The 72089-nt window shown below is 42.1% G+C and overlaps 1 protein-coding gene and 1 pseudogene across 3 annotated transcripts; both read right to left on the reverse strand.

Moving 5' to 3' along the window:
* Window positions 1-4468: 4468 nt before the first annotated feature.
* LOC110299276 (large ribosomal subunit protein uL5 pseudogene) lies at window positions 4469-5017 on the reverse strand (annotated as a pseudogene).
* Window positions 5018-12690: 7673 nt separating this feature from the next.
* Window positions 12691-45189, reverse strand: Rbbp6 (RB binding protein 6, ubiquitin ligase). 3 transcript variants are annotated; one of them, XM_085841345.1, is made up of 19 exons: window positions 43937-45189; window positions 39172-39271; window positions 36581-36617; window positions 32198-32242; window positions 30136-30224; window positions 29921-30020; window positions 29439-29578; window positions 27537-27650; window positions 26487-26659; window positions 25207-25310; window positions 24763-25100; window positions 23118-23214; window positions 22880-22958; window positions 22734-22788; window positions 20302-20370; window positions 17958-18320; window positions 17566-17667; window positions 14988-16742; window positions 12691-14663 (listed from the first exon to the last, which is right to left on the reverse strand). In XM_085841345.1, the coding sequence occupies exons 1-19, from the start codon at window positions 44100-44102 to the stop codon at window positions 13103-13105; spliced, it is 5487 nt and encodes a 1828-aa protein (XP_085697471.1). In that variant the 5' UTR covers window positions 44103-45189; the 3' UTR covers window positions 12691-13102. The 3 variants fall into 3 exon arrangements, with proteins under 3 accessions (XP_085697471.1, XP_021024742.2, XP_085697470.1); XM_021169083.3 differs by lacking the exon at window positions 27537-27650 and having other exon boundaries at window positions 43937-45188; XM_085841344.1 differs by lacking the exons at window positions 17566-17667; window positions 27537-27650 and having other exon boundaries at window positions 43937-45188.
* Window positions 45190-72089: the final 26900 nt, after the last annotated feature.

Below are 72089 nucleotides of genomic sequence, written 5' to 3' on the forward strand. Positions count from 1 at the left end.
AAGTCCTTCTGAGGGAACCTAGGGAGACCTCACTGAAAAATAAAACAAATGAATCCAAAAATGAGCACGATGGATGAGGCAGGAGGATTGCCATAAACTGAAAGCTAATCTAGGCTCCATGTTGAATTCAAGCCAGCCTAGGCTATGAGAAGAAATCCTGTCTCAGAAACAAAAATGAAAATACCAAACAAACACTCTTCCTGGAGAAACTGAGGAAAAATTGAAATAGTCATTTCCCTCAAATGCACAAATAGGCAATAAGCACAGGAAACATGGTCTTGGTTTTCATTCCTTAGGAAAACACAAATCAAAACCAGGAGATACCACTTTATCCACTAAGAGGGTTGTGTCTGAGGCACAGGGCACCTGCCTGCAGATGTCAAAGGATGCAGAACAAGAAGCTGATGAGAGCATGAGAAGTGGAGGTGACTGACAGCCAGTGAAGGTGATTGACAGCCAGGAGTGAAGGTGATTGACAGCCAGGAGTGAGGGTGATTGACAGTCAGGAGTGAAGGTGATTGACAGTCAGCAGTGAGGGTGATTGACAGCCAGGAATGAAGGTGACTGACAGACAGCCAGGAGTGAGGGTGATTGACAGTCAGGAGTGAAGGTGATTGACAGCCAGCAGTGAGGGTGATTGACAGCCAGGAGTGAAGGTGATTGACAGCCAGGAATGAGGGTGACTGACAGCCAGCAGTGAAGGTGATTGACAGCCAGGAGTGAAGGTGACTGACAGACAGCAGTGAGGGTGATTGACAGTCAGGAGTGAAGGTGATTGACAGCCAGACTCTGAATGGTGAAGGGAATCTAGAAAGAAGCTAAGCAGAGAGGTCCCATGAAGAAGTGGCTTGTAAGCTGGTGTTATCAGGGAGATTTCAATGCCCAGAGAAATGAGCTAAGCTGGTAGAGATCTGTGGCTGAGAGATGGACAAGCACATCAGACTGATGGACCCGAGCCTGAAATGTCTGAACTGCTGAGGGAAAGTCTTTAAAAGAAGACAAAGGAGCTGGAGACCTGGTTCAGCCATCAAGAACACTGGCTATTCTTGCAGAGGACCCCTGCTCACATCCAGGCTCCCACAGGACAGCTTACGACCATCCAGTTCCAGGGAATCCGATGCCTTCTGTTGTCCTTTCAGATATCTCAAACCTGGTACACATATATGTAAAATGTACATACACACAAAATAAAGTAAATAAGTCTTTTTTAAAATGGCAACAAATATGATGAAGAAAAAAAATTAAAGTCAAGGAGGCAGAGACCAGGGTGGAACTGGCTGACAGAGTTGTAGACAAACTAGAAATGATTTATCACCTGAAAGATATGCTGAAGTATGCCAAAGAGGAGTGCCAGTGCATACCAGGGATGCTGGACCAGACTCTGCGAACCAGAGCTCCCCAGTCCTGCTCTGATCCTCCTTCTGCTGTTGACTGCATCAGATCCCAGCTGCTGCAAGCTGACCTCTAAACCCCTTTACCTCAGGTTGGTTTCCATTCACATTCATTCTAGAGCTTGTCTAGGCCTGAAAGTAGGGATCAGAGCAGCCTAGACTGGTTTTGGTTGTGTGTCAATCATGTGGAACTGTGTCCTCTGACTGAACTTTTAGAAAGAGTCCCTTTACCTTCTTATAACTATGCAAATGTGGCAATGCATATGATTAAAATCAGATGCATCACAGGAAGGGACATGAACAGTCTTACACAATCCAAGCATGTCAGTCAAATTACAGAACCACCCAAACTATATCCCTTAGCAACTTATCCCTCCTTCTCCTAACACCCTATAACAGAAGTCCTGGGCAATAACTAGGACCCTTGAGTACTCTACCACTTACCTGGTCCTTTGTCACTCTTGACAGCATATCTGATCTATACCACTGCCTTGCTTCTCGATAAAGCCCTTATGCAACTTCGTAATCGGTATGCCCCTCTTTTATTTTATTTATATATTTTTTAATGCTTTAAATAAGATGACCAGAACCTGGAAACACCCAGTCCTAATACTGGCTACTGATGGGTAGAGGGTAACTCTGGAAGTAAGAATGAAGGCAAGGCTGCAAAGGAGCCACCTAACACAAGCTCGGAGGCAAACTCTGGGGATGTCCAACCAGAGAGAGTCATGGTTTTGATCTTGGCTGCACACTGGACTCTATTGGGGAAGATTTTAAAATTCCTGTGTGTAGAAGATATCCTAGATGTATCATGGAAGTGAAAACTCTGGAGGCAGCACCCACCCAGGCTTCAGTATTTTGTAAACTCCTCAGGCGGCCCCAGTATGAGGTTGTCTTTTGAGCCTCAGTATGTGGAAGAACTGTGGACTTGAGGATCCTGCATGGCAGAGCAGGAGTTCTATAGAGAGCATACCAGCCGTCCATTCAAGGCCTACACATAAAGCCTGTTTGGCTCCCTTAAGTTCCTGGTGTGCAGTTCTGTACCAGCCCATCTTCTCCACCCCATTCTGGAGCAGAGGATTCCTCTGTGAGCAAGAAAAGTACTTGGAGAACTTAAAATGAGATGATCCATTGAATACCCCTTACCCCTCCTGATAAACTCATAGCCATATACTCCTAAAGCAAGCGGTGCCAAGAAATCCTCTTAAAAATATACTATCATCTTAGTTAGGTTTTATTGCTGTGAAGAGACACCATGGCCCAGGTAACTCTTATAAAAGACACATCTAGCCGGGCGTGGTGGCGCACGCCTTTAATCCCAGCACTCGGGAGGCAGAGGCAGGCGGATTTCTGAGTTCGAGGCCAGCCTGGTCTACAAAGTGAGCTCCAGGACAGCCAGAGCTATAAAGAGAAACCCTGTCTCGAAAAACCAAAAAAAAAAAAAAAAAAGACACATCTAATTGGGGCTGGCATACAGGTTCAGAGTTTCAGTCCATTATCATCATGGCAGGAAGCACGGCAACATGCACACAGACATGGTCCTGGAGGATCTGAGAGTTCTACACCTTGAACCAATGGCAGCCAGGAGAGGATTCTTCTGTCTTCTGAAGGCAGCCAGGAAGAGGGTCTCATTTCACACTGGGTGGGGCTTGAGAATAGGTGCCCTCAAAGCCCACCTACACAGTGACAGTCTTCTTCTAACAAGGCTACACCTCATTCCATAGGCCCACAACTCCTAATAGTGTCACTTCCCATGGGCCAAGCATATTCAAACCACCACACATACCATATCTTCACATGTCCTCTTATGGCCACGAAAGAGAACAGGGTGTTATGAAAAGGAGAAGGTCAGAAAAGCAAGCAATAGAACACTAAGATATGCTATGTCAACAGAAGTAAGTAAAGATGCCTGCCCCCAAACCTGATGACCTAAGTTTGATCTGTAGGACCTACATGGTGGAAGGAGACAAGTGACTACTGCAGATTGTCCTCTGTCTTGCACACATGCATTGTGACAACCCCACCCCACAAATAAATACATTTTTTAAAGTTTGAAATTAAGAAGAAAGGATATGAAAATCAGGAATTTAGTCCAGGAAATATAAACCCAAATAATGAATCTCAGGAAAAAAAAGTAATGCAGAAACAAATGGGAATTATTATCCATAAATCATGGTTTTTAGAGTCCAAAGGCATGGCTTTCCAGATGGAAAAGACTCACGTGCAAACCAGCAAGGCACCTCTTGAGCTTTACAAATCTTAGATGTCAGTGGTCACCAAAGGTGGATGCTAAGGACAGACTAAGGACAGAGGCCCAGGACTGTTTTTGTTTTTTGTTTTTTTTTTTTTCATAGCAAGTCCCCAAACACACATGTTCAGACATCCACAGCAAAATTCAAAAGAAAAACTTCAAGGCTAAAAACAAAGGAAGAGCAGTGGGATGTGGTGGCTATGTCTTAATCTAGCACTCAGGAGGCAGAGGCAGGCAGAGCTGTGGGAGTTTGAGGTCAGCCTGGTCTATACAGTGAGTTCAAGAACAGCCAGGGCTACATAGAATTTGTCTCCAAAAGAGAAAGAAAGAAAAAAAAAAGGAGATAGAGATAGTAAATATAGAGGTAGAGAGATAGAGATATAGATAGATGGATAGATGGATGGATGGATGGATGGATAGATGGATAGATAGATAGATAGATAGATAGATAGATAGATAGATAGATAGATAGATAGATAGATAGAGTGATAGAGTGATAGATAAGAAAGGAAAAGGGCAAAACCAATGACCACTAGCTCGAGTTTGGAGTTAAATGTCATGAAGAATGAAGACATTACTAGGCTGTATTACACAGGACAGAAGGATGCACACACTTCTCAAAGGTCTTGCTCTACATCCTTTGTAGAAAGAGCTGATTCCTCAACGGCATCATCAAGATGGACCAGTTAGTAGTAATGATGCTCCACTGGCTCAGCTCTAACGTCATGATGATGATCAAGTTTCCCACAGAGATCAAGACATCAACAGTTTTTTTTTTTTTTTTTTTGCATTTCTGAGAAAATTTTATTGGCCTTTTGAATAAAGTTTATTTTCCAGGAAGGATGATTCCATCATACTTCTGCTGGAACCAGCACATGGCCTCCTCCTTGCCGATTCTGTGTTTGGCCCCAATGCAGCCTGTTCTGTGCTTGTCTGCGATGCCGAACCCTGGCTTACCCAGCACCACATAGAAGTCCAGGCCGTAGATACCAATATTTGGGTAGTATTTGATGCCCAGGTCAATGTGTTCCTGAATTCCAAAACCAAAGTATCCAGTATCTGAGAAGTTATTTTTCCGCAACTCATACTCCTGCACCTTCAGGCCTTTCTCCAGAATTTCCTCTGCCTTGGCTCCACGGACTGTACAGTGGACAGCAATCTTCTCATTTCTCCAGATGCCAAAGGACCTGACAGTGTATCTAGCTTTGGAGAACACCGGGGTCTGGCCTGTGAACTGCTCCAACACCTTGGCTGCCCAGGTCAGTCTGTCTCTGATCTCCCCGACACAGATATTGAGGCAGAGCTTGCGGATGCGCAGTTCCCGCATGGGGTTCTCCTTTTCCCCTTGATCTTGTGCCATGGTGGAGAACAGGGAGAGCGACATCAAAAGTTTTATACAACTCAGAAACAAAAGTAGGGCTGGCCAGAAAAAGCACTTGCCACCAAGCTTAATGGTGTGCGTTTGATTTGTGAGCCCTATATGGTAGAAACTGTCCTCTGATGTCCCCCTCTACCCTCACCCCAAGCATGTACGTGTGTGTGTGTTTGTGTGTGTGTGTGTGTATTCCTTAAAATAAGGGGAAATGCCACAATGATCCCTTCCACAATGATGAGTGTAGAAATGGATTAATCAAAATAGCATTGAACTCCTTACTGATATCAGAAATTGTAGTACAGAATTCTACAGTTCAAGTGTGAGTGAAAATAATTTTTCACACAGAGTCCATGGGGTAAGAAGATCTCTGACATCACAGAGTGACACATTTTTATCTTCTGTGGACTCTATTCATGGATTTATTAGAACATGTGTCTCCAACTCCAAATGGTAAGAGAGGACACTGTTTGTTTTGTCCTGTTCTGGTTTGCTTTTATTTTTTTATTATTATTACTATATTCTAATGAGAGTGAGAAAGGAGTATGAACTTGGGTAGGGAAGTGGGGATATTTGGAAGAAGTTAAGGGAGGGGAAAGAGCAATCAGACTACACTGTATGAAAAAAAATTATTTTCAATTAAAAGAAAAAATACCTAAAAAAAAAAAAAAGATACTGGGTGGAACTATGACTTGATGGAAGCGTGCTGTATCAGAGAGAATTCCCAAGAGCTGGCAGGATGGTAGCTCTGTGACAGGCCTACAAGGGCAGCCTGCTTTTTCTCCATGGGAAGGGAAAGGCTATTGAATAACCCAACTGAAAAGAAAACCGTGAAATGGATGGAACCCTTGGTTCATTTGAATGTATTGAGAGGAAAACATAGTTCTGGGATCTATTGCAACCCACTTTCTTTTTTCTTTTTCTTTTTTTTTTTTAAGATTTATTTATTATATCTAAGTACACTGTAGCTGTCTTCAGACATTCCAGAAGAGGGCGTCAGATCTCATTACAGATGGTTGTGAGCCACCATGTAGTTGCTGGGATTTGAACTCAGGACCTTCAGAAGAGCACTTGGTGCTCTTAACCACTGAGCCATCTCTCCAGTCCACAACCCATTTTCTAAAATGAGAGATTTTATTAATTCCAAGAAAAGTTTTTATGAGGAAACTTACTGTGGCAAACGAGTTGAGTTTTGAGGTGTTTTATACTGTCTTCAGGATTGCAGTGTTTATAATGTGAGGAGGGGTAGGGTTGCATGAATGGATGCCCAAGGCACAGGTGGGAAGGTCCAATGACAATCCTGGGGTTCGCACTCTCCTCTGCCTTTCTGTGGGTCCTAGGGATTGAATTCAGGTCATTTGCCTTTCAAGGTGAGCTCGATGATGCTGAGCCAGTTTACTGGCTCTCAGCTTCAGATAGATACACATCAACAGTTTTAAAGCCCATTTCGATTTAAGCTGGTGTTACGTTTTACTTGGGGAAAGGTGCTTCAAAGTGTTGGTTTGCGCCTTTGTAAATCTGATCTATGGAGATAATGCCTTTTTTCCCCCCAGGATTGGGTTTCTCCATGTAACCAGGGCAGCCTCAAAGTCACAGAGATCCACCTGCCTCTGCTTCCCAAGCCCTGGGACTGAATGTGTGCACCACCGCCACCACCACCTGGCAATAAGGCAACTTTTAGTGGCATTTTTGTTTTGCTGTCAGTGACATTTAACACTTACAGATCAACCCGGCTATTGTACTTCTGTATAACTTAGGCTGTGATTTTGACAAGCTATAGGCAGAGGAAATGTTGCTATTTGAAAGCACTGTCTGTGGCTGCTCTAATGGCATATTCATCTCTGGGGACTTGTCTCTCAGTTAAGGAAAGGATCCTAATGACTAATTTCAGTTTAAAAGATAAAGAGCTACAGTCTACAAGGATGGGGAGGGTGCACATGAAAAGCTCAGATGTGCGCTGAGAAGGAAGGGAGAGTGGCTAGAACATTTGTAAAGACTGGGGTCCTCCTACAGGGAAAATACCAGAAAGGGGCGGGAGGGGGGAAACAGCAACATGAAAAAAGGAGTAGACTAACAGAAACTAGATCTTGCACTACAGGCATCAAAGATATCAGGGATGAGCTGGCTACTCAGCTTGCTTGTGTAGCATGCATGCGTGAAGCCCTGGGCTACATTCCCAGGATTATAGTCAGGGTCTGTAATCCTAGCACTTGATGGATGGATGCAGGGAGACCAGGAGTTTATGGCTATCCTGGAGTGTGTTTGAGGCCAGTCTGGGACACATGAGACAGAAAAAGACAAGAGGAAATTAAGTTCCTTATATTAAAAAAAATTATCTCTAGTTAGTTATAGAGAGCTTAGGTGACCAGTTGGCGAGCAAGTTTGAAAACATTTAAACTAGTAAAGACGAGACAATCCTAGAAATGAAACACTGACCAACACCAAGAGTCATGTAATACAGTTTTGGATAAAAAATGTTTAAAATGTGAAGATGTGAATCTTTTTTTCCAGAGACCATGCTTCTCTGTGTAGCCCTGGCTGTCCTGGACTATGTTTTTTAGTAGCCCAGGCTGGCCTCTAATTCAGAGATCTGCTTGTCTCTGCTGCTTCCCAAGTTCTGGGATTAAAGGCGTGAGGCACTACATCTGGCTGGGATATTTTTTTTTCCCAAGTACATTGAAAGAAAGATCTGTGCTTATGCTGAGGCACAAGACAGCTTTACAATTGATAATTTCACATTCAGTCCACTTTTTGGCCCTCTATTCAGTTCTGACAACTTGTTTGCCACTTCTGATGCAAGACCACAATGCTATGAAAGCTGCCTCAGCCATGGGATAAAATGTGTGGTCCAGGTCTTTCCCAGATTAAATCTTTCCTGTAGCCCAGTCAGTCACTGTAATGTCAGCCACTGTAACCTTAGTCAGTGTAATCTCAGTCATAGCCCCAGTCAGTCACTGTAATCTATTAGTCACTGTAACCTGTTACTGTAGCCCTAACCACTGTAGACACAGTGATATTTCAAGCGAAAAGCAAGGTTCGTGTTGGTTTCAATAGTCATTGTCTACCTTCTGTTAGTGCTTTTGTTTTGTTATATTATTTTATATTATTATTTTTATGTTTTTCAAAACAGGGTTTCTCTGTGTAGTCCTGGAACTCACTCTGTAGACCAGGCTGGCTTCAACTCAGAAGTCCGTCTGCCTCTGCCTCCCAAGTGCTGGGATTAAAGGCGTGCGCCACCACTGCCTGGCTTATTTTTGTCTTAAGACAGGGTTTTTCTGTGTAGTCTTGGCTGTCCTGGAACTCACTCTATAAACCAAACTGGCTTTGAACTCAAAGATCCACCTGTCTCTGCCTCCCCAGTGTTGGGACTAGAGGCCTGGCTCAGATCTCACCCTTGTAGTCCTGGCTGGCCTTGAATTTGTGGTATTCTTACACTGCTACTAACATTCTGGGATGACAAGCACAAGGCACCAGTGTAGCTCCATTGAGTTTTTTATAAAGTTAGTGTAGAAGGAAATTAATATTTTTTTTTTTTAGAAAATCCTTAATAATGCCAAAAATGATGTAGAAGGCTGGGCACTGAGGAGGCTTGGGAGGCTGATGATGTGCCTGGAGGGAGGAGGCTTAGCCTGACGCCCCAAGTTTGATCCCTGGCACTGCATAGATCAGTCCAGGTGGTACATGTTCATAACCAAAGACCTGGGAAGCTGCGCCAGGGAGATCAGGGGTTCAAAGTCACTCTTGGGCTACACAATGAGTCAGAGTCTCAAAAAGATGAAATGTGAGGGCTGGAGAGATGGCTCAGTGGTTAGGAGCACTGACTGCTCTTCTGAAGGTCTTGAGTTTAAATCCTAGCAACCACATGGTGGCTCCCAACCACCTGTAAAGAGATTGATGCCCTCTTCTGGTATGTCTGAAGACAGCTATATTGTACTCAAAAGATGAAATGCTTTGGTAAACTGCTTATACTGCATGACTGGAAGAATTAACTTGAAATCTTTAATAGTCCTGCTAATCTCAGTTCTCCTGTATTTGGCATCTCCTGTATCTGTGTTCCTTCACAGCAGCTCTGGGATTTTAGTGTTTATTTGTGGAGCTCAGATGACAACCCTGATTGTCAGTTGTCCCCTTCCACCTTGGGTATGCCAGGGTCAGCTGCTGTTCAGCTCTGCAGGTCAGGAGACGAGGTCTGGAGCTGCTGGGGAATTTCTTGTCTCTCCCGTCTCATCACACAAGTGCTTGAGTTGCAGAGATGTGCCCTGGGTGAGGTTTTTTTTGGCTTCTGTAGGTCTGAGCTCAGGCCCTCTTACTTAAGCTACTGGAGAGGATGTGAACAGTCTTTGTACATTGCTGGCAGGAACTAAGTTTGCACAGCCCATTATGGAAAATATGAAGGTTTCTAAAATGATTAAATAGCTGGGACAGTGCTGTGCACCTATAATTACTCACTGCTACTCAAGAGGGCAGATGCGAAAGTGGGTGGGTGGGAAGAGATCTTGAGCCAAGGAGGCCAGGCAACGTGGTAACTCCATCTCAAAAATAATTAGCCAGATGTATTGACACATACCTGTAAACCCATTTGGTGTATACATCCAAAGGGAATTAAACCAATTTGTAAAACACAACTTCTTCTCCATTGTAATACTATTCACAAATAAGACAAAAAAAAAAAAAAGGAAAAAAGATTCCTAAGTGTCCATCAATTGTTTAACCAATAAAGATGAAGTACCTACTTACTATGCACAGCATGCTCAGTCATAAAAAAAATGAAACCTTGGCATTTGTAATTTGAGGGTGTTCTTAAACATCCTTTACAATTTTTTTTTTTTAAAGATTTATTTATTTTATGAGAGTACAGTGTCACTCTCTTCAGACACACCAGAAGAGGGCATCAGATCCCATTACAGATGGTTGTGAGCCACCACAGGGTTGCTGAGAATTGAACTCAGGACCTCCTGGAAGAGCAATCAGTGCTCTTAACTGTTGAGCCATTTCTCCAACCCCTACAATTTTTATTTATCTACATGTGCATGTCTGTGGACATGCACGAGCAAAGGGTGCACACAAGCAAAGGGTGCATGTGTGAAGGTCAGAGAACTGGTCTGAGCGGATTCCTTTCTACCGTGTGGGTTCTTTCTACCCACAACCCTGTTCATAAGGCTATAAAGGTTGATCTGATCCGTCAGCTCACTTGCAGGTCCAGCACTTGGGAAGCTGCTGGAGGAGTGGAGGTCAGCCTGGGCAACATATAGAGTAACTGGCTATTTTGAGTTAGTGTATGAGCAAGAAGTAATACAAAACATTGATTTTACAGATAAGGGTGCAGTTAAGGTGTTCAGCCATTGTTGAGGCTGAGGAGGCCAGGCAATTGGGTTGCCTATCAAGTTTTTGTTCAGTAGGAAGCTCGAAGTTGTGGTGTACTGTTGCACAAGGCAGTGACTATATTGAACATTGTGCCATAGATTTCATAAAGCTAGATTTTGAGTGTGTGTGTGCGCTCTAGGCTTGAGATCTCTAGGCTCAATCCTTAGTACAAAACAAAACCAAAAGCCAACAACAGACCCACAGAACAAGAGTTCAAGGTCAGTCTGGGTTATGTGGTAAGACTGGAAAAAAACAAAACTCCCAAAGGGCAGGAGAGATGGCTTAATGACTCAACAGTTAAGAGTATACTGTATACTGAATTTGGTTCCCAACACTCCGTTAGGGAAAGATAACAAAACCACCTGTTAAGTCCAGTCCCAGGGGATCTGACACCCTCTTCTGGCCTGCACATGGGCACTACGCTCATATGCATAACTCCACAAACATAAATGACCATTATTTTTAAAAAGCAAAGGTACATTTATAATGGTCAGATGCAATATGGCCTTCTTGGGGGACCAGTAAAACAGGGTGGAGACTTCCTGTTGTCTGATTGCTCTACATAGGGTGCAAGTTGGGACCAATCAGATATTAGCATTAACAAGTGAAGTTAGGGGAAAAAAAAAAAAAAACACATGTACCATGAAGGGCTGTGGGTATTTTTAATGGTTATATAAAGTACAAAGCACCTGGCAGTACCTAACAAATACTAATTAAAACAAACAAAAACCTTTTATTGATTAGTATTTCAAGTTGTCCTCTGAACGCTACATTCATACATTAAAAAATTCTGTATCATGTATGTTTATGGGAGTGGTTACAACTCTGGGGTTGGCCCTTCCCCCTTCCCCGTGTGTCTTGTTTGTGGCACCTCACTGTAGAACACTACAGGCGCACATGTAGCATCTAGACTTACTTGGGTTCTAGGGATTGAACTCAAGTCCTCAGGCTTGTGGAAGCACTTAGCTCACTGAGCATGTCTTGAGCCTTTGCATGTTTCTGTTAAACAGTATTCAACATCTAGGTAGTTTGGGGGTTAGATGGGGAAGGGGGCAGGCACAGGTTCTGTGGCTGTTGGCATAACAAATCTATAGGCTACAAAAACAAACAAAACCAAAAACCTAAAAATTAAACTAAGTTCAACCACCACCAAAGCTGGGAGAACTGCTCTTAATTGCAAAGGCACAACACTTAAAGGTGGTCAGTAGCCAGGAACCTGTCATAGGAGCGGAGCTGCAACTACAGTGAAGAAGGCCAGGTGAGCTTCAAGAATGAGCCCAATAATGTGAGTAACCGGTTTCAATAGTCAATGTTGGAAACAGGATCGAGTTATAGATCTGATTAGTAGGAAGAGTATAATCTTGCTGGATGACCTCAAAGTAAAAGTGGGAGTATGTTGTGCGTGGGCCTAAGTGGTCAGGACAGCTTAGCCCTGACAGCAGGTGTGTGCGCTTGGCATCAGGGCAGAGCTGAGCTGTCACAGCAAAGCTGATCTGGCTCCAAGGCAGCATCTCTCGATGACTTCCACACCTGTAGCACTTGTGTTACTTTGGCTCAGTGGTGACAAGTGCTTGTTGCTCTTGCATAGGACCTGAATTTGGTTCCCAACATCCACATGAGGCAGCTCACAACTACCTGTGAGTGACTCCAGCTGGTTACAGAGGGCTCCAATGCTTTCCTCTCCCTCCAAGGACAACCACACTTTAAAATAGAAAAAAAAAAAGGTGTTATCACTTACAATTTTAAATGGTAAATGTTGTCCTAAACACTACATTCACATGTCTTGACTCAAAGCCGAGAACCAGCAATTGTATGGAGTACCACACACCGAGACTCCAAGCACAGCACCTTACGACAGCAGGCTAGCAATTTAGGCATGGACTGTGACAGGCCCTATTCATGCCACATTCTGTAAAACCACTTAACCTGTCCCCAAATCCTTTCCGAGTGCCTTCACTGAGTTCCAGACAGGCAGAGTGAAGGAGAATGCCCCCTTACCCCCAGGCTCACACTATTACTTACTTTTGTCAGTGGGGCAGAGGATGGACACAACCACAACACTTAAGTGGATTGTTTCATCAAGGAATTTAATATTGACCTAACAGAATTCTAAGAAAACCACATGGCTAGATGGTTAAGCATCCTGCCCTCCTTTTTAGAAACCTAACTTCTAATTACTAGAAACAAAGATCTTCCACTAGGCCCCTCTGCAGTGCATTTTCAATGTTTAGAATTTTGTCTATTCAGCTTGAAGGATCTTGGAAAGAGAAGAAATGAGACACTGTCTTTAAATAATATACATCTGCAACAAGTGAAAAGTTTACTGAAAACTTTTATTGTAATCAAAAAGTGACATAACGGGGCTGTAATGAGTTCAGCAATCATTCTGCTGATATTTTTGAACTGATATCAGCATTTGCCAGGCAATTAAAAAAATTCAAATGTGAAAATTTCACAGTACAGTAAACTCCACCCCAACTAATTAATGGTGGTTAAAAATAATAGGCCCTAGCAAAACCTCTCATGTTCCATGGTCACAAGTCACAATTCTGTACAAAAGTTCGTTATAAAGCTCTGGTGTAAAAATGAAATAATCAAGCAGCAAAGACTTTAAGTGCAGCACAGGGTCTTCCACTCACTATTTACAAGGCTGGGATCTCTTTACATCATAACAGAGTTTAATACAGATGACTTAGTAATTAAGTCAATTAAAACATCCGTCCTTCACACAGCGACAGATTTCACTTTTTGGTCATCTTTCTCCTTCTCCTTGTCTTTGTTCTTCTTCGCCTTCTTCTTCTTGTGTTTATGTTTCTGGCTCTTCTCCACATCGCCATCCGTGCCTGCGTGCTTCTTATGCTTCTTGTGCTTTTTATGCTTCTTGTGCTTTTTCTTGTCTTTCTTCTTTTTCTTCTTTTTGCTGTCTTGGCTTCCGGCTGAGCTGGCACTGCTGCTGTGGCTTCGGGTCTGGCTACCAGAAGGGCTATGACTTCTACTTGGACTAACACTGGGGCTACTTTGGCTCTGGCTCCTGTCTGCACCTGGCTGGCTGGCTGTTACTACAGTCAAGCTCTCTTTTGCTTTCTCTGTTGTTTTCTCTTTCAAGTCCTTGGAGATACTGGCAACAGCTTCTTCTTCCTTCACAGACACATTACTCTCACTGTCGCTCTCATTATAATCTGGTTCAAAGGCAGCCTCATCCGTCTCCCTGGTCAGGTCAGAGGAAAGCCTAGAGGAATGACTCAGCTGGGGTTTTGGCTTGACGGTGCTCTTCTCCACCTGCCCAGCAGCCAGCTCCTTCTCCATGGGAGGGTCTGGCGGGTTAGGTATATATGGCAGTTTGCCACCACTGGACTCTTTCCCATTGCGAGCTTCAGCAGCATGCTTCTCCCGCTCCTTCCCAGAGTTTTTATCTACAGGCTTTGTCTCTTCACATGGGCGTTTAGTTTCGTAGGGGGCTTTATGATCATGAGGCTTTTTGTCTCTTGGGGGACTAGAATTACTTTTTTTTGACTCAGTCCCCTTTTTAGGTAAATCTCTCTCCTCCCTCAGCTTACTTTTCTGTCCAGATAAAGACTCTTTACTCCGAGGAGGAGACTCTTTTCTTCTTGCTAGTTCACTTCTCTCGTCTCTTCGTTTGGAACTGGAATAATCTCTGCTGTCGTAGTCCACTTTCTTGTCTCTACCAGGAGTGAAGTCTTTATTTGAGGAACCACGAACAGACTCGTGCTTTTCTGAAGTCCTGGTCTCTTTGGAAGACTGAGAGAGATTCTTAAAATGTCCCTGTTCACTCAGGCGGTCCACAGTGCTCTCCTTGTCTGGCTGGGCACCGCTCTTCCTCTTGTCAGGGTTGTCCTTCTCTGACCCTGAGTGCTCCCGGTCCTTGGCTCTGCCCTTCTCACTGGACGCAATGCCCTTTGAGCTCCTGAGCTCCTGCTGCATCAGCTCGTGGCTCGCCTCCTTGGGAAGCTTCTGCATTTTCTCGGGCTGCTCGCTTTCTTTCTCAGTGTACTTAACTGCAGCTGATGGCTTAGTAGTAACATTTTTTATAATACTCGATGGTTTCCCTACACTCTGGATAGGTTGTGTGGTTTTAACATCTTCTTCTTCAGACTCAAAGTCATCTTTATCCCACTTGGACTGAGGAACCTGAATCATAATTATAACATCTTCAGCAGGCGCTGTGTTATCATTATTATATTCCTCCATAGTTTTAATGACTGTTCGCTTTGTATCTGTCTTTTCTTCAGATTTCCTCACAGGACTGCCTCCAGTTGAACTTGTACTAAAACAAATGAATATACTTTTAATTAATAAAAAGCTTACTACTAATAAAACATTGGTAAGTAAGTTTTTTATAAAGCTAGCTTAAAATAGGTTGTCTTTTTAGCTTTAAAGTTATATTATTCTGCCCTAAGACACACATGATCAAACTATAAAAAATGACGTGGTTCACCTCTCCCTGACCTGAAACAATGCTGTAGGCTCCTAAGAACCTAAGTTACACGCACAGATAAGATCAAAGGCTATCATTTCCCATAAAGGGCACTCATTGCTGTGGCCCCACCTCCCATCCATCCCCTCTCACCCCCACCCCGGACCTCCATACCTGGTGTAATCCACAAGCGTGGAGCTGGAGCCTTCGGTCCCAGCTACTTTCCGTTTGGCCTTTCCCTTGACTTTTTCCTGTTTGATTTTGCTAGATGTTGACTCCAATTTTTCAGAGGGTTCTTTTGTAGTAGATGCATTTTCTGCATTTCCAATTTTTTTTCCAGTTTCTCTGTTGAGTTTGATTTTTTTGGCTGGAGTAGTTGATGATGCAATCTTGTCCTTTTCTGGGGTCCTTTCCAGCTTTTCAACATCACCTTCCATTTTCCGCTTTGGTGATGGTTTCACTATTTCTGTTCCTTCTACTTTAGAGATTTTCATTGAAGACGACTCAAAATCTTTATCTACACTCTTTTCTTCTGTTTTTCTCTTTCGTTTTTCTCCCTTGCTATCAAGTAGTTTATTTTTCTCAGGCTTCTTGGCCTTCTCGTCCTTACTGGCTGGCTTTTCTGACTTGATGTCTTTGGAACAGTCCTTTTTGACCTTCTCGTCCTTGGCTGGTTTTGCCTCCTGGTGTTCTTTTGCAGATTTAGAATGGGCTTTTCTAGGGGTTCCAGTGACCTTCTCATCCTTCTGAGAAGACGAGGAAGGTTTTACAGAGTCAATCTTTGTAGCCTCCTCTTTGGCTTTTTTGAGTGGCGGCTCAGATCGAGGAGACTTTTCACGGTCTCCATCTACCTTTTCTTGAGGTCCTTTAGAAGGTTTTAAAACATTGTCTTTCTTGGCTGTAGCAGACCCATCACTTTTCCGTTTGGTCTTGTCACTTTTTACTTTTGGCTTATCCTTTTCTCTCTTGTCTTTGTCAGATACTGACTTGAAAGTGATCGATTCTGCATCCATTGGTTCATCCCTAACAGGTGTAGCATCGTCTCTGCTTGGGAGAACAAACAGTGTATCTGTCTTAGTTTCATCAATCCCTGAGGATTCCCTGGATTTCCTAGAAGTCTCCAGTAGCTCTGGGTTCAGGAAGCTCTCACTCTCTTCCCCTTTTCTTCGTTTCCTGTGTTTCTTATGCTTGTTTCCTTTGCCGTCTCCTGGAACATTCTCACTCTCCTTCTCCTTCGATTTTGGATTATCTTTTGCATTGTGACTGTCCCTTGTTGAAAGCTTTTCTGGATAGTTGCCACCTAGATTTCTATTTCTATGACTTTGTCCAGCAGCATAGTCTTCTCTGCGCCCTCTTGTAAAGGGTGAATTTCTGATATTAAGAGGTAAGAGTCTCTCTGGAGAAAAGTCCTCTCTATTGGCCGAGGGTCTAGGTTGAGCTCCCACTGCGTACCCTTTGTAGTACTTCTCATACCACTCTCGGTATTTCCTTTCCCATTCCCGGTAGCGTTCTTTCTCAAATGGGTCTCTAAAGTCGACACTCCGCCCATAATAGGCTTTGATGTCATAAGGGGGTGGAACTTCTCTGTATCTATTAAAATACTCACGCTCTGTTTCTCCTTGAGGTACATTGCGTTTAGTGGGAGACTGTCCCCTAAATGCTTGAGGAGATCTGGACCGTGAGTGGTATCGTCTATAGGGAGGTGACCTTGACCTAGATCGGTGGTATCCATGAGATCTGGACCGTGAACGGTAATTGCGGCTCTTGCCTCTGCCTCTCCTGGGGTATGGGGGTGATCGTGAATAGGAGCGAGAGTGTGAGCGGCTGAAGGAGCGAGAGTAAGAGCGTGAGCGTGTTGAGCCAGACCTTGACTTGGAGTAAGTGTATGAACTTCTGGAATACGATGACCCACTATAGGGAGATTTAGACCTAAAAACAAAAGCACAGTTGGTGGTTGAGAGATATAAACAAAGTAAAAACAGACAGTCTAGTATTCTTTTCTCACGGTTTTCTTTCTTTGCATCAAGTTTTGTCTTAGATGATTAAAGAGGTGCAGTGACCTCTACTGGAATGGAATAAATACACAAGTCACTTAGTACAAAACAAAAGCCAAGGCTTGACATCAGAGTGGAGTGCATTAATGTACCGTGAGTTTTATGAGCTATTAACATCAAACAAATGTCAATTAAATTTAAATTTCACTTCCTGTCTGATTATTTAGGTAGGAATCTATTTTTTTTTCTTACACTAGCCAACAGTCTAGTTTTAAAAGGAACCACATTTTAAGTGTTAAATCTAAAAAACAGTCTTTAAACAAACTTCCAGGGAACGTCTGTAATTTGTTTTTCTTTTCTAATAATACAGCAAGGGGTATTCTACCACTACTTTTTAAAACCGCTCAGGTTAATGTTACAGCAAGAAGCTGTAGCCTTATGGCAAAGGCCCTCAGAATACTCTCTGGCTAGCCCCCTATGTCTTTCCTTCCATAAACATTTCCCATTATATCATATTAAGAATAACTTCAAGGGACAAGGACAACTTAGTCCCCATAAATTCTAATTCTACACAATAGAATTTACACTGAGATTATTTTAATGGACATATTAGGGAATAAGCTACATCTCCTCCATTCTATAAAACTAGATCGAATCAGAAAAATCTCATAAGTGCAATGTTATTTATATCCATAGGTAATCCCTGGATATTCAAGTCCCATTTGTAATTCTGTTGTGAAGGCTTGCAAAACACTAACCTGGAAAATGAGCGCCTACGCTCCTTTTGAATCTTTTTGTATTCCATCAATTCCTTAGCAAAATCATTTGTAAACTCATCTAGCTTGGACTTTTTCTTTTCCCTAGTAAAATAAAGTTAAAGAGTGAAAGTTAACAAAAACCATTTAAGAAAACTAACAAGACAAATGTAATTAGATCATGAATGAAATGAATGCAATTGCCATTAGTTTTCTACTTTAAAACTATGAATAACTAGGTATCCCTGAGGAAGTTGCTTGTATGGCTTTGGTTTAAATTTTAGGTGAATTTTCTTTACTAACTGGAAACACTGGAAAATGTTTCCAAAATACCTATTTAATGTTATATCAGAAAATGAAAAAAGTGTATGATAATTTCACACTAAAATACTCACTCTTCCTTTAGTCGTCGTTGCTCTCTATAGAATTCTTCCCTGGACAAAGGAGGTGCTTGTGTTGTAGGGATGGTATTTGAATGGGCAGTCTGCACTCCTGACGATACCCAAGGTGTTGATATATTGGCAGGAGCTGGTGGAAACCCTGGAGGAGGGACACTATATCCTGCTGGTGGAGGCTGGCCAGGAGGAAACTGAGGAGAAAACTGTGGGGGAGGTACACCTGGAGGAAGAGGAAGTGTATGGGGAGGAGGCGGATACAAAGGAGGTGGTGGAACAGGCACAAAGACTGGAGTTGCTGGAAGTGATGGGCCTTGAGTCCTCTGTGATCGTTCACTGTGGTGTCGCCCGCGGTTTATACTTCTGGAGAGATAAATTCCAAGGTATTATACCTTTACATTAAATTCATCTGAGATAAATGAGGCTTTCTTTTTCTGTTTATAATTATTTTCCAAAGTGTAAAAACTGGAATAGAATCAACTACTCCAGTACAAATGCAGTTAAGGGGTATTTGTACACATTAGCCCTACAGGACAGGTAGGGTGATACAGGTCTCCAGTCTCAACTACTCAGTAGGCTGGACAATCACTTGAGTCTTTGAGTTTGAGGCCAGCTTGGGTAATAAATAACCAAGAACTTGGCTAAAAACAAAAACCTCTCAACAACTGTATTTCAAAATCCTGGACCCTCTGCAAGAGTAGCCAGTGCTCTTAACCACTGAACTACCCCTCCAGTTCCAAGATTCTAATTTGTAAGGCCTTTATCAACCGACAGGAAACATGTCTTGAAGGATGTGACAGATTAACATGGCTGCAACCTATTTCTCCCTGAAGATGCTTTTCTAGACTCAAAGGTTTTTTTTTTTGGTTGCTATTTTTCCCCCCGAGACAGGGTTTCTCTATGTAGCCCTGGTTGTCCTGGAACTCACTCTGTAGACCAAGGCTGGCCTCGAACTCAGAAATCCGCCTGCCTCTGCCTCCCAAGTGCTGGGATTAAAAAGGTATGCGCCACCATGCCCAGCTCTAGACTCAAAGTTTACATTAACAAAAACCACTGCAACTTCCTTTTGGAGGAAGTGGGTGAAACCAAACAAAACAGAATCATACTGATTCCAATATTAATAATTAAAACTGAAGATATCAACATTCTTCCCCCCAAAAGATAAACAGAAATAATAGTGCTAAATTGTCTGATTTGTCTCAAAGAATTTGAGTGCTTTTGCTAAACTTACTGGGCAAAGGTATGTAAGACGGCAGGAGGTGTTCAGCCTTTTCTGTTCAGAACCATAGCCATGATTCAGAACACAGCCCTTTGTTTAATGTAATCTCCATGAGATTAGCAATTCTGATTGGCCCACTAGAAGATCAATCATAGCTTTTATCAAGTTTGAAGTTTCTGCATCTTGGTTTAAATAACTATCTCCATATAAAACCCAGGCTTTAAGACAAATCTCCTCGTTTCTTCTTTTGGAAAAGAGAAGGCAGGGAAAGACTGAGACGAAGAAACACAATGTTTTTTCCTTCTGGACACTGAGCTGGCTAACTTTCATACGCTGTATCCGGCCATGTACCAATACAGACCGAGTACTCTGTGGAAGGAACACTAAGAACAGAGTCTGAGGGGCTAAGGAGACGGCTCAGTGAGGAGGTAAGGGTGCTTGCACAGTGCAAGGAGTGAAGCCCAAATCCCCAGCACCCACACAGAAAGCCAGGTGTGGCCATGCAGGCCTACAATAAACCCCAGTGTTGTAGGGGCAGAGACCGGCAGATTACTGGGGCTCGCTGTCCATCAGTCTAGCTCCAGTTTTACTCAAGAGTAAGATCGGGAGTGATAGAACAGGGTACCTGACATCCTCTTGGGCCTCTGTAAGCATGTATTCTCATATACACATGAGCATACATACCAAACATGGGCACACATACAAAAATGTAACTTATGTTTTCCCATGTTCCTTTCCCTCCCTCCTTCCCCAGACAGGTCTTGTTATGTCATGAGAACTGGCTTCCAACTCACAATCTTCTTGCCTCTGAGTCCCTAACACTGGGGTTACAGGTGTGCTCTATACTTCTTAATAAACAGTTTTTTGTAAACATACCTTCAAATGAGACTTTATTCTGAGTCTGGTAGAAATTAAACCTGGGGCCTTACACAGGCAAGCAAGAAACTAACCACTGAACTGTAACCCCCAGTTCCCAAATTTCTTAAGGACAACTGCTAAACGCTAAACATGTATTAAGAGAAGGAAGGAGAGCAAATGAGTCCCCTTCCTCATCACTCCTGTGTTATTTCTTTGTATATTTCCCGGTGCTATGGGATTATTTTCCAAGAGATTTAGCATGCTTACCTGTAACAGCTTCTTTCTCCTCTTCTAATTTGCTGTGGTGGAGAAACTAGGTACCCAAGCTTGTTGGAACTGTGAAAGGTTTAGAACAGGCCTGAGTATTTATTTGTCTTAGGTATAACGTATCATTACTACATTACATTACAACCTATCAGTGCACACACACATTACATTACAACCTATCAGTGCACACACTTTAAAGTATCTATTTTAACTTGCTTTGAAAACTTTCCTAATTTTAAACTCTTAAAAGTTGTTCCAGAGGAGATCTAAGCAAATATTATATTTACTTAAGATAAAGTTACCGTAGTCGTGAGTATTTTCTGTGTTTTCATTAGCACTATACATAATATATAAACTTAGTGTTTAGAAAGGAGCCCTTTAGTTTGCAAGGCTCTATGTAGGTTTTTACATGCTTAAGTAGAATACTTTTTGAGTGCAAAAAATGAGAAAATATGGGTTAAAGAGAGACCTACACCCTCACAGCCCTGGACCCAGTAAACAATGCCAACTCCAGTATGTCTCTCTACATTCAGACACAGGCCCACCTGTCTCTAAATTTCATATGCTTGCTAATGATATATTCTACTAGTCTCTCACCAAAACCAAAACTTAGGAAGGAAGTTTCAAAGAAATGTCTTCATCAGTCAGAATATTACTTTAAAAAACACTTAGATGTGTGTGCATGGGTATTTTAGCTACATGTGTGTCTGTGTACTAGGTCCATGCAATGGCAGCTGCAGTTCCAGAGGAGAGCATTCGATACCCTGAGCTGAGCTACAGAGAGTTGTGAGTGCTAGGGACCGAATCCAGGCCCTCTGCAAGGTGGAAGTGTGCTTCATTACTTAGCCATCTCTCCAGCCCAAAGCTAATCACTTGACACTCCAGAAGATGGAGTCAGATTTCGTTACGCATTTATTTATTTATTAATTATATGTAAGTACACTGTTGCTGTCTTCAGACACTCCAGAAGAGGGAGTCAGATTCCGTTACGGATGGTTGTGAGCCACCATGTGGTTGCTGGGATTTGAACTCCGGACCTTCGGAAGAGCAGTCGGGTGCTCTTACCCACTGAGCCATCTCACCAGCCCAAATCTAATCATTTTTAATGCCATAAAGCATCTTCTGTGTGTCAGGTCAGAAAAATCATACCCTGTAGATTTTAATAACTACTAACAAGTCAGGGAAAAATGGGGAACTTTGTGTGGTAGACACTACTCTTACAATGTATTTATTTACTAAACTGAAATTTGATCATCCAAATTCAGACAGAAAAAGAGTTCAACCATTTATGAAGGTTAAGAGTCTAGAAAACTACCGGGTGGTGGCGGCGCATGCCTTTAATCCCAGCACTAGGGAGGCAGAGGCAGGCAGATTTCTGAGTTCGAGGTCAGCCTGGTCTACAGAGTAAGTTCCAGGACAGTCAAGGCTATACAGAGAAACCCTGTCTCAAAAAAACCAAAAAACTAGAAAACTTAAATATGGGATCAACTTACTAATTTGAGGTCCTTTCATGATCCAAATGTTCTAAAGGCAGAAAAGGACTTAAAAGTTTGTATTTCACTGTTTTAGAAAAGAATTACAAAGTGACCGCTGAAATGGGTTTAAAGTTCACGAGCCCACTTAATGTGGACTTCTTTTGTTGAGATTTTCAGATAGAAATCTGAAATATTTGTAGATATAGCATAAAAGTACTGAAATAATTAAGGGTGAACATATAAAATGTGGTTAAACGCCAGGCGTGTTGGCGCACGCCTTTAATCCCAGCACTCAGGAGGCAGAGGCAGGCGGATTTCTGAGTTCGAGGCCAGCCTGGTCTACAAAGTGAGTTCCAGGACAGCCAGAACTATACAAAGAATCCTTGTCTCGGAAAAAAAAAAAAAAAAAAAGTGGTTAAAATGTGGTCTATTTTATTGTTTCTTTTTAAACCATAAAACATCTAACTTTATAAAGTTAAAATTTATTGAACCAGTCAAAAAAAAATGCTGTTTAGTTATTAGATCTAAACTGGATAAAATTAATCATTACGCATCCAGTGCCACTGTGACTTTGAAGGCAGCTCCTGTTGAGAATTGCTACAAAGCATTCACCTAAGATTATATAATACATATAAGGGGTTAATCAACCTAGGGGAAGGTCAGTCAACAGACTGAGTAGCTCTGGGGAGTCAAAAGTGACAGGCTGGGGACAAAGCTCCAGGGTAGACTATGTCCCTAGCTGAAGTATTCCCTGTGTTGAAGCCCCACACTCAATTCCTAGTAACACAGACACCATACATGCAGTTATGTGTACATTTTCTCTTGTGTAAATGTCAGTGTCTCAAACCAAGTGTTTCAAATATCATTATCTTCAGAAAAGAATTCAACATATCAATCTGAATGTGACAGAGCTCCAAGGCGAGTGTCTAAGATTACTTTGAGCGTGGATGTACTTACTGCTCCCAGCCTGGCCGGCCACCACCTGGACGAGCAGCATTGATTCTTACTGGGCCTTACAAACGAAACAAAACAATCAATAAGAAATTCGATGTTAATTATTTCCTAAAGAGGAAAAAAATCCAAATCAAATTAATTTTACTCACCAGTTGTGGGAATCAACTGTCCATGTAATAATGACTGTCCCAACAAAGACGGAGTTCCAAGGACTGGTACCTGGTACCCCTTTAGGAGTAATCACACACACAAACAAAATAGGAATAGTTAAAGTTTTAAAAAGTCAAAGCAAAAATTTTTTTTAAAAAATGAGTATTTGTAAAAAAACAAAAAACAAAAAACAAAACAAACAAACAAGTCTAGATTTTAAAGGCAGTAAAAATCTACCTTTTCTTCCATAAGAGCAGTAATAGCAATTGAAGAGGCTCCCTTTGAATGTTCTGATGTAAGGGCGGCAGCTGGCAATAATTTATTATCAGAATCCCTAGAAAACAATGTAACATAAGAAAACGTTACCATAGTGGATGATAATGAGTAAAATGACAACATCTATTATATATATCCATACCCAGCATGAGTTAGTGATAATGATCATATCTGAGGAAAGTCAACGGTCTGGGCCTGTAAAAAGCTCTTTAAGAATAAGAGGTGCGGTCAGTGGGAAGCTTTAGCAGGAGGCATTCCATGCAGACCTAACAATGGAATTCACTCCTCAGATCCTCCAAGACGGCACTAGAGAGCCAAGTCCTTACAGTTGCCCTCTCTAGCTCTACCCACACAGCTGGGGCCACCACACTCCTGCATATACACTAAAAATGACGGGACTGCCTGAAAAAACACTACATATGAAACATGATAGAAAAATAGGTGCAGAAATATAAAACGTCAAAATACTGCTACCCTTTAATATGGTTCCTTATGTTGTTGTGCCCTTCAACCATAAAATTATTTGTTACTACTTCTGTTATGAATCATAATGCAAATCTGTTTTCCAATGGTCTAGGCAACCCCTATGAAAGGATGAGTCAACTTCCAAAAAGGTTTCAACCCACAAGTTTAGAACCAACCACTGCTCTAATATAATTCTTTGTATTTTCTTTACCGATTAAATAAAGGCTAACCTAGAATAGTGGGTTATCTTGTATGTGTAAAGATTTCACCTTTAAAATTTTCTTTCAGTATGTATGAAACAGGACCTGACACCTGTGTTTTGAAAGTTAGCTGACATTTTTTTAAAGATTTATTTATTTTATGTAAATGGATGCTCTATCTGTATGTATGTATGTATACCTGCATGCCAGAAGAGGGCATCAGATCCCATTACAGATAGTTGTGAGCCACCATGTGGTTGCCTGGAATTAAACTCAGAACAACAGACAATGCTCTTAACTGCTGAGCCATCTCTCCAGCCCCAAAAGCTGGCTAATTGTTAAGAGAATGTATGTGTTAGCGGACCACAAAATCCACTATTGCTTTCAAGAGGTCACAACTTATTCCCCGGCCCTTGTCCCCTTTGGTCTTTCGAGATAGGCTTCTTCTGTGAAGCCCTGGCTGTTCTGGAACTCAGAAATCCTGAGTCCTGTGCTGCCACTGCTAGGCTGAAATCTAGTATTTGAATAAGCACAGGGGTCCATTAAAGAAGGTAGTACTTTAGGAGCTGGAGAGAGAGATTGGTGGTTAAGAGCATCACTTGCTCTTCTAGAGGACCCATGTTTTATTCCTAGCACTCATACAGCTCACAATCAGTTGTCTACAACTCAGTTCTAAGGGTTCCCAAAACCCCCTTTTACCACTGCAGACATAGACATATACCCAAACCATACACTCATACACGTAAAATAATAAAGGTAGAAAAAAAAATATGAACTTTTAACTTAGCAACCAGGAGGCAGTCAGAGGTAAATCTCTGAATTTAGAGGCTAGCTTGGGTCTACAGAGTGAGACCCTACCTCAAAAATAATATTATCAAAAACAAAAAACAAAAACAAACTACACCACTGACCCTGTTTTCAATAATGAGAGAAAGACTTACCGAAAAGGTCCATCTGATTTTTCTGAATGGACTGATATAGACACAGTTGCAGTTATATCAGGTACTGGAGCTGGGGCAGAAGATGGATTTCCAGATACAGAAGGAGCCAGGGAAGATGGATTTGAAGTTAATGAAGATATAGAGGGAGTTGAGTGAGCTGAGGAAGATGTCACTGGAATCATCAGAGGATCCTGCTGTCTTGATATGGGAGATCTCATCAGAGGCTGCAGGTTCCGCTGCATGAGTGGTCTTGGTGGTGGTACTGGGGGTGGGGGTGGAGGTAACTGTTTTCGTAGTCGTTTTGTATAGCCAGTTTCATTTTTAAAGTTATTAACAGCCTATAGACACCAAACATAAAAATGCAGAATATGTAATCATTTAAATGGGTTCAATCAGTAAAAATGCTAGAGATACTTTTGTGTAAAAAAGGGTACAAAAAGCTACCTGTCGTAAAAACTTGTTGGCAATTAAAGCATCAGGAGAAACATCATTTTGGTGACATGTTGGACACGTATGTTCATCTGACTCCAAGAGTGCCGTTCTTATGCCTATGTAAGATAAGATGTTAAACACGAGGAGCTAATGACACCTCCCAGGCCTAAGTCTCAAAAACAAACAAATAAACTAACAAACAAACAAAGGAAAGTAACTTTACTGACAAGAAGGGTCTGATCCTCTGGAATTGGAGTTAAAGATGATTGTAAGCTGCTATGTGGTACTGGGAACTGAACTCGGGCCCAGTGAAACAGCAGCCAACACTTACTTGATGAGCCATCTCTCCAGCCCCAAATGTTTTTTTGAGACAAGGTCTCACTATGTAACCCAGGCTGGCCTTGAACTCAAAGATTTCCTCCTGACTCTACCTCCAAGTGTTTGAGTTAAAAAAAAAAAAAGTGTCACCATATATGGACCTCAAACAAATGTTTAAACAGACAGAAAATGCATTAACAAATACTCATCCTTATTAAGCTAGCAATCAAAATATTATACAAAAAACCAAAAAACAAAAAACCAGAACTAAGTCTACAGAAGAGTGAACAAACATTTTACATGCCTTTAGTTTTTAAAATGGCTTAACAAAAGCTAGCATTAAAAAACAAAACAAGAGCCGGGCGTGGTGGCGCACGCCTTTAATCCCAGCACTCGGGAGGCAGAGGCAGGCGGATTTCTGAGTTCGAGGCCAGCCTGGTCTACAAAGTGAGTTCCAGGACAGCCAGGGCTATACAGAGAAACCCTGTCTCGAAAAACCAAAAACAAAACAAAACAAAACAAAACAAAGTAAACAAAGAACTAAACGGGGTCAGTGGTGGTGAAGAGCACTACTGCTCTACAGAGGACTGGGGTTCAGTGTCAGCACCTACATGGCAGCTCACAGGTGTTTATAACTCTAGTTCCAAGGTATTCCACCATAGCCTGCTCGGTGGCTTCCAAGTCACCAGACACATATACAGCACAGAGACATACAGGCAGGCAAATCAATCTCACCTCTCTCTCTCTTACACTTACACACACACACACACACACACACACACACAATCCTAAGGGTCTTGTTAAAAAGTAATGATAGAAGATCAGGGAAGAAATTAAATTGAAAGCCAGCTTAAGCTAAAAAAATATACTTATTTTTACTCATTAACAAAGGCAAAAAAGACAGTTATTGAAAACAATCAAGCATCCATCCAAACATGAAAGACACATCTTTACAAGGGGTCCCAATCTCTTACATTCATCACAGTAACTGTTTCCACAGCAGGGAATGACAACAGCATCAGTCATAATGTCTTTGCAGATGAGGCACAAGAGCTCGTCTGGGATAGGATCATCTTCTTCTGAAGATGATGATGGCTCCTCTGGTAAGAAGGGTGGTTTCTCTTTCTTCCCAATTGCATAGGCCTCTCTGTAAAAGACAGTTTCGGCATTTAAGATTGTCAGAAGGTAAAGAAGCCATGCTCTACGCTCAGTTATACTATATCATAACAGGAAGACAATTTCAGTACAATGACTGTGTTTACACAAGCATGTCTTTCAGTGTCAGAGGGCAGTTATATCTATCCAACATAGACACAAAACAGAATTACAAATAATTAAACAAAAGAGACACTTAAAAGAAACTAAAAGGATCTTAGAATCCTTAACTCTAGGAAGTAAAGGCCAGGGGTACATGTTAGGCTACCAGAACTTCTATGTGCCAACCAGACAGAATTTGAACTAGAAGCATACCCTAAATCACAATTTTCCTTTACTAAGTGGTTCTTAAAAAAAAAAAAAAAGTCAATCAAACAAACCAACAAACAAAAACCAACAGCAAGAAGACCAAAAACACCTTCTCCCACATTCTAGCATTCTGTAACAGCCATGCAGGCACCAAACTAATGCCACAGGATGAAACTGTATTATCTATAACCAGGTCTTCAACCCAACTATGTAACCAATCATCTGCCTGTAACTACTTTAAAAGATTAGTCTACTTAAGTCAATTAAACAGGATTTAATCATCATAATACATTACACAAATATGAAAGAGCACATCATTACACATTCTGGGTCCAGTGTTTTTGTAGAAATGCATTCCCCAGGAGTGGTAGGAATTAAATATATTTAAAAACACACAAAAGTTATTCTCAGACTTGCCTCTGCTGCTTCTACAGCCCCCCACTTCTCCATACTCAAAGCTGTAGCCCATAGGACTTCTTAGAGAAACCTTTGTTCATTAGAACAGGATGGGCTCATCTCAGTGCTGAAATGAAATAGTCTCACTGGATGGAGGAGGGTACCTGAGGTGTGTTATTTGTGTTGCAGCTGCTCCATAGACATCACCACGATTCCACAAATAAGTATCAATTTGCTTATGCCCCATTGTTCCCAATTTGTGAAAGAGGAGTCTCCCACTGCCCAAGAGAAAAGAAAAAAGGGAAAAACAAAAAAGAGGGAGGGGAGGAAAACAGAGGATAGAAAAAGAAACAGAAGAAGAGTCTGAGTTGCTTATCAGTGGTGTCAGTGGAAAGAGGGAATGTCTCATTTAAAATATTTGGGCTCCCATCTCTCCCCAGTATGGGCTGTGTGTCTGACACAAATGGGCTTTTCTCCCCCAGGACTCAAAAGCAATGAATTATTAGTTAGGCTTCACAGGTGATATTTAACTTTTCCAATACAAACTTCTATTTTTTTTAAGAACTTTTACATGATATAGATGAAGCAGTCTGCTCTTAAATTGACTGCAAAAATCAATTGCAATTTAAAATTGTTCCACAGCATTTATGACATGTCTCTGAATCAGACAGATATAGCATCACAACAGACTGCTATAAGATGAACCACAGAGAACTCAGGATGGTGGCTGATGAAAGCAGAGGAGTGAGCAGAGCCTGTGAGTGGGGCTGGAGTGGAGGGACAATCATTCTTCTTTGCAAACCATCTGAATATTCAAGTACACAGACTTCCCTAAATGCTACATCTTTTCTGCAGCAACCCTATCTGCTAACCATGCTACACCTCAACATTTGTGGGCAAAGCCAGGGAACTAATCCGTCTCTTAGAATATGGACACCTAGCATCAAAGGATATTCTCAGATCTCAACTTTGTGATCTTCTGGAAAGCTAGTTTAACAATGCAGAATCAGGATTTTACCAGAATTTCTAAATAAAAACTGGAGGTTCCTGGTAGAGAATCTAGAATCACAGCCTAGAGGAATACTTAATATATCTGTGTGTTCAAGATGTAGAAGATAGTAAAAGAAAGTAGCCAAGTACATTACTAAGAGCAGATCTATATATATAAGACTCTAAGTTGAATCAGACCACCAGATTCTTCTGTTTGTTCCTTTGTTAAACACTGGCTTATGAGGAACCTAACAAAACAGTTCAGCAGGTAAACTGTCTGCCAGACTTCCTATAAAGTTACAAGAAAACCAACTCCACAAAGTTGTATTGACCTCCACAAAGGCACAATGATACACACACACCCTAAGAAGGAAAAAAAAAAAACTGGCTTAAAAATACAATCTGGAAGTATATAAAAACAAGCACCAAGGACTGACTGGTCTGGTTACCGGTGCACACATGCAACACCAATAATAGGAAGGAAGGTGGAGGCAGGATGAACACATAATGAGACTACCTTGAACTACAAATTCTTGTTTCAAAAAGAAAACAAAAGAGCACTAAGGCACTGTGGAGAGCTGGCTGAGCTAATCATGACTTATAAAGCAAGCCTACTTTAGACTGAAGATGAAGTGACATAGCTAAACCTAGCCAAATGCCCTCAGTGTCTTGCTGCAGTTAAGCTGCCTTGCTACCTTACTGTACTTTCACTCCTGTATCTCACAATGATTACATGTTTTATTCACTTAGGAAATGGAAACATCTTATGTTAAGAAAATGTAGGAACATGTATGAGAATGAGGAAGAAAGAAATGACAGAAAGAAAAAAATCAGAAGACTACAAGGGAAGTGGCACTCACTAATGACAAAAGTCCCCAAATTCATTTGAAATTTGCATAAATGGAGCAGACTGCAGCCTCTCAGAATTAACACAAAAATGTAACATGTGGAAATGAACAATTCTGGAATGGAAACTTCCCAGGGAATCCGAGTAGCCAAGTTACAAGCCCAAGTCTGAAACACTATACCCTGGGACTGCCTGGTCCCCACAGGTCACAGCTAAGCTGCATACTTACGCATCTATAGTTGGTATTGCATATTTTCCAGTGTTTGTAAGCATTGCACCTTTCATGTTAGGATCTTTCACTTCCATCATAAAACTTCTAGGAATTCCAGTGCTCTTTTTGATCCTAGGACCAGATTCAAAGTTCTTATCCTATTTGGAGGAAGCAAGAGGAAAGGAAGACAGAACAGTCTTTAGTAATGTCTGCCAACAGCTCATACAGCGCTTCTCAATGACTTTTTCTTGGGATGCCTCCCCCACAGGAACGGCCATGTGAGCTAAGGTACTAATCTGCACTCTTTCAGAGAAAACAAGACTTAGGGACAAGGAACATGCTCTCCTCTACATGACAGCCAAGGCTTGGTCCTGGCAACCTAGACTCCAGAAGTTGTGCTCATCTACCATCTTAATGGAGGAGAGTTTTACCATGGTAAATATAGTTAAATAATTCTAAGAAAAACTAGATGTATGTATCAGTTTCTATATGGAACTTACCCCATTTGTTGGGCAATTCTTAATATAATGACCAGGTTTACCACAACGAAAGCAGGTGTAAGATGGAGGTGGTGGACCTACTAGAGTTTTCTTCATGTAACTGAAAAGGAAAAAGAATTCATATGTACATAGAGACTTAGGAAAAATAATGCTTCTGATTGCGGGGGCAAACACACCCCAAAGTTCCTATAGCATAATAGTATTTATGAACTTACTTGATTGGGTCGTATTCATGGCCAGACTGTGACATCATTGCTTTAATTTTGTCTTCTTCAGAAGCATTGGCTTCAGCCAGATTGGCAGTCTGTTTAACAGGTAATTATTTGACACACACATTAGAAACACATTAAGACCACACAGCAAAGACAACACGCATTCTACACAGAGCAGCTTCTAAACGAGCTGTGCTTAACAGTAAGCACTGGGCATTCTTACATCACTCTATGCTGTCTAGGGGAGCTTGGGAGGCTGCACAAGTCTTTCTGGGAGATTCAAACCTTAGACCTTGTCTGTACCTTACATTAAAGGCCAGGTGAGATTAAAAGAAAACACATGTTAAATGTCACAGCACTGAGATTATAATTTACATTTAGAACTTGGAATGTAGGGTGGGGTAAATGACTTAACATTACTATACACTACAAGTCAGAGGGCTTCTGGTTAGTGGTGTCAGCTTGTACATTAAGTTCAAAGGTATGCATTAAGCATTCAAAAATTTAAACTACAGATATGAACTTTTATTTTTAATAAGTCTAGATATAAACAGGGTCTAAGGGAGTAACTTTCTAATAACCTGGATATTCAAGCACCTACCGCTCATACCAGTCACTCACTCACTGGGTTTTTTTATCTTTACATTCATCCACAAAACAAGCAACCAGTTTTAACACTTTATTTTAATTTTAAATACACACAATGCTTAATATTAACAGAACTTGGAACAACAGTAACATTTACAGAAAACTGATTACAGATGTTCAACAACTAATTTGTTTGAACCCAAACATTATTTTACAAATAGATTAAAAACAAAAACAACAAAAAAGAAAAAAAAAAAACCAAAAACCAAAAAAAAATCCCCAAACCTCCAAACCTTCCCAACTCTTCCCAGTCAGGTAACCACAGTAGAAAAGAGCAACCCTGAAACCCAGCCCTCACAACACATAAACACAGACAGCAGGGACTGTAAGCTGCCGAAGACATGACCTCTGTGCTAAACCACCTTCCACTAGACAGTGACAGCATGGTTCATCCACTCTATTTAGGATAATTAATTTTAGTATTTAGTTTTCTTAGGACTAGAGCTTAAGTAGCAATTTGTTATCAGGACATCTTTTAAGGATACATCCTAGAAAAAAGGACACACCCCACAACCAAGTCAAGGATAAAAGATAGGGACATCACTAAAGGGTAACTTTTCATTTTCTCTTCTCATGTTGGCTGTTAAATCGTACTTTTCATTTCTTGATAGTAGGGGAAAAAAGATTTTTGAAAATCCTTTTGAGCCCTCAATTCTACCTGTTCTGTTCTTCTAAAGACACACCCTGCAATCTAAAATATACTGTCTTTAAAAAAAAAAAAGGAATCCATCACTAGTGCTTTCCCAAACAGAAGATACACATTATCGAGCATAAATGTAAGCAACCTTATCAAACAACATGGCGTATACAGTGATTTCAGGAGGGAACAATTTGGCTCTCTGCCAAACATACACACTCATATTCCTGCAAACAGCATCATAAGTACATACTTAACACAATTCATGTAGTCTGTGTTCAAACAAATTACGTTGTTTAAATTTTTCTAATGCGGACAGACTACAAGTCTAAAGCATAAAGAAACAACTGTACCACATTTAAAATATTGACCTTGGTGGGATCAATTAAAAATGTCAAGAATTAACCACACAATTGTCCATGGAAAGGAAATCTTCTGTTGTGGCTATTTTAAAAGAAGTCCACATAATTCACAGCCAAAACTAGGGGATTCCTCCAGAATTATGTTAGTTTCCAGTGTCTAATTAAACAAAATGGTGTAAAGGGGGGAAAATGGTTAAGTGTAGCTTCTCGTGGTTCTTCAGTCTTGAAGATGAGCACTATGCGGGGGCTGACCAAGGTACCCCTATCTTCTCAGGCCAGCACGGCCCAACAGTACATACAGTGCACTCAAAAGATCCATCCTCCCCACCCATCTTAAAAACACTGCTTCACATCCTTAAAATGTTATAAAGACTTATATTTTCAAGAATATATTATATATATATATATATATATATACCTTTGTAAGCTGGGCCAGAGAAATAGATGCAGAAGAGTCATCAATCTGTTCACAAAAAATTAAACACACATTCAAGGTCCACACTGAAAACAGCTACAAGTGATTATTTAGCCCCTAAAGCCACTTAATGTCATATATTGGGCATTTTCTTCTCTAAAGACTGTTATATTTTGTTTGAAACCTGAAAATATGCTTAAGCTATTTTATCTTTTTTTTTACATTTCATACCCAGTTTAAAAGTTTATGTATATACAGTGAACACTCAAGAGGATAAAAAAGTTGTGACTCAATACTACAATTTGAGTCCCATGTCTTTCAATAATCTCTAAAATCTGATAATGCTCACAATATACAATGCAAGAGAATTAAAAAAAAAAAAAAAAAAGCACAACTCATTTTTTCTTTAATTGTAAAACCAAGCAGCTCTTTGGGGCCTAGCTCGCTGCTGTGAGGTTAACAGCTCCCAGGCAATCCCTACTGTTTTCCTTTTAACTGCTCAGTCTGTTTATCCTCCCTGTCCAATAGCTCCTCTGGTCAAGAAACCACAGGTTTCTTTATCAAAGCAAAAGACTGCTAAGCCAACTCCACCCCCAAGCCCGCTCCCCGCAACCAAAGAAAGAAAAAGGAAAAAAATAGGAAAGATAAACCAAAAAGGTACCCTGGGAAAATGTCAAAGAGTTGTCATACACAATGACAGAGTTTAGCATTTAGAGAAGCCAACTGGACAAGGATAGATTAAGGACGATGTTAACCTTTTTAAAGTTCTTTCACTTGATCCCATTAAATGATTTTGCGTTTTAAAAGGTGCTTGTCTGCATGTATTTTTAGTAATTAACTTCTGGGTATCCCTAAATCTCCTTATTTAGTGTCTTATTCAATGTTATAAGTGTCTCATGTGTTACTGGTCAGAATTCTTTGGAATGGACAGACTTCAATAGGATATCTGTCTCAAGGAAAATGTCTTCAAATATCCTTCTAAAAAGTACTAAAAACACAAAAACTAAAATCCATATAAATCAATATAAAGTCCTTTCCAGTGCCCACTATAGAACAAATTCAATAAATACAAGAATTTATTTATTGTATTTACAATACAAGAATATTTATTGTCTGGCTAAATTTAAGGTATGTCTTAGCTAGCCACAGTGGAACCTGCCTATGAAACTGAGGCAAGAGGCCCACAAGTTCCAGAGCTGGGCTAAGTAGTAGGTTTGAGGTCAACATGACCTACGTGGCAAGACTCTATCTGAAAATAAATCTTACCAATGTCTTGGGTTTAGTCTGTTGAGTATCATTACTCGGATGTTTATCCAAATAAACGGTTCTCTGTTCCACACTTCAGGACTGCAGAGTTCACTGTGTACTAAACTCACATTTCTAATGTATAACCACTAATGCACAAGCAAGAGTTTTCTTGCTCACTTTCAAAATTTTTTACTTAAGGACTAATCTGAAGAAAAAATTAGAAAAAAATATAAGTCTCCTTATTCATAAGGACGTCTAAGCTACTCAAGTTTCTTTGTAAAGGGCTACATTTTAAATCTCCAGGAATTACAGACAAGGGTCTGAGCGAGCAGTTGTTGGTGCATATCTAACAACACTGATGCTATCCCTCTGTTCTCTTGTCCTTTTTCCCTTTTGCTTTCTCTTCCACTTCTTTTATTATGGACTTCTTGAGTTCAAAGTGGTTTCCCACACAAACTGCGTATTAATTATGGTTGTTTCCACCAAAAAAAATCTCTATACTATCTAATGACCTTTTAATCTAAGAGATCAAATGTAGCAGGGCATTAAGAAATAAGTAAAAAATGTTCACAAAGTTTGGCTGAAAAATGTTAGAATTTATATTTCCTAAAATACAAATAGAAAGTGACTTCTCAGTATAATTGTTAAATCTGCCACACTTAAAAGATCTTCCAAAAATAGTGTGCACCACAGATATCACTAAGACTAGCCCTCCTCTGTATCAGGGAGCAAGAACCGGAAATCTGTTTATGCCATTATATGTGACTGAAACTAAAAGAACCCAAACAATGTAATCACAATGTTTAGTTAGCCAGAACATCTTAGCTTTGGAGTACCAGACCAACATTGAAGGAAGGATGACTAAGGTTTAGGAAATAAACAGATAGTCATCTTTAAACCAGACTTGGTTTAAATTACCAAAAATGCACAGGGTATGTGGTGATCCACATGTGTTATACCAGCAATTGCAAGGCCGAGGCAGGAGGATTGCCATGAGTTCAGGCTGGCCTGGGCTGCATATCAAGTACCAGACCAGCTAGATTGTTACACAGCAAGACCTTGGTGTCTTCAAAATAACAAACAAAAACCCAAAACGACAAAAAAAAAAAAAAAGTTGAGCATGATGTGGTACAAGCCTACAGTCCCAGCACATGGGAGGTGAGGCAAAACTCAAGAACTCAGGGGCAGCCTCCTATACAGAGGCCAGCCTGAGCTACAAGAGCTGAATCTCAAAATAAAAAACCCCAAGTATATGAACATACTTTTCCTAATCACAACTTTAAAATTTTGTCCAGGATCTCTATTTTGTATAAGTATACCTAAACCATCCTTATTTCTAAGTTATGAACACTAGATAATGAACATGTTTCCGAGATCCTGAATGTCAACAAAGCACCCAAGGGAAAAAAAAATAGAGACAACAGATCATGTTGTGTCTCCATCTCACTTAATTCTATCTAAAATTAAAACTATTTAAGGCACTAAAAGGTAGAGAGAAATCTGAATAAGCTTACAATAAACTTCTTATAAATGTAGTACAGACATGCCAGGGAACACACAAGGCTAAAGAAGGTTAACTTTATTTATGAACATGTGACCTGTGTTTATACACATGCTAATAAACAAAAAGGAAATAATTATTTTCAAGAAATAAAACTTCATCTGAATTAATTTAAATACTATATAAAAAAGTTTATACAAATGTGTTACATTAGCTACTACAGTCACCAGGACAGTTTTTCTAATTTGTGCTAGCATTTGGATACATAAAAATCAGTTTTAAACCAATCACCAGCAAAACAGAGACTTGGACAGTTTTTACAGCATTATGCTTTAAAAAACAAAAAACCCAAAGAGTAAAAAACAACTCCCCCTCCCCCCCAAAAAACTCATTTATCCAAAAGTGGGGAAAACCCCCAAAACACTGACTTTTTAAACTCTGAATAACTGTATTTAGTTAGACAGGAACTAAAGCTCATATACTTGAGAGAACAAGTTCAAAGTTGAGATATTCTACTTATCATGTTTAAGATCCAATGATGCAAGGTTAGTGAAATGCCTCATACACAAATGTCAGTAGTATTTTAAAAGAGTAAAATGAAGTAGCAAGCAATACCCCTGACTTCTAAGTGAAGATTTCAAATACTGTGTTTTTGTGTACAAGTATTAAGTCTGACCAGCAAAATGTTTATAGAGAACCATTAAATTTACAGACCCAGTTAGGACAGCCCTGTGTTCTGCGCCTGTCCACAATTTAGAAGTGGTGCTTTTACTTAAAAGCTCAAAGTCAAAAGAGTTTCATACTTTGGATTAATCTGTAATCACAAAAAGATGTTACAGACCCAGTTACTTACTGGGGGCTGCTTTTGGTACAATACAGCTTTTGATGATCTATAACTAGTGAAGCAGTGGTGTCTTCTGAGGAAGAGAAACTCTCTAGCTTGTGTATCCACTGCATAAGCCATCAGAATCACTGACATGTTTATGCACTCTGGGTGGTGGAGATGCAATTTCAGTCTGTTCTATATAGTACAAAGGCACCAAATAAAAGCAAAACTGATTCTAAGGCTGCATCAGTCTCTCAAAAACTCTCTACTACTATGTGTTTGTACTTGGAGAAAGGATCAAATAATGTTAAGTTCTGCATGCTGCTAATCCATTTCTGAGAGCCATCAATTAAGCAGGGAAAAAAACCTAGTAAACTAAGTGAAACAACGTGGAAATGGCAAAATATACACTCCAAACAATTTTTTATTGCAAGAAACAAAAAGCACAAAACAGCCTGTACATACATACAAAATACTAACTATAGACAGACAGATGCAGAACATGTTGTCATGTTCTCAGTGTTAAACCTCCATCATCTAGAAGGATCATACATTACTGTACAACAGTGCCATAGAGGGAGAGTGCTGCCATATTTAATAGGAAACAGTAAAGGGTACAAATTACCCAGTTCTACAGAGTAACTGCAAATTATTCCACATTTATATCCATATTCAACTGAACTGTCATCAAAATACAATTTATTTACAGTGGGTGCTATGGTCAGTGGGTATTCTAAGTGAGTTACGTCACTGAAACATTATAAAGGTAAAAGCAATTGTGTAGAAAAAGGGTGATTGTGTTTTTACATACTGCTTTTGTAGTTCCCATCACTGGTTCAGTTCGACTTCTAAAAAATAAAACAGAAACAAAAACTAACATTAGCTATTTATGAATTTCATGTACATATGTGTATATGTGTATACATTTGTGTGGGTATGTAGTCTCGTTTAGCCTAGGCTAGCCTTGAAGTCACTATACAGTCAAGGCCAGATCCTCTTGCCTCTTCCTCACAAGTGCTAGAATGTGTGCATCACCATGTATTACTGACAAATAGCTCTAATTTTACATCTTGAGGAATATAATTACTTTTGACCAAAAAAGCTCTAACAGAATTTCTGATATCCAGAGTAAGCGACTTTGATCACTACTACTTCCAAATGGTTTATGGTTTAAGATACATTCATAGTTTCTTTAAAAAAAAAAAAGAAAAAAGAAAAAAATTCCACATAGAGGAATTCTAAATTCTAAGTGACATCATATTCTGACATATCCCTTTCTAGAAGGTACTGTATTTATGAGCTTTGTGTTTTACTTATAGTGATTTAGAAAGTAGTCTTTTCCATTTTTTCCGTATACCTAGATATAAATTTCCACATACCCAGTTTCTTAAGCAAACCACTGCTGGTACATTTATAAATGGGATCTCTGATAGACTTCAGTTCTCAAAACTAGCTTTCAAATTCAGATAATGATTATTTTAATTAAAAAAATATTTTAAAGTGGTGGCAAATGCTTTAAATTCTAATACTCAGGAGACAGAGGCAAGTGGATCTCTTTAAGTTCAAGGACAGCCAAGGCTATTGTGTCTCAAAACTCAGAAAAACATTTCAAAACAGTAAGCAAGTATTTAACAAAATTTAAGATGTCTAGAAAATACAACATAGTCTGAAAGTATTTTAATCCATTTCATGCTTATATATAATAGGACAAATTGTTGCTAGAACATATAAACAAACCCAGTTTCTTTAGCCTGAATAGAATAGAAGGGAGATCAGAAATGAGGTCTTACTAAGGATTCCTGTAGAGAAATACTAGACAGCATCTAAGTTCACACATGATTTTGAACTACTGACAAAAATAACTTGAACTTTCTATCATCTGCTGAAACTGAGCATTTTATGAGGCAAACATTATCAAAAAATTCTATATAAAAACTAATAAGCAATTTTAAATGAAGCACTTTAAGATGGCCATAGACTTAAATTATTTCTTTCCTCAAGAGTTTCTAAGTACCAAAAGAATTTCAGAGATGAAATATTTGATACTTGTTTTTATTTATTACGTTTAAAAAAAAAAAAAAAAAAAAAAAACCCAAGTCTCTCTATAGCTATGTAGCCTTGGGCATCCTGATGCTCGCTAAGTAGATCTTGCTTCTGCCTCCTGAGTATTGGGAGTAAGGCATGTGCCACCATACCCTGCTTGATACATGTTTTTTTTTTTTTAAAAACCACACAGCAAGTGTAATTTCACAATAAGACACAGAAAATAATTCTACCTTATTTATGTATTTCTGCTATCAATATAAAACTTCTGAGATGACCATGCCCAGTGGTTAAGAACAGTAATTTCAACTACTCATGTGGCTGAGGCAGCAGGGCATCAAATTCAAAGTCATAAGAGCTATAGATTCAAATCTACCACCACCAGCCTGAACAACAATTGGACCCTGTTTTGGAATACTAAAAGGAGAAAGATTTATGGATGTGGTTCCTTGGTAGAATGCTTGATACAAGCAAGGGACTAGGTTTAATCCTCAGTACTGCATTAATAATAGTGAAGTTGTTTAATAATGAAGGATATAGTTTTGTCTCCTTAATAAATACAAATTCTAAAATACTCTTGAGGACTGCCCTGATTTTATTTTAATAATAGGTATTCATCCTATGCCAAGCACTACTGAGTTCTTCATAGAAGAGTTAGAACAACAGTTATCCCTAGGTATTTATGGGATATTGGATATAAGATTCTTACTCTCATCCACCATAGATAAAAAGATGTAAAAGATCAAATCATTTACAGAAAAGAGCATGGACTTTCATATAAACTCTGCAATATCCTATACCTTAAAACATCTTCAGATGGCTTATATTTAAGAAAAAAGTGCTCTATAAGCAATTATGACTCTGGTGGATAGAAGTTCTGAGTAGTGCTGCCAGTTGCACTCATAACCCTACTATAGAAAAAAACCTGAGATGAGACAATTTATTCAAAGTCCCACTAGTATGAGACAATAAATGAAGTCAAATATGAGCCTGATTCATGTTATACTTATGAATCTTATATACTTTATGGCCTCCAGGCCAAAACCGGAATTGATAAAAAGCTTATGTTGGCATTACTTAATACTAGTGATACTGTCAAATTATGTAAAACAGTCTTCTATGACACGATCATTTTTGTGGTGAAAACACTCCCTATGGAACAAAAATGTTTCTTGGTAATAGCTCCCTTAACTATAAACTTTGCCTACTTAGCGAGGGGGAAAATTAGAAAAGAAAAAAAGCATCAAACTCCTACTCAAGTTTTCTTGATTAACATGATATAAAATTTTAATACTAGTAAAATGTTTTAAAGCTTTTAAAATAGGCTATTTGTATAAATGCATGAGCTTTTATACTCACATAACATATGTCTTGCTTGTAGACTTCACACCTCCAATAGGAATTCTTCTGACAATCACAGATGAGTTCTTAGGAATGAGCGCATTATCATCAGTGTATTCTGTAAACAAAGAATCAAATTTCTATTCAGGGGTCTAAGTACTCAGGAATAAGAAAACTTTAACCAAACTTCAGTTTTAGGAATATGAGAGCTTACAGTACAAGAACACCAACATTCACGTTTCTTGCATAGGAATTACTCTTGTTAGACTATCCCAGTCCTAAGTGAGCTCCTTCCACTGATACAATATGGTCAGTCAGGTCCTTGGCTCTAGAAGTGACCTTGAGTAACTCAAGTCCAAGCTCATTTAACCAAGTAATGCTTAACATACAAACTATGGGGTTCCTTGAAATGAGTGCACCTCCCTGGTCCTTAAATATGAGCTAAATAGTATGACCCCTGTTCTCATGTAGCTTACTCTAGAGAAGATAGGACAAACATGAAACTATGATCTTTCGTTTTTAAAAATAAAGAATGGACAGTGACTAACACTTTGGATAGAATGTCGTTCTAAACAAAGCCCCTCTTAAGGGCTTAAGTTTGTAAATGAAAAGACTGACTAGCCAGCCAGACTCACACAAGTAAATGAAAAGAATAGTTACTCAGAGAAAGAACAATGTGAGGAAAAACAAATGACACAAGACTGCAATGTTAAAGGAAATTAAAGAATGACATAAAATATTAAGTTTATACTGTATACTGATTTATACTGTTTCCATGTAAAACAAGGAAATCACTGGTAGATTTTACATGAAGTGATGACAATTTACACTGCTCTGATATTTTTGCATGGGAGACAAACTGAACAGAAACCAGATGAGTCACTAAGAAGGCTGCTGTGTGGTCCAGTGACAGCCAGCATTAGTAACAATGTTGTGAAGGCTGCTCATGGTATGAATATTGCAATGATGGTGAAAGAAGAACTACACATAAATTTCTCTGATCACAGCTTTAGCAAGTGGATATCACTTTTTGAGCAGATCAAGAGGAGGATCTCTATAATAGTCTGTAAGAATGAAATTAAGTGAGCCTTAAGTATAGTGAAAAGAGTTAAGGAAACCATGAGTAAAATTATCAAAAAAAAAAAAAATTTAAGAGATGCAAAAATCTCCCTTATTCCCACAATCTAAAACAAAGTGGGTCATCTTTGCTGCCTTCAATTATGTCACACATTTCAGGCTTTTAATCAGTTTTGAAACTTTTGGTCACCACGCATTTAGTTATTCCTTGTTCTACAGCACATCACCCAAGCAAGAGTTCTTTCAGCTGTTGACTCTATTTCACAGACATCCGATCAAAAACGATGCACTTTCCTAGATGTAGGCACGTAAGACTATCGTTATTTTGGACAGTTTCCAATCCCAAGCAAGATGAATAAGAAAAATCAGAATCAAAAAATTGGGGTATTTTAAGTTTAATAATTCTAGAATCCAAACTTAAAGAGTGTCAAACATTTGGCTGTTTCTTTACGTTTAACAACCCTCAAGTGTATTCACAAAACTTTCAAAGACAACTTATTAGTTAGGTGGGGTAATGATAACATGCCTGTAATTCCAATACCCAGGCTGCTGAAGCAGGAGGATTGCAATTGAGTTCAAGGCTAACCTAGATTACATACAGCAAGATCTAGTTAGAACAAATGACAAATTAATTTGATCAACACAGTACTGTACTACAGTAATAAGGTCAGGTGCCCTAACGCCCCTCAGATATAAGGTTCCCGCTGGCCAATTAGGGTATTTGGGTTTACAGGGTTCCTAAGCCCAAGAGTCCCTGACTTATAAATCCTTAACAAGTAGTTTCTTCAGATTCAAAAGGATCAGGGGCTGGAAATTTAGTTCAGTGATAGAGCACTTAACTTCACACCAGGAAGAAAAAACAAAAAAGCTTATCAGTGTATGTTTTGTCTAAAAACAGAGAAGTCATGGATAGAATGAAAAACAAGATGAATTTAAGGAACAGAGTAAGGATAAAAACAAACATAACCCCTTCATACTCAGCTTCCAAATCAACCAAGTTCAGTATGAAATTTCCTGGACAGATAGAAGAGTCAGTGTACTTTTGGTGGTGAGCCTTCAAAAGTTTTCTTCAAAGACCATTTGGAATTCATTGTAAAATAACAGTCTAGAACCAAGCAGGATTAAGTCTAATTACCAAGGGTTCATGGTCCTTGGTACTGGATAGATTTCTATAGCTAAGGGAATGTTTTACAGAAACATGGTATATCAGTAACTTAAACTTCTAGACAATTTAAAAATTGTAAGTATTCTAACCATTTATTTTTGCAACCTTTAATTCACTAGATGAGTCTAAACCAAGTACAATTCTTATTCAACTGCCTTGTAAAACTTGGCCTATTTCTGTGCCTACAAGCATGCCTGCTGTCTGTGGAGCCAGAAGTCATCATCAGGGGCCCAGGGGACAGATGCTAAGAGTTTTTCGTTGCCCTGTGGGCACTGGGAACACAAATGGGGTCTTCTACAAGAACAATTAAGTCCTCTAAGGACTAAGCCTTTCTGTGCCCTAACAATACCCTCCCTAACCTGAGTGCACATAATGAAGAAAGCTCTCACAACTCTTTCTTAACCAACCTAACACCAAACTTAATTTTTGAATCACAACTTACTCCAGTCAAAAAGCTGCCTTTAAATGTTGGTCATCAGCAAGATGGAAAAAGCCTAGTTTCAAATGATTCAATTGTATATATTGAAACCTGTGTAGATGATAATTGTCCAATATCCCCTCTAATTTCATTTATATCACCTTTCCTCTCATTCCTAAAGAAGCATTTATATAACAATGTAGCCAAAAATTTTTAAAAAGCCATGTGTTTTATAAAGTAAACTTTAACACTAAGGGTTGCCTTTGGTGGACTTAAGATTTATTTCTTAAGGAAAACAGACAATAATCCCAGCACTTGGGAGGCAGAGGCAGGTGGATTTCTGAGTTCGAGGCCAGCCTGGTCTACAGAGTGAGTTCCAGGACAGCCAGGGCTATACAGGGAAACCCTGTCTCGAAAAACCAAAAAAAAAAAAAAGATTTATTTCTTAGCTGCTTATACCATAAGCAACCTTTCCTCTTCTTAAGTAAAATTACCAAAAAATACAATTATCAAAAAGGTACTTAAGAAAAACAGACAATATTCTTTTTTTTTCTCCAAGAAATCTGCTTGCCTCTGCCTCCCAAGTGGTGGGATTAAAGGCGTGCACCACCACCGCCCAGTGGACAATATTCTTTTAGTATTATAATTTGCATGTCTGTACTACAAATAAAAAACTGGTCTTCTACCTGACAAGATTTGGTTGACCTACCACACTACAGACTATTGAGATGAGACCACACCCCAAAACCTCACCAAAAACCCCATCCCACACCTTGTATCAAATTTAGCTTGGTGGAACATGTCTTTGATACCAGCACTCAGGAGGCAGAGGCAAGCTGACCTGTGAGTCAGAGGCTAGCCTGATCTAAGTAGAGAAGTCCAGGTCAAAAATTAAGACCATAACATAAATAAAAACAACTCCATTTAGAACTCTCTTCTCATACTATCAATGAATGTTAGAAGTCTAGTCTAATAGAGCCCATCCAATAAGCATTACTACCCTGAGAAAAAGAAAACAAAACAAGTTTAGAGTCAGAGAAGACTGACATTGCCACCATTCAAGTCCCAGCACTGTTATGTTTTCAGGGGTGGTGGTGCACCCCTTTGATTTCAGCACTCAAAGGGAGAGGCAAGAGATCCGAGTTCAAGGTGGTGCACACCTTTAATCCCAGCACTAGAGAGGCAGAAGCAGGTGGATCTGAGTTCCAGGGCAGTCAGGGCTACACAGAGAAAACTATCAGAGACAGACAGACAGACAGACAGACAGACAGACGAATGGACCTAGACCCAATTATTACTTTTAAAATGAAGAACTCAAATTTTATAATCAGTGGCTTACTTCTATTCACACATGGTAGCACTCTTTTTAGAAAAACACACACACATATATTTTGGTGGTGTTGGATGAAGAGCCCAGGGCCTTGCACTTTGAAACTTTTCTGAATTGCTTAACAGTTAAAGTGTGGTCTAACACCTGCATTCCCCACACTTGGGAAGCTCAAACAGGGTTGTTGGGGTTGGAGGCCAGTCTGGCCTACAGAATAAAACTTTTGAGTAAATATCACTAATTCTGGAATTACACCTCAGAACATTTTTTTAATACAAAACCAATTCCACACTAACTAAATCCTCAAAAATACCTTTTCCACAAGCAACCCCATATAAATAAATAAAAGGCCAGTGGACAATTGCTATCAGCTTCAAAACGCTGCTAGATTAGCAAACAAGTTATATCTACTGCTGCTTTAACCAATGGGAAACCTTACACAGGCTTTCCTCTCCGGATGAAAAAACAAGTTAGGGAACGGCTACAAGGCAAACACCCAACAGACTCAGATAACAACCCTTTTCTCTTTTCAACCCAATCCCACTGTTTAAAAAACTTTAATTAAGGAGGAGGTGGGGCCACATTTTGAGAACCAGCCTGCTAGGTAAGACAGATCCCAGCATTCAGAAGGCCAGTGAAACTCCAAGGTCGGGTGCTGCAATCCTTGGCTATCAATGAAACTCTGTGTATGACAACGAGTAAGAATGGTGGTTAAGTCTGTAACAAGAAACTTAAAATACCAACCTTGACACCCCCCTCCCCCCCAATAAATATCTGCGGCCCGTGTGCCTCTTACCTTCTTTCGTCTGTGCGTTGGTGATCTGCAGATCGCTATCGGCAGCTTTCAGCTTTTCTCTCCCCATAATCTGCTTCTTTAAGTCGCAGAGGGAGATATGGAGCCCATCAAAAGTGACGGTGTCGTAGTTGAGTTTAGAGGAAAATTTATAGTGCACACAGGACATTGTGGCAAAAGATTCCTAAGGTTCAGCGAGGAGACGTGGACACTCTCAATATATGTATATTTATAAACTTAAGAGCAAAATATGTACACACACAAAACACTCAAAAGACAACGAAGGACCCTAAGGCCTCAGATTAAATACCCCCCCCAACCACAAGCGGGGGTCCGTGAGAACAATAATCCGGAACCCCCCCGTACTCAGAATCGCTTCATGAGGGAGGAGCAAGACAGGAAAAGGGGCAATCGAGGATCCGCCAACCGGCACAATGTCACCCGGCTGGGTCCCACTCGCTCATGCTAAGGGCCGGCAGGAGACGGGGGCAGGCGGTGCAGTCAGTAGCGGTCAGTCCACACGTTAGAGTCCGAATGACCCCGCGGGGTCAGGGGTCCATAGCGGCCGCACCTCCCGGCTAGTCTCTCTCCGTGGATGGGGGTGACCCAGGCCCCGGGAGAAGGTTGCGGGGAGAGGGCCTAGGCCCGGAGTCCACGAGCGGCCTCTCGCCTCCTCCCGGCTTCCGGACGACCGGCGTCGGCGTCCCCAGGCCCAGGCCCCCACCGCACACACACCCTGGCGCCTGCTCCCCGGAGGCCACGAGCGGCCCGCGGCCTAGGCCGAGATCGCGCGGTCGGCGGAGGAGAGGCCTTCCAGCGGCCGCCCGGTTCGGCTCCGCCTCCCCCCCGCCGCCGCCTGACACAAGCCGGTGCGGGGCCCAGCTAGGCCGCGAGGCCCTTCCTCACCACCCCGGGCCCCGGAAGGCGGCTTCGCTGGCCCCGGGGACACCACCGAAGCTGCCCGACTCTTCCTCTTGCTGCTCCTCGCGCTGCTCCCGCTCCTGTCGCCTCTGAGCCCACGACCGCGTCGGGAAGCCCGGAAACGGTCGGGCGGCGGCGAGGGCGTCGCTGGATTCCCTCTTTATTATTATTATTTTTTTGTTTTGTTCTGCCCCCCCAACCCCGGGCGCTCTCCGGCCCGCACCCTGCGCCGACGACACCTCCGCGCCAGGCACTATGGCGGACGCGGCCTGGCTTCGGGCGAGCGCCCCCACTCCGGGGTCTCTTAAGCAGGGACTGCACGGGCGGCGCACGCGAGGCGGGGCTTGGGCGTGCGCCGATAGGCGGGCCGGGGGCGGGGCCGTCTGCGTCACAAAGCGCACCGGCCCGCCCACGTGACCCGGCGCTTTGTGACTTGCGGCGTGGAACCTGAGGCTACGCGGAGAACAGGAGAAACTACGTGGGTCCGCAGAGAGGGGGAGGCGGACCGTCCCACCGGGCGGGTCTGGAAGGGGCGCTCAAGCGGCCGAGGCCCCAAAGTGCGGAGGGGGTGAACAGCTAATTTCACCCACGCACAAGTCTCATTACTGTGATGGCTGCTCACCAACTCCTCTCCTAACAGACTGTATACCCTGAGCTCTTCCAAAGCTGCTGGTGAGAATGGACCATCATCACCACCAGCAGCATCTTAAGAGCTGTGTCCGACTCTTACCTTGTACTAGGCACCGCGTTGACCACTGATGTTTGCAAATTCTGGAGCCCAGTCTCCTGGGTCGGAAGTAACTCTGTTCTCCCAAAGACGCTGTCAGAGAATAAAGAATTAGATCCATGAATATATTTCCATATTTAAGACCATGCCTGGCATATTTGTGCCTCAATACAGGGGGCCTAATAAATGTCAAATAAACAACAGCAAAAAATATCTCCAACTTATAAGATAGAAACCTAAAACCAACAGCCGTACATTTTTCGAGTTTTCAAAGAAGGGAATGCTTGCTGGGTTGCAGGGTCCTCATTCCGTTTTAAATTACAAAGTCCCTTAGGAGGGTTGGCATTCTTTTTCTCTTGTGGCATGCGGGACATATCGCATTTATAAATTCATAAATAATAAAAATTACTCTAAAACCGTATAATTACTATCATTTACAGTGTCCGATGTCCAGCCTCTCTGAATTTTACAGGCTAGGCTCAAGGAAGTTCAGCAACTGAGAACAAAATCATACATCCAAGAGGTGGCAGAGTTTTCAGGAACTTCCTGAATGCTAATGCCTCAGATTCTGACTTGGTTTAAGTCAATCATCTTGTCAGAAACGCCTTCCTAAGGCCGTCTTATTAAGATAGTCATCGATTTGGGCCTTTATTTTCTTCTTAACTGCAAAGAATATACCTTTTTGTTCTTTTGTTTATTATTATTATTATTATTATTATTATTATTATTATTATTAATTTTCTTGTTTGGTTTTGGGTTTTGGTTTTTCCAGACAGAGTTTCTCTGTATAGCCTCGGCTGTCCTGGAGCTCACTCTATAGACTAGGCTGGCCTCGAACTCAGATATCTGCCTGCCTCTGCGTCGCAAGTGCTGGGATTAAAGGTATATGCCACCACTGCCCGTCTTATTAATTTTTTTTTTTGCTTGTTTGTTCTGAGGTTTCTCTATGTAGCCCAGACTGGTCTTGAACTCACAATCTTCTTGCCTCAATTTCCAGAGTGCCAGTGTTACTGGGTTTTTGTTGGTTGGTTGGTCTTTCCCATTCTCTCAGCTAAGAGCATGAAATTTACCCCGATTTTTGTGACATTCCTAAATCTTGAAAGAGTATTTGGACACTGTAGGTACATTTTGATGTTATCTATAGAAATACCATGGCAATGTTAGCTAACCATCAGGGATAACCCCAGAGACAGAAGCACAGCTTATATAAGTCACTTATAGATTAATTTTTATAAGTGATTAGTTTCTGGTGACTTTCTTAAAAACCCTTGTGACTGTCAGGCATGGTGGTACCCAAGCATTTGAGAGGCACAGGCAGACTGATCTTGGTGAATTCCAGAGCATTAGGCCAACCAGAGCTACAGAGTGAGACCCTGTCTCAAAAAACAAAAAACAAAACAAAAGACAAAACCAAAAAAAAAACCAAAAAACAAAACAAAACAGGGCTGGTGAGATGGCTCAGTGGGTAAGAGCACCCGACTGCTCTTCTGACGGTCCGGAGTTCAAATCCCAGCAACCACATGGTGGCTCACAACCATCCATAACGAGATCTGACTCTGTCTTCTGGAGTGTCTGAAGACAGCTACAGTGTACTTACATATGATAAATAAATAAAATCTTTTAAAAAACAAACAAACAAACAAACAAAAAAAGCAAAAAAACTGAATGAAAGAGGACAGAGTTGCAGAAGAAGGAACTAGGGAACTAGTTCATCTTTGGTAAGAGAGAGAGGTCTTTGGTAAGAGTGGCTATGGCTGTGGTAAGAATTACAACTCCTCACCATAGTTAATTCCTTTACCAAATCCAACACCTGATCCCTGGGCCACACCCTGAGGTGTCAGAATCTAATCAGAGGAGGAATTTGTGTCTCAGAATCATGCAGTCGGTAGGATATGCCGAAGCTCTTCTTATTCTTCCTCAGAGACTTTGTTTTCTGGATGTTCAGACACACTGAGGAGTAAGCATTCAGCTACCACAGAAATGCCCTCTTTTCATAGACGTTTGTTTGTTTGTTTGTTTGTTTGTTTTACCATTTTGCTTTAGTGTGGTAATTTGCTACAATTGAGGAACTAGTATCACTCTATTGTTATTAGCTGAAGTCCATAATTTACAACACAGTTCACTCTGCTTTAAACAGGCAATGTTTTTGTTTTGTATAAAGAATTTTGTTTTGTATATAGGGCCTCCTTCATGAGGAGTTGGCATTCTTACACTGAGCTTCACCGGCAGCTCTGATGCTCTCCTCCCAACCAACCTCAAACTCCTGCAGTAACTCATCTTTTTTTTTTTTTTGGTTTTTTTTTCAAGACAGGGTTTCTCTGTATAGCCCTGGCTGTCCTGGAACTCACTTTGCAGACCAGGCTGGCCTCGAACTCTGAAATCCACCTGCCTCTGCCTCCCGAGTGCTGGGATTAAAGGCGTGGGCCACCAATCCGGGCAGTTACTCATGTTTTAATTGGTCTCATAGTTTGGCCTTTTCCAAAACGTTACATAATGAGAATCACACAGTATCCAACCTTTGCACTGGAATCTATTGTCCAAAAAAGTGGGAAGAGGGGGATGGGCTGGGAATGTGGGTCAATGGTTAGCGTACTACTTGCTTCCATGTGCCGCCTTTGAGTCTATTCCCAGCAACACAAAAACACTTTGTTACAATTTTTTCAGACTTTGTTTTTGAGACAGAGTCTCGTGCAGCCCAGGTTATTCTTCAACTTGTTTTTGTGGAGCTACTGATGGATGACCTTGAACTTTTCGTTTTGTTTTCCAAGACAGGGTTTCTCTGTGTAGCCCTGGCTATACTGTAGACCAGGCTGGCCTAGAACTCAGAGATCTTCCTGCCTCTGCTTCGATCGTGCTGGGATTAAAGGCGTGTGTCACCACTGATGTGTAGGTCAGACAACAATGTGTAGGACCTGGTTCTCACTTTCCACCATGTAGGCCCTGAGAATCAAACCCAGATTGTCAGGGTTAGCAACAGGTGCCAGTACATGTAGAGTCATCTCAACGGCCCTAGATTGAATTTTCTTAGTAGCTATATTTTATGATTTATAGCAGATAAAGATGATGCTCACTTTTAGATTTTTAGAAACACTACTGAATTTGGGGCTTTCTGTGTAATCCCTTCCACTGGTAGATTGCTTGCTTGTTTAGTATGCAAGAAAACCTGGCTATGATCCCATTGAGCACCTGGACATGGTATCAAATACAAGTAATTCCCAGTGGGAATTCAATGCAAAGTAAAGAGCATTGTATGAGATAGGGTTCTCTAGAGTAACAGAACTTATAGTATGAATCTCTCTCTCTCTCTCTCTCTCTCTATATATATATATATATATGTGTGTGTGTGTGTATATACATATATATACACATATGCATATATATGTATACTCTCTCTATATATATATGTATATATACATACATATATGACTTACATCTATGGGATTTATTAGAATGACTTACAGGACGTGCTCCAGATAATCCAATCATGTCTGACTATGAATGGAAAGTTCAAGAATCCAACGTTGCGCAGTCCATGAGGCTCAACGTCTCAGCTGGTCTTCAGTAAAAGCTGGAATCCCAAAGAAGTAAGCTCTAATGCCAGAGAAGGACTGCACTAGGTAGCAAGCCGAGAGCCAAAAGCGAAAGTTTCCTTCTTCCAAGTCCTATTTATTTAGGTTACCAGCAGAAGGTGTGGCCCAAACTAAAGGTGTGTCTTCCTACCTCAAGATCCAGATTAAAGGAGCAGGAGACATGACTTCATACTTAAGATCACTTGGCTGCTCTTCCAGAGGACCTGGCTTCAATTCCCAGCAACCACATGGCAGCTCACGACTATCTATAACTCCAGTTCCAGAGCTGACATTCTTACAACAGACATTGATGCAGGCCAAACACTAATGCATATGTAATAAATAAAATAAGAATTAAAAAAAAAAAGCCAGATTAGAAGTGTATCTTCCTCTTTCAAGTTAAGTGGAAAATCTCTCCCAGGTGTGCCTTCCATTTTTGAATTTTAGTTAATTAGAATTGTTGTAATCAAGTTGATAACCAAGAGTAGCCATCACAGGCATCCTCTGTCAGCCTCAGCTATATAGCAAAGTTGAGTCTAGCTTGCTACATGAGACTGTCTCAGAAGAGAAAAGGAAAGACAGAAAGCTTGGCACACGGAAAGCTACGGTCATAAACTGACACTACATTGAAACAGGATAGCTAGTTAGGAAATAAAGGGAATTTTAAAAAGGGAATTTAAAAAAAGGTAGAAAAGAGAATAGGCCCCTCCTCATTCTCCTGATTGGTTTCTGTCACTCAGCAGCTGACATCCAGGGGTCTCGGCATAGTCATCAAGGCCTGGGTATGAGCCACACACATTCCCTGCTTTTAGAAACATCACAAACATGATTTTTAGAAATAGTTGATGATCCCTGGTCTAAGTTCATCCCATGAATACACACCTGTAACCTCAGGAGGTGGAGGCGGGAAGATCAGGAGTTCATGGTCAGTACGGACTTCAGGACACTTTGACGAAAACAAAGAAAAAAGAAAGAAAGGATTGCTTTGACTGCCTACCTTATCTCTGCCATTGCTCCCTTCTCAGGCTGAAGACTTGCACAACACATCAATAAAGTCTCTTTAAGAACAGAATTCTGGCCTTTAATCCCAGCACTTGGGAGGCAGAGGCAGGCAGATTTCTGAGTTTGAGGTCAGCCTGGTCTACAGAGTGAGTTCCAGGACAGTCAGGGCTACACAGAGAAACCCTGTCTGCAAAACCAAAAAAAAAAAAAAAGAACAGAATTCTGTGGGTAAGAAAAATAACTCATGGCTGGAGAGATGGCTCAGCAGCTAAGAGCACTTGCTGTTCTTGCAGAGGATCGGAGTTCAATTTCCAGCACTCACATGGCAGCTCACTTGTTCTGTAACACCATTTTCAGGAGAATCGGTCCCCTCTCCAGACCCCCACACGTGCCAGGTACATGTGTAGTTCACAGACATTTATGCAGGTAAAACACTCATAGACATAAATAAAATAAATATAAAAATAAAAAAACCAGAAAAGTAACCTAGTGACGGCTTAGATGAAGAGACTCTAGTGCACTTCCAGAGGACCTATCCCAGCACCTAGGCCGAGTGGCTCACAACCACTTGTAACTCCAGCCCCGTGGGGAACCTGACCTCTTTTTGGACCTGCATACACACACACACACACACACACACACACACACACACACACACACACACACACACACACACCAGGTAAAAATAATAAATCAATACTCTTGTTTTGCTTCTTTTTTTTTTTCCCCCTCTAAGACAGGATCTCTCTGTGTAGCTCTGGCTGTCCCGGAACTCCATCTATAGTCCAGGTTGGCCTCAAACTCTGAGGTCCATCTGCCTCTGCTTTGCCTCCTGAGTGCTGGGAATAAAGGCATGCACCACCACCACCTGGCTATAAAACAATTCTTAAGAAAGGAAAATAACGCCGGGCATGGTGGTGCACGCCTTTAATTCCAGCACTTGGGAGGCAGAGGCAGGTGGATTTCTGAGTTGGAGGCCAGCCTGGTCTACAAAGTGAGTTCCAGGACAGCCAGGGCTATACAGAGAAACCCTGTCTCGAAAAAAAAAACCAAAAAAAAAAAAAAAAAAAAAAGAAAAGAAAGGAAAATAACTATACCAGCACACGTTTTTCGTAATACTTAAGCCCTCATTGGAGATTAAGTAACTTTCAACGCCCCCCCCCCCAAACCATATCCACTGCTTTCTGTAGCACTTAGGCAAACTCCTTCCCATAATCCTTCTCACTCAGCACATCTTGCTTTTTTTTGTTTTTGTTTTTGTTTTTTTCAAGACAGGGTTTCTCTGTATAGCCCTGGCTTTTCCTCGTCATTGAATAAACTCACTAACTTTGCTGCTCTCTCATTTAGTGTTCTCTGCTGTGCTGGTCCTCACAGTGGCTCCTCATTGAACCTGCCAGTGACTGTATCAACAGATATTTTTCAAAAGTCGACATGAGTGAGCCATTGTTTCTTAACCAATACTCTCTTCATCATTCGTTCCATTAGCAACATTAAAATGTTCCATATCCTGGGGCTGGGAGATGGCCCAGCTGTAAGCACACTTGCCATTCTTGCTAAGGACCTGTTTGGTTCCAAGAGCCTACATGGCAGCTCATAAGCATCTGTAATTACAATTCCAAGGGATCTGATGCTCTTTGCTGGCCTTGGGCAGCAGGCACACATTCAGACTGAACACTCATCTACATGAAAACAAGAATAATCTAAAACTAATTTAAAAAGTCAGCAGTGTCATACATGAGACATTGACGTCAGAGTTCCTTTTTTTTTTTTTCTTGCAGTAGGTGTGCACTGGAACAATCAATCACTTTAGAAAACATCACTCTCTGGTAGGTATGAGCATCCCTGTACCCACAAACTAGTCATTCTACTGTTGGTTGTATATACAAGGAAACTTACTGTTGAAGAACTTCGTGGAAGCTCTCCTTGGTAATAACAGAAGGCTGAAACAACATCGAGATCCATTCGAAGAAGATGGAGAAGCATGTTATAATCCATCTAGATGGCGGAATATTACATAGCAGTACCAATAGATAAATATAGCTTTATGCCACAACATGGTAGAAATTTTTAGTTTTTTTTTTTTTTTTTTTTTTTTTGAGTTTCTCTATAGTCCTGGCTGTCATGGAACTCACTATGTAGATCAGGCTGGTTTCAAACTCACAGAGATTCTGCCTCTGCCTTCTGAGTAGTAATATTAAAGGTATGTACCATTATACCTGGGGTTAGCCTCTAAAGTTAAAAACAAAATATAAATGAGTATCAAAAGATGGCATGTTGTTGGTATGGCACATGCTTATAATCAGGAGACTGAGGCAAGAAATATTGAGGTTGAAACTAGCTTGGACTATGGAGTGAAACTTTGTATTCATAAACAAACAAAATGCAGCCAGGAGGCTTTTATAAATATGAGGTCAGCCTGGGCTACAATTAACAAAACAAATTAACAATTAACTCAAACAAAATAAAACCACTAACAACAACAACAACAAAAACTAGTAATAAAAAGTGTGTGTGTGTGTGTGTGTGTGTGTGGTGAGTTTTAAAAACTTTTAATTGACTCTTTGTGAGTTTCACATCATATGCCCAGTCCCATTTGTCTCCCCATTCTGTCACATCCACCCTTGCACTTGTGACCTCCCTCCCAAAATAAAACCCGCACACAGACAAGTAATGACAATAACAACAACAACAACAACAACAAAGTATAGAAGGCATCTTATCATGGAAGTGGGAGTGTGCCACAGTGTGTGTTCCTCTGTCCACACATCTTCACTTGCAAATGTTCATTGCAATGAGTCATTGGTCTGATTCAAGATCTCTCTGGCTTCTGTGACACCATCAATAGTGACTCCACATCAAGAGTTACCCTGTTCTTGTCCTGTGTGATAGAGAGCCTGCAGCTTAGGATCAGCAGGACTGGCCCTTTCATGTATCCCAACCATTTGCAAATGACAGAGATTTTGGATTTGGGCCTGGATGGTCATTGAACAGATCAGTACACAAGCTCTCCCTTATCCACACCACCAGGGGAGCTCTCCACTACTGCTCCAGCTAGGCCACCCAATGCCACCATCTCAGGAGGCAGGGTCACTTCTCCTGCTCTCAGGCCCTCAGGCCAGCGCTGTCTGTCTCTGTCTCTCTCTCTCTCTCTCTCTGTCTCTCTCTCTTTCTGTCTCTCTCTCTTTCTCTCTCTCTCCCTCTCTCTCTCTCTCTCTCTCACACACACACACACACACACACACACTCTGTCTCCAAATGCTCAGATGATGTTGGTCCAGTGGCTCCCTGTTGCCAGTGAGAGATGGGCCCAGGACTTCAGAGCACTGTAGCCAGTGAGGGGTGAGGCCAGTTCTGCACAGCCCCTACACATTCATGTGGTCCTTGATGGCTGCCTGACAAGGACCGCCCTCATGTTTCCTAGTGGTAATATGAGCCAGGAACATCAATATTGATCCCTGCCACTGGGTAGCCACAGACTCGAACATAGCCCCAAGTGGTAGGGCTAGCCACTCACAGCGGGCTGCTCCTCTCCACCCTTAAGTCTCCAGTCCTATCTCTCTTCATAATGCTCAACGGCTCTGCTTCTCTTTCTCTCCCATCCGTCCACTCCGTACTTGCATATTGTTGTGGCTCCTGTTGCAGGCTGGCTGCATGGCTGGCGGGCTCCTTGATGACATCCTCCAATCACACTGTGTGGCATGGCAGCAAGCTGGCCTGCCTGTGCCATGTTGCTGAAGGGCAGGTCTGTGGGTGAGATGGTGGTCCACAGGTCTCTGTCTGTCTTCCTCTTCCCATGTTGTACTTCCTAGATTTGATTTGAGTTTTATGAATCCTTTGGCCACTAAGGTGATTTGAATATTCCTGGCCCATGAAAAGTGGCACTATTGTGGCCTTATTGGATAAGGTGTAGCCTTCACAGAGGAAGAGTGTCACTGGGAAGGTGGGTTTTGAGGCTCTTATGTTCAAGCTCTGCCCAGTGTGGAATGAGACCCTCCCCCTGACTGCCTGCAGAACTGAGTCTCCTCCTGTTGTCTTCAGATCACAATATAGAACTCTTGGCTCCTCCAGCACCAAGTCTGCCTGCACACTGCCATGCTTCCCGACATGATGATAATGGATTGAACCTCTGAAACTGTAAGCCAGCCCCAATTAAACGTTTTCCTTTATAAGAGTTGCCTTGGTCATGGTATCTCTTCTCAACAAAGGAGACCCTATCTAAGATAGCCGCTAAGCCAGGCTTCAAGTTAGGAGGAACAAAGGACTGCTGTCTGTTTTATTCCTGATTGATATAAGAACACCAGCACCAAAAAGGTATCTCTTTGCCGTGGGGTGAGTGTGGTGATTTTATGGGCATCACTTGTGTGAATATGCTACTCCATATATGGAATTTATTGGAATGACTTTCAGGCTGCAGTCCAACTAACCCAACAATGGCCTGATGTGAGTGGGAAATTCAAGAATCTAGTAGTTGCTCAGTCCCACAAGGTTGGGTATCTCATCTGGTCTTCTGTATAAGCTGGAATCCTGAAGAAGTAGGCTCCCATGGATGTGCTGATCAAGTGAGTGTGAGCAGGCAAAGAACGAACAGGTCCTTCTTCCATTGTCATTATGTAGGCCTCCAGCAGAAGGTATGGCCCAGATTAAAGGTGTGACTCAAGATCTGAATTAAAGGTGTGCATGTCTTCCAGCCTCAAGATCTGCATCAAAAGCTTGTGTCTTCCAGTCTCAAGATCTGGATCACAGGGGTGCCCTCCATTTCTGGATTGTAGATTATTCCGGATATAGTCAAGTTGACAACTGGGAATAGCCATCACAGCAACTCTGGCTCTCCAAAAGAGCAGCAAGTGCTCTTAACTGCCGAGATATCTGCCAGGTCAGGCCCTGGATGGCACATTATGAAACAATCTTTATATGAATTCTAAGCTCATGCAAAACTAAGCACTGCATTTCTAAGGGTTCACATTTAATACACCTTTTAAAAACACTTCCGGATGGTGATTACCTTTGAGCTTCATGAAGGTGACCCGAGGGAAGCCTGCAGGAGCTGTGTTACTCCAAAGGATCTGCTCCTGGGCAAATGAATAGGGTCACAGGTATTCATTATTTAACTAAAAGTCCAGAATGAACAATTAAACTTGCAGGAAGCCATGACAAAGATGACAAGATACCACAAGGAGACAAAAGCCAGCTTCCCTCAGGCAGTAAGGGTGGGGTCAATTGGTAGATCCTGAGTGTGTCATGGAGCACATATGACCAACCCTTCCACTGAATGCATGACTAACTCTCTGGTTGTGTTGAGGGAACATGCATAGGTATATGGGTTCCTTACTGGCTCAGCCCATGATTTATTCAAAATATGATCAATATCAGCAGAGGTCATCTCTCTCTCCATCCAGTTCCTGCCACACACTTCATGGAACCCACCCAGCAGGACAGCCATTGTCTGTAGTTTTCTCTTGGAGAAGCTCCTACCCTGGTAGGGGGTTGTTTTTCACTTTTTTGAAAACAGAGAGAGCAGGTGGTGGTGGCGGCGGCGCACGCCTTTAATCCCAGCACTCGGGAGGCAGAGGCAGGTGGATTTCTGAGTTCGAGGCCAGCCTGGTCTACAAAGTGAGTGCCAGGACAGCCAGGGCTACACAGAGAAACCCTGTCTCGAAAAACCAAAAAAAAAAAAAAAAAAAAAGAAAGAAAGAAAAAACAAAAACAAAAAACTAAAAACAAACAAACAAAAAAAAACAGAGAGAAGGAGATAGAGGATTATATTGGGTATTCGAAAGATGGCCCAGTGGTTAAGAGCACTTGTAGCTCTTGTAGAGGATCTGAGTTCAGTTCCTGATACCCACATGATGGCTAACAACCATCCACAACTTCAGTTTTAGGGTATTTGACCTCCCTTTACCCCTCTTCAGACCTCCTTGTGTACCAGGAACATACATATGGTACATATAGCACACACACAGACAAAACACTAATACACATAAAATAAATAAATATAATACAAATATTTTTAAAACAGTTATTTTTATTTTATGTGTATGGGTAGATTTCCCACACGTATGTCTGTGCACCATGTCTGTCAGGCTGAGGAAGTCAGAGAGGGTGTGGGAGCCCTGGGTGATAGAAGCAGTTGTGAGCCCCCATGGGATGCTGAGAACTGAACCAGGGTACTCTGAAAGAACAGCCAGTATTCTTAACCATTGAGCCTCCAGCCCACTCTTTTTCTTGATTAATCTGTGTTCACTCTATTCACTCCTTTCCCAAGTGTCTTTATTTTTCTTGGGGGAATTCTTGGAAGGGAATTCTTGGAAGCCACAGGCTCTGGGTGGCTTTGGTAGGTATTGAGGTTTTGGGATTCTAGATCAGTGGTTAAGCCTACTCCAAGAACCCACATCAGTGACATCAGAAACATGACTTAGCCATTTATATGACCTCATATTCTTTCCTTCCTCAACTGCCAATGAAGACTCTCATAAGCATTAAGACAAATAAAATAATGTAGTCTTTTCCAAAGGAGTAAGAATTAGGCTTGCTTCTTAAATCTACATAAGATTAGATTAGTCTATTTAGTTTAGCCTAGACTAATTTTAAGTAATTTAGTTAGGCTTTTATTTGGGGGGGGGCAGGGTATCATGTATCATGCAGGTTAGCCTGGAGACCCTTCTTTATCTCTCAAGTACTGGGATGGCAGGCATTTGCCACCAAACTTGGCTCTTTAACCATGAATAAAATTCATTTTTGCTTATATTTTAAAAATGTGATTTTTGGAGTTCTCTTTTTCTCTCTGTGTGTGCTGTGTGTCTCTGAAGAGGACCTCAGAGTCTCTGGAGCTGGAGTTACAGGCAGTTGTAAGATCCTGTGATCCTGTGTGGGTACTGGGCATCCAACCTCAGACCTCTGCAAGAGCTGCTTGTGCTCTTAACTGTGGAGCCATTTCTCCAAACCCAAAATATGGTTCTTGTTTTTTTTTTTTTAAGATTTATTTATTTATTATATGTAAGTACACTGTAGCTGTCTTCAGACACTCCAGAAGAGGGAGTCAGATCTTGTTACAGATGGTTGTGAGCCACCATGTGGTTGCTGGGATTTGAACTCCGGACCTTCGGAAGAGCAGTCGGGTGCTCTTACCCACTGAGCCATCTCACCAGCCCCCTATGGTTCTTGTTTTAAATAATAAATATTTTCCTTCTCTGCTTCTATAGAGAGAAGAGCTGAGACTGATTACAAGTAAGTGGTCTACTTTAGTGATGCAGGCCACTCACCCTGGGAGAAGCTAGGATAGAATATCCAACAGCAACTTGCAGAACAGAGGAAAGCCCATTACTTTTATAGACTGTTTTTCTATTTTTCCTTTATATGTGTGTGGTGTACATACACATGTACACGGGCACATGTGGGTGTGCCACGGATGGGTTTGTAAGTATGTGGAGGCCAGGGGTTGAGGTCAGGAATCACTCTGAATATAGTTCTCTCACCTTAGTCATTAAGACAGACTCTCTCAATCAAACCCAGAGCTGGAAGATATGGCTGGTCTTCCTAAGTGGCTTGCTCCAGCAGCCCTTGTCTGCATGTGCTGAGCCTCAGATTACAGGTGAGTGCAGTGTTTATGTTGATTCTGAGGTGGATCCGAGCTACAGACTCATAGTTGTTCGTGGGCTTTAATCACCAAGTCAGTTCCATGGCTGAACTTTTAAAGACTTTTGAGGGGAGGGGGGTCTTTGAATCCTAGTGTCCATTCCTACCTTGGGACTGCGACATGCTAGAAGTTTAGAGGACTATGGCTTAGCGGATCCCCTCTCCGGGGATAATATCTACCAGCTAACAGTTTTAGTGTTCTAGAACCAGTGAATTAAGAAAAAAAAAAGTTCTCACTTGCTTCTATTTTTTTTTTTTTTTTTTTTTTTTGCTTTTTTGGCTTTTTCAAGACAGGGTTTCTCTGTATAGCCCTGGCTGTCCTAGAACTCACTTTGTAGACCAGGCTGGCCTCGAACTCAGAAATCCACCTGCCTCTGCCTCCGGAGTGCTGGGATTAAAGGCGTGCGCCACCATCACTCGTCTTTACTTGCTTCTATTGAAAGCAAATAGAAGACCTGGAAATGAGACTCTGAGTGGCCCTGGGACCATGAGTATGCCACCAGCCATTTCACATTGGCCAATGTAGGAAAAAGTGTGTCATGTAGCCCAGGCTAGACTCAAGCTCACACTGTTTCTGAGGCTGATCTTGAATGTCTGATCCCCCTAGAGTTTAAGGGTTTCATCCCCACAGCCAGTATGCATGATAACAAGGATCAAACCCTGGAGGATACTACCAGCTGGGACACACTCCCCACCCCAGAGTCACAGTCACAGAGCTTTATGAGATTGGCTCTTAGCTCCAAGTTGCTGTGTGACCTCAGGAAGGTCACTTATCTTCTTCGGTGGCCTTAGGCTTCCATCGCCTTGCCTCATGACTTCTGTGTGACTGTGGTCAGAAGGGCCCTGAGTGTGGCTTGATTCTCTGCTGTTTACAGCCTGACATTCTCTGTATGTTCTGAACCCAGACTTTTAATTGCCTGTGAGTACACAGATGTGCAAGTGCCCAGGAAGGCCAGAGGCCCCAGACGCCCTGGAGCTGAGTTACAGATGGTTGTGAGCTGCTGGGGATGGGTGGCCGGGAACTGAACTTTGATCCTCTGCAACAGCAGTATGTCCTCTTAACCACTGGGCCTTCTCTCCAGCCCAACACAGAATTTAACATTTCTATTTTGTTCCACGTTCCACAACTTATGTTGTGGGTCCTGGTTTGTTTTATGATAATTTTTATTGTTTGAGAATTTCATAGATATTTCACATAATGTATTCTGATCAAATCCATCCCTGTTTGCTTCCCCCTTATCCCTCCCCTGGTCTACTTCTCCTTCCCAACTTCATATGCTCTCTTTTTTTTTTTTTTTTAAACCCATTAAGTCCATCTAGAGCTCCCTGTATGTGCAATGATGTAGGAGAATCTACTAGACAGTGGGTGAGTCACTTCCTGAAGAAAACTGACTCTTTCCCAGTAGCAACCAATAGCACCTCAGCTGGGGCGGGACTTCTAGAGTCCCTCTCCCATCTCTGCTGGGATATTGTCTGGCTTGATCTGGCAGCTCTAGTGTGTACAGTTACAAAAGCTGCTGTGGACTCTGATTCTTTTGATCTGTAAACTATGATTAAATCGTCTCTTCTTAGAAACAGACTAGTGTGGCAGTTCCCAAGGGCTGGAGTTGTCAGCGGTGACAGGAAGATGAAGCCTGGTACAGCTGCCAACAGCCCGAGGAGTTCTTTCTCCATAGGGACTGTCACTCAAGTAAACTTGGATCCTTGACTATTACACTGCAGAAAAGAATCCAGGACAAGCCAGAGTCAGACTAAGTTTCTAAGTCTGTTAAGTAGAGATAAGGCACAGGGCATCCCTTCACAGTGAAACTTGGCCATCTATTGTTTATTTGTAATTTTTAAAACATTTTATTGCCGGGTGTTGTGGCACACGCCTTTGATCCCAGCACTTGGGAGCAGAGGCAGGCAGATTTCTGAGTTAGAGGCTATCCTGGTCTACAAAGTGAGTTCCAGGACAGCCAGGGCTATACAGAGAAACCCTGTCTCGAAAAACCGAAAAAAAAAAAAAAAAAGAAATAAACTTAAAAAAAATTATTTTGTGTGTATGTGCATGTGTGTGTGTGCGTGTGCACACACACGTGAGTATGGGTGAGTGTGTAGGATAGAGGATAGTGGGTCCTGGGGAATCAAGCTCAGGCTGTCAATTTTTCGTAAGGAGAAAAAGCCACCAGCCCGGCGGTGTCTGAGTTCAAGGCCAGCCTGGTCTACAGAGTGAGTCCCAGGTCAGCCAGGGCTACACAGAGAAACCCTGTCTCGACACCGCCCCCCCCAAAAGCCACATGAAGTGGCTTTGCAATGAGACTACATATCTTCTGTGTAGCTTTATCTGAAGGTGTAATTTATAACAAGGTTTAAAGATTAACATTTTAAAACTAAGTAACAGTTAAAGAAAGTAAAAGTGAAAGAAAGAGAGAGAGAGGAAGGAAGGAAGGAAAGAAGGAGGAAGGAAGGAAGGAAGGAAGGAAGGAAGGAAGGAAAGAAAGAAAGAAAGAAAGAAAGAAAGAAAGAAAGAAAGAAAGAAAGAAAGAAAGAAAGAAAAAGAAAGAAAGAAGAAAACTATACTCTGGCTAGTTTCCTTATCTTTAAAGGGTTTCCTCTGGAAAACGAAATTGAAGGTGGTTTATGAAGGCCACTTTTTAGATTTAGGGGTGGAGGAAGGTGCTTATACAGTTAAACTCAAGGCCACCAACGCCCTGGCCCTGAGTCAGCACAGGCTGTTTTACAGGCCTTGTTTGTGATGTCTTTAGGAGGGAGGCCCACTGCTATCTCTATAGGCCATCTTGGCTTTATCGGCCATGCGGAACCTTTCTGGACTCTCTGCCTGCAGGAACATTGGAGAGGCTCGATCCTAAGTTCAGGAGCATCTTTCCCTTTCATGTCTTCTTTTCCTTTTCCTATCCTGTCTCGGGGTAGAAAGATTTTCCTTTCCCTAGGAAGGGAGAAATAAAGAAATGGGGTTCAATTTCATTTTGCAAAATGAAAAATTTCTAGTCATTTATTATACAACATTGTGTGTGTGTGTGTATGTGTGTGTGTGTGTGAGAGAGAGAGAGAGGGGAGAGAGACTCGGTGTCTCAGTGTATAAGCCAGGTTGACCTGGAATTAGTTATGTAGACCAGGCTAGCCTGGAACTCATAGAAATATGTCTGCCCCTGACACCTGAGTGCTGGGATTAAGTATGTATAGTACCAATCTGGTTGAATTCTACAGTTTAAATGGTTAAGATGACATACTTTATAATGTATAAAAATGATAGCAAAATAATGTCCAAAAGCAATGATGTTTTTTAAAAGATGACAGATTGGAGAGATGGCTCAGTCAATAAAGTATGAGGTCTGAGTTTGATCCTAGCACCCATGTAGGATAAAATCTAGGCACATGCCTATAATCTCTTTGTGTGTGTGACACACACACACACACACACACACACACACACACACACACACACACAAGGGAATCCCTGGAGCGCATTGGCCAACCTGTGTAGCTAAGTAAGCGATGCCCAGTGCCCAGGTTTACTGAGACATCCTATTGTAAGAAGTAAAGTGGAGAGTAAGACACCCAACACCAATCTGTGTCCTTCGTACACTCATGTGACTGGAAATGAGGACATGACTAATCCATGGGATGGCTGAGGAGGTTGTTATTGTAGACACGAGGGAGAGTTCAGCCAGAGGCACCTAAAAGACTACACAGCAGAGAGAGGAAGAAGTATACTGAACGTGACCAGGAGACAAGTCCAGGGCATGAGAGAAGAGAGATGAAGGGGGGTGAGGCAGAGACAGAGAGGGGAGGAAGCAAAGAGAGAGGGACAAGAGAGGGGACAAGGAGCGCAGACCAGAGGACCAAAGAGGACCAAGAGAGCTTGTGGCCGAAATGACAGGGAAGCTGGGGCATGGGAAGTGAAGTTTCTGGTGTGGAGAGGTTTAGGGTAGGGGTGGGGAGAGAAGAACAATTCTGAGTAAACCTGGCAGCCAGCATTCACTTTGGGGTGCTAATAGGCACCACGGTTAGCCATTTGTCCTGCGTTTCTTTGGGACTTGACAGTGTGCACTCCTGCACATGAGATCACATGAACACATTCATACAACACATCTTCCTAGTGTTCTATTGAGAACAATGTAAATACTTGATATTACTGACCCATATATTTTGAATGATTCAGATGACAAATTATATAAAGATTAAAATGATATTAAAATGATGTTTATCTTTTTTTTTTACATTTTTATTTATTTTTTTCTGAGTGGCTGTTTGTATTTCATTGCACACCTGTGGAAGTCAAAAGACAACTTTTGGAAGTCAGTTCTTTGGATTCCAGGGATTGAACTCAGGTTATCAGGCTTAGGGGCAAGTACCTGTACCCAGTGAGCCATCTCACTGGGTTCTAGTAAAATGATGTTGAAGGAAGAGAAGACAAGCAGCCCCACAAAACTGAGAGAGTTGTTAAAGCAGCTTACTGAATGCTGGGGTGCACAAGAATCCTGTAATGTTTGGGACACTCAAGTGGCCATCAATAGAAGATCTCTTTCGGAAGCAGCTCTAACCTAGATAAACATCCGAGCAGCCAGGGACGGTGGCTAGGCCATTTCTCCTCACCACACCTATGCCAAATACTTTTCTCTAATTTGCTCCTTAAATCATCAGCCCTGTGAGCCAATCTCAGCATCATCCCCATTTTATAAACAAGGCAGCGAAGTTCAGAGAGGTGAAGTCACAGGCTTGATGTCACACAGCATGGGGTGTGCCTGGCTGGGATGCATAGTCTCTGAACCATAGACTCCATTTTACTGGCTTCCATAGGAGGCTTGAGTTGTCCCGTGGAGGATCCCCGAGAAGGGACACCCCATCCTCAGGGACTAAAGAGACAACAGGAAGCCTGGCCAAATGCCGGATAAGCACTCACTCTCTGCTCGCCTTTAGTCTACTGTTTTGGTTTAAGATCTTGCTTTTGGATGGACTTCCCAAAGGGAACCGACCTTGTGTGAGGCATGCCATCTGTCTGCCCTGAGGCACCTGGCAGGAGTTGTATAATTGTTGATAATTGTTTGTGAAGCCCTGAAATAACTCTTGATAAGTGGTTCTGCCTGGCTTCTCCGGCATGGAGGAGCTTGGTACATGAAAGCAAAGCTGTGGCCTTGAGACTTCCTTGTTCCCCAGCCTCCCTCAAGGCCTGGCAGCTGGGCAGCTTTATTTACAAGGACTGTGGCTTAGGTTGTGGGTGTGGGGCGCGTGGCGTGACGCTACCCTGACATCCACCTTTACATCCACGCCCCCTCCTACACACACACACACACACACACACACACACACACACTTCCTGACTCTTCAGGGTTACAGGTCCTCCCTCCATGCCTGCTGAGGCCTGCCCTCCCCCATTGCAGGTTTGCCCTCAACATCCAGCCAACTGCAGAGTGAAAAAATTTGGAGAAAAAAAATGTATGGAACTTGCACAAACTTTTCTTCTATTGCTATTCCCTAGGGAATACGGCATAACAATTGTCTATTGAGCCCTTACCTTGGATGAGAGATTCTGAGTTGAGTTGTGTGGAATTTATTCACAGAATATGGGAGGGAGCTAGGTATTCAGTGGCTGATGGGCGCTTACTTAGCATGCAGGCTGATCCCTAAAATGCAGGGATGAAACGTGTGTGTGTGTGTGTGTGTGTGTGTGTGTGTGTGTGTGTGCTGGTGCCCTCAGAGGCCAGAACAAGGAGTCAGCTTGCCTGGGGCTGTTGTTACAGGTGCTGGTGAGCTGCCAGATGTGGGTTGTAGGACCAAACTACAGTACTCTGCAAAGAGCAGTAAGTACCCATACCTGCTGACTCATCTCTTTGGCTCAGGAAATCTAATAAAAGTAAATAGATCATGTTTGAGCCAGGCCGGTGGCAAATGCCTGCAATCCTAGCTGTTTGGGAGGCTGAGGCAGGAGATCTTTCAAGGGCAAGCCTGGGCAACTTAGTGGGGACCTTGTCTCCAAATTAAAAGTGAAAAGAGGGCTGCGGCTGTGGCTCAGTGGTCAATGCTTGCCTGGAGACCAGGTAGTGCACACTGGCTGTCCATAGATCAAGTGTAGGGCTTCCTGTGTATCTACAGATCTGACTATGAGGGAGGGGGTCTTGAAAACAGTTTCCTAATACTGAGGGATAAATGCATTTCATTTATACTCATAATGGTGCTCGGAGAGAGGTCACATTCCTTGTTTCCAGAAGAAGAACATGGAGCCCCCATAAGGAGCACTACATACTATATACTCCCCCAAATGAGCCCAAGGTCCCAACTGGTAGTGATGGACCCAGGGTTCCAATCAGTCCTCACCTTCCTGCAGGAGCTACCCCCCACCTCTACCCCCCCCCCCCCCGTGCTTACAGAAGGCTAAACTCCAACCCTAGCATCCTATTATCCTAGATACCTCAGTTGGAATGGGAATTAAAGAGACAGGCTTGCTCTTTTTTGTTTTGTTTTGTTTTTGTTTTGTTTGTTGAGACAGGGTTTCTCTGTGTAGCCCTGGCTGTCCTGGAACTCGCTCTGTAGACCAGGCTGGCCTCGAACTCAGAAATTCACCTGCCTCTGCCTCCCGAGTGCTGGGATTAAAGGCAGGCGTGCGCCACCACCGCCCGGCAGGCATGCTCTTTTAACTCTAGCACTTACAGGTAGAAGCAGGCATATCTTTGTGAGTTTGAGACCAACTTGGTTTACATGGTGAGTTACAGGACAGTTAGGGCTGCACAGTGAGACCTTGATACAAAACAAAACAAACAAAACAAACAAACAAAACAAAACAAAATGACAAAACTATAACTAACCACCATCACCAACAGTCAATATAGAGGTTGGAGGGATAGTTCAACAATTAGGAGCACTGGCTGCTCTTTCAGAGGACCCAATTTGGTTTCCAGAATTCACATGGCAGCTTGCAGTTGTTTATAACTGCAGTTTCAGATGAACTGATACTGGGTTCTGGCTTCCTCTGGCACCAGGCATGCAAGATATATGTTACACAGACAGAGATGCAGGCAAAACACCCAGTCATAAAATTTAAAACAGGAACAACAAATGAAACAAACAAACAAACATACAAACAAACAAACCAAAGCCTCCAAAACAAAACAAAGAAAACAACATAACAAAACAAACAAACAAAAAAACCAGCTGAGCCTGCTGATTCACTCACTGAGGCCATATTAGAAAGAAGAACAAATAGAGAGATCTTGTGGTCTTCCCAAAAGTCTAGTTTTGTTTGGTTTGTTTTGGTTTGTTTGTTTGTTTTGGTTTTTTGAGACAGGGTTTCTCTGTATAGCCCTGGCTGTCCTGGAACTCACTCTGTAGACCAGGCTGGCCTCGAACTCAGAAATTCACCTGCCTCTGCCTCCGGAGTGCTGGGATTAAAGGCATGTGCCACCACGCCCGGCTCACAAGTCTAGTTTTGGTGAGGCAAAGGGGCATGCAGCTCTAAGCTGTCCTGGTCAGGGCATGGTTCTACCCACCAGTGACCCACCATCCCTGCCTTGGCTCTGGTCTGTCCTGCAAGGTGGTCTGACAGGTTGACAGAATTGTATGAAGTCTCTTCCTGGGAGGCAAGCTCCTCCGGTTGACACCAAGGCTCTTGCCTTCCTCCCCTCAGCATAAGACTCCTGGGGAAATTTTAAGACTTCAGAGTTTATTGTTTAATAGTCTGAGAGCCAAAGTGGTCACAAGTGTCTCCTTAGAATATGTCCCCTTCTGACAAGATGGTTACTGTACCATGGGTTCCCAAGACATTCGGGTTCCCAGTGAGCTGTAATGACTCTCATTACAGCTTTAGGAGGCTTTAGGACACAGGGGCTAAGGACAGCGCCAGATTGCAAGGTGTGGTTATTTAGAAGACAGAGGTGAGGTGACCTAAACACTGTGCCTCATAGCATTTTGGCAGCACCACATGACCTGGGTTAGGGTTTCAGACTAGCTGGGAGGGTGACATTAAGGACAGCCGTAGCTTCCTGTAGCTTCCACAGCCTGTTCCACCTGTCATTCAGGCTGATGACACAGACCTGTCAGGACTAGGTCATAGGTAACCCTAACACGCTCAGCCTAACACTTGGTCTTCAGCCCAGAGGTGTTAGGAAGCGCAATCTTCCCCCGTGAGTCAGGAAGAGGTTGACTAAGAGGAAAGAGAAGGAAGGCTGGTATCTCAGCCCGGATTCCACGCCAAGGCACAGCACTTTTTCCAAGCAGAGGCCGGAGACTCCCATGGAGTTGGCCTTTTTTTTTTTTTTTTTTTTCTCCAAGACAGGGTTTCTCTGTATAGCCCTGGCTGTCCTGGAACTCACCAGGCTGGCCTCGAACTCAGAAATTTGCCTGCCTTTGCCTCCCAAGTGCTGGGATCAAAGGCGTGCGCCACCACGCCTGGCTGGAGCTGGTCTTTGTATGACGTTCACGAGACTCTGACACAACCAGGATAAAAATTCACCCCATTTCTGGGCATGGCAGCACACACCCGAATTCCCATACTTGGTGGAGGCAGGAAGATCTCAAATTTGAGACCAACCTGGGTTCCATAGCAAGACTCTGTCTCAAAGAACTCAAATCAACTGACTAAACAAACAAACAAACAAAAAAACCCACACAGAATGACCACAATACAGGGATGTGAGTGCCACGGCCAGTCTTAGCTCCTCCACACACTCCACAAGGGCAATGGGGCAAGATATATGAACTTGCTGCCTTTCTGTCAAGTGGAATGGAAACAATGGGCCTTATTCGCAGGCCTGTCAGGGGACCACACAGTGTACATGCCCCGTTGAAGAGGGCCTCCATAGTGCCACTTCACAGAATTTCAGGACACCCCGAAAGCAAGTGTCGCCGTCATTAATATTTATATGTGAGACCTGAGGAGAGGCAATGGCCAAGGCCATGGTACAAGCATGCCAGTACCTAAACACAACACACCAAACAACCTGCTCTGTCTCCAAATGCTCAGATGATGTTGGTCCAGTGGCTCCCTGTTACCATTGGCTTGGAACAATAACAGTGTATATTTTGCCCAGTGATGGTGGCACATGCCTTTACTCCTAACAGAGGCAGGTGGATCTCTGAGGTGGAAGCCAGTCTGGTCTACAGAGTACATTTTAGGACAGCCAGGGCTACACAGAAACCCTGTCTCAAAAAACCAAAACTTAATACATTTTAAGAAAAGGCTTAAGAACATGTTCTGCTTTACAAAAGACTTACAAAAACAACTGTTTACCAAGGTGGCTTCGGTTTGCACTGTCAGTGATGCCACCACTGGGGTTGAAATGTTCCACAAGCAATTATCCTATCACAGGCTTGGTGGCCAACCAAGCCTTAGGACCACTGAAAGGTGGAACCTGTAGGAGGTGGAGCCTACTGGGAGAAAGTTAGGTCATGGTGGGGGGTATCATTGAAGGGGGTTTTGGGGATTCCAGCCTTTTCTTCTGTCTAAGGTGAACAGATATCGTCTACCACATAATCCACCATGGTATTCTGGGCTACCACAGACCCTCAGTTGCTGGGCCAAGTGATCACAAATGGAAACTCCCGAAACCAGAAGCTAAAAGAAACCTTTATTCTCGTTAAGTTGGTTCCCTCAAATATTTTGTCACAGTAATAGAACAGTGAAGACGCTAGCTGTACATAGGACTCCCACTTGCTCAGTACTTGGTGTGGCTTTCCCTCCTTTACTATTCTTTTCTTTGTGTGTGTGTGTGTGTGTGTGTGTGTGTGTGTGTGTTATGAGGTCAGGGGACAAAGAGGGACATTTCAGAGTTAATTCTCTCTTTCCACCATGTGGGCCTGAGGATCCAGTCAAGCCATCAGCCTCCTTGGCAGGTGCCTTTACCAGCTGAGCTATTTGATTTGCCCCTGTTACCTATTCTAACAAACACATAGGGGCATCTCATTGTGGTTACAATCTGAATTGCCCGAAAACAGTAACATTTTACATGGGCTGGAGAGCTGGCTCAGCAGTTAAGAACACCAACGAGTCTTACAGAGGACCTGGGTTCAGTCCCAGCACCATGGTGGCTCATAACCAGCTGTAACTCCAGTTCCAGGGCAACTGGCACCTTCATTTGGCTTCCTCACACACTGAATGTATATAGTACACAGATATACATGCAGGCAAAATACTCATAAATAAAATAAATAGATCTTTAGGAAAAAAACAAAACAAAACAAAACAAAACCAGAAGAACATGCCAGGAAAAGCAGGACTATTGCATATCCACAAAACTGGCAAAAGAAAAAGACACATTTTGTAGTATGTGAATTAGGCTGTAATAATGATATTATAAAAAAGAAACAAGACACTTAATGGAAATGTGAGTTAGGCTGTAATAATGATATTATAAAAAAAGAAACAAGAGCCGGGCGTGGTGGCGCATGCCTTTAATCCCAGCACTTGGGAGTCAGAGGCAGGCGGATTTCTGAGTTCGAGGCCAGCCTGGTCTACAGAATGAGTTCCAGGACAGCCAGGGCTATACAGAGAAACCCTGTCTCGAAAAACCAAAAAAAAAAAAAAAAAAAAAGAAAGAAAGGAAGGAAGGAAGAAACAAGACATTTAATGGAAAATAAACACATGAAAAATGATCAACTTTTTATGTCTGCCCCAGTTCCTGAATAATGACATGGAGACTATATTTATTTATAAGCTTATAGCTAGACATTGCTTCCCATTAGCTTGTAACTCAATTATCCCGTTTATACTGTCTAAGTTCTGTTACATGGCTGGCTAGTTATCGCTCCTTCTTTCCCAGTTTGCTTCTTCCTCAATGTCCAACTGGCTGAATCTCTCACCTCTGATTTCTTCCCATCCCATCCCCAAGTCCCACCTTACTATTCTGCTTTTTGCTATAGGCCATAGGCTTTTTATTTTAACCAATCAGAAGGTGATGGAGAATTCTGTTTACAAAATACTAAGGCAGGAAATGATTCACAATACCAAAATCTGTCCCATAACCAGATCTCTGCTGGTTCAGAAATCAGCATTTGAATAGTAAAAGGATAATTTTTATACAGTGCACAAAAACATTACTCCAACAGACATTTTTTTTCTTTTTTGTTTTTGGGGACAAGTTTTCTCTGTGTAGCCCTGGCTGGCCTGCGCTTTGTAGACCAGGCTGGCCTCCAACTCACAGAGATCTGTCTGCCTCTATCTCCTGATGGCTAGGATTAAAGTCCTGCACCACCATGCCTGGCTCAAAAAGCAATCAACTTTTAAAATGATATAGGGTTTGTCTGAAAAAATGTCTGTACTTCTTCTGTATATTTTGTTTTTGGTTCCGTAGGCATATTCAGTTACAACAGCTGCATTGTATATATTTATAAAAAAAGAACCTCCCAAAGAAAACCACTCAAAATTAATTATTCATACGAATAGTTTAAAAGCATGGCTGACTGCGGTAGCGCATGCTAGTAGAATTTGGTGAAGGAGGCAGAGGTCAGAGGATCACTAGTTTGAGACCAGCCTGGGCTTCACATTCAGGGCTGAACATAGTGGCGCACGCCCTTAATCTTGCACATGGGAGGCAGAGGCAGGCAGATCTTTGAGTTTGAGGCCAGCCTGGTTTACAGAGTGAGTTCCAGGACAGCCAGGGCTACACAGAGAAACCATGTCTCAAACAACCAAAATCCAGAAGGCTGTTAAGATGGCTCGGTGGTTAAGAGTACTGGCGGTTCTTCCAGAGGTTTGAGTTCAACTCCTGGCAACCACATGGTGGCTCATGACCACCTGGCTAAACAAACCAATCAACCACATGCCCTCTTCTTGCATGCAGTTGCACATGCAGACAGAGGACTTACACATAAGAGGAAAAAGTACATTAAGAAACAACAACAACATAAAAGTATTTATGTATTTTTTTCTCTTGAAAAAAAAATTAAGCTGGGCATGGTGGCTCACGCCTTTAATCCCAGCACCTGGGAGGCAGAGGCAGGTGGATTTCTGAGTTCGAGACCAGCCTGGTCTACAGAGTGAGTTCCAGGACAGCCAGGGCTATACAGAGAAAACCTGTTTCGAAAAACCAAAACAAGAAAAAAGAAAAAGAAAAGAAAAAAATTAAATAGTATGTGTGTTGCGAATGTGTTGTGTTTGCATGTGCTCAGGAATAATATGGGTAAGTGGAGAGTTTAAAATTTTGAAGCAACCTGTGTCTCTTACCCCAAGCTCTCTCCATTTCCCTTTATTATGGGTAGCCTGGTGACAGGCACCAGGTCTCCTGGTATTTTTCTTTGGATTTGAAGTAACCTTTACAAGTGGGTGCTGTTGGGGCCCTCTAGTGGACATTCTTGAGATTGCTCTCTTCGATATTTGCTCTCCCTCTGGGTCCCTCTGTTATTTCCTATTGGAAAGCATTGTCTAGGCACAGTCCTGTGGTTTGTCCTTACCCTGGGTTTCTAAGTTAAACCTGCAACCCACATTCAGGGCTGTGTCTGACCATCTCAGCCCAGAAGAATTAACTCTTTAGTTACTGGGTTACAAAACCCAGTTAAGGTTAGGGTTGGCAACAGTTTCATTCCTTGGAGAGATGGTGTTTCTATCCACTGTCATCCCTCTAAGTGAAATCACTGGGTGGGTATTTATGAATCCTGGCTCTCTGGAACTCTCTCTGTAGCCCAGGCTGGACTTGAATTCAGAGATTCCCCTGGCCTCTCCAGTACTGGGATTAAAGGTGTGTACCACCACACCTAGCTTTAACACCTGTATCCAAAAACAAAAGCAAGCAAACAAACAAACCAAAAAACCCCCAACACTCTCCCCTCCCAAAAAAAATCCCCAACCAACCAAACAAACAAACAAAAATCCTACCCAGGGGGTGGCGGCTCAAGCCTTTAATCTCAGCACTGTCCAGGAGTCAGAGGCAGAGGATCTAATAGATGGAGTTCCTGGATAGTCAGGGCTCCATGGAGAGAGCCTGTCTCAACCAACAAACAAAACAACCCCCTGGGGCCCATATCTATCTATCTATCTATCTATCTATCTATCTATCTATCTATCTATCTATCGATACAGAGTCTCTCTACATAGCTTGTAGCTCTGGCTATCCTGGAACTCATTATGGAGACCAGGCTGGCCATGAAACTACAGGGTTCTACCTGTTTCTGCCAAGTGCTGGGATTAAAGGCATATGCCACCATGCCTAATGCCCAAATTTGCACTTTTTATGTTGTTTTTTTTTTTTTTTGAGGTTCCCCATGGAGTTGTGGAAACGAGGCCTCCTAGGGAGCTTGGACTGGCTTATTTTATCTTCACTTAAAACATACCTCTTAGCTGGGCCTGGTGGCACAAGCCTTTAATCCCAGCACTCGGGAGGCAGAGGCAGGCAGATTTCTGAGTTTGAGGCCAGCCTGGTCTACAAAGTGAGTACCAGGACAGCTAGGGCTATATAGAGAAACCCTGTCTCAAAAAACAAACAAACAAACAACCTCTTCAGTTAGGGTGAGTTGTGCACAAGTATAATCCCAGCACAGCTGATACTGAGGCAGGAGGACTGCAGGTTAGAGGCCAGCCTGATTTACATAGTGAGTTTCAGGCCAGCCAGGGTTACACAGTGAGATCTTGTTTAAAAAAATTAATTAAAACTATCAAATGGTCTTGTCTTAGCTTGGGTTTCCATTGCTGTGAAGAGACGCCATGACCTAAGCAACTCTTAAGAGGAAAACATTTATTTTGGGCTGGCTTACAGTTTCAGAGGTTTAGTTCATTGTCATCATGGCAGGAAGCATGACAGTATGCAGGCAGACATGGTACTGGAGAAGGAACTGAGAGTTCTACATCCTGATCTGTAGGTAACAGAAAGGTAACACATGTCACACTGAGTATAGCCTGAGTATAGGAGACCTCAAAGCCTGCCCCCCACTGGGACACACTTCCTCCAACAAGGCCACACCACCTAATAGGGACCTATGGGCCAAGCATTCCCACAATGAGCCTATGGGGGCCATAGCTTTTCAAACCATCACAGGTCTCATGTGACCGATGGCTCCCATATTGGACACCCCAGAAATTCAGCCATCATTTTGCTAGGGGCAATGGAATCTTATCCTCCCTCTGAGGCCCGCCTCTGTAGGATGGAGCTGACATGGGCAACAAGAAAACCAGCCATGCCAAAGACTCTTTGTTTGGCCCTGTCTAGGTTTGTTTTTTTCTCTGAGAAATCCTCAAAGCATCTCCTATGGCGGCTGTACCACATTACAGTTCCACCCGAGATTTACCAGGACTTTAAGCTCTGTATCGCTGCCAACTGAGCAGTACTTACTATTTTCTATTCTTTGTTGTTTTGTACTAGGCGTCTACATATGGGGCATG

Source organism: Mus caroli, unplaced genomic scaffold, assembly GCF_978045245.1.
Source record: "Mus caroli unplaced genomic scaffold, Mus_caroli_1 scaffold_8, whole genome shotgun sequence".
Taxonomy (NCBI): domain Eukaryota; kingdom Metazoa; phylum Chordata; class Mammalia; order Rodentia; family Muridae; genus Mus; species Mus caroli.

Excerpts from the sequence above, each read along its gene's own strand:
- Rbbp6 (XM_085841345.1), bottom strand. The coding sequence starts at position 44,102 with ATGTCCTGTGTGCACTATAAATTTTCCTCTAAACTCAACTACGACACC. Across the intron at positions 39,272-43,936 it reads CAACGCACAGACGAAAGAAG|AATACACTGATGATAATGCG; the intron begins GTAAGAGGCACA and ends CTTTGTTTACAG. Across the intron at positions 26,660-27,536 it reads ACACAAATAACACACCTCAG|AGAGGCCTATGCAATTGGGA; the intron begins GTACCCTCCTCC and ends TGTCTTTTACAG.